The 71,037-nt window shown below is 44.7% G+C and overlaps 2 protein-coding genes and 1 pseudogene across 2 annotated transcripts in view; all 3 read left to right on the top strand.

Moving 5' to 3' along the window:
• COIL (coilin) overlaps positions 1-22,396 on the top strand; it is a 24,856-nt gene extending 2,460 nt beyond the window's left edge. The window contains exons 2-7 of the mRNA XM_032617284.1: positions 13,216-14,317; positions 14,441-14,527; positions 15,025-15,072; positions 16,948-17,017; positions 19,703-19,791; positions 21,446-22,396. Of these exons, the coding sequence (XP_032473175.1) occupies positions 13,216-14,317; positions 14,441-14,527; positions 15,025-15,072; positions 16,948-17,017; positions 19,703-19,791; positions 21,446-21,526 (1,477 nt within the window). The 3' untranslated portion in view covers positions 21,527-22,396. The remainder of the gene's footprint in view (positions 1-13,215; positions 14,318-14,440; positions 14,528-15,024; positions 15,073-16,947; positions 17,018-19,702; positions 19,792-21,445) is intronic.
• A 13,783-nt stretch (positions 22,397-36,179) lies between these two features.
• LOC116746156 lies at positions 36,180-41,988 on the top strand (annotated as a pseudogene).
• A 5,285-nt stretch (positions 41,989-47,273) lies between these two features.
• On the top strand, positions 47,274-70,101 carry TRIM25 (tripartite motif containing 25). Its single transcript, XM_032615883.1, has 9 exons — positions 47,274-47,963; positions 52,182-52,277; positions 55,234-55,467; positions 57,509-57,680; positions 59,207-59,272; positions 61,466-61,492; positions 61,817-61,900; positions 61,979-62,077; positions 63,530-70,101. The coding sequence occupies exons 1-9, from the start codon at positions 47,364-47,366 to the stop codon at positions 64,057-64,059; spliced, it is 1,908 nt and encodes a 635-aa protein (XP_032471774.1). The 5' UTR covers positions 47,274-47,363; the 3' UTR covers positions 64,060-70,101.
• The last annotated feature ends 936 nt before the right edge of the window (positions 70,102-71,037 follow it).

Here is a 71,037-nt window from a genome sequence, read left to right as displayed (position 1 = left end):
TGTGTCCTCACATGACCTTTTTTCTGTCCTCAGAAAAAGGCACGTGACCTGGTGTCTCTTTGTGTGTCCAGATTTTCTCTCTCATAAGGACACCAGTCAGATTGGATTAGGGCCCCGCTCTTAACGGCCTCATCTTAACTTGATTACCTCTTTAAAGGCCCTGTCTCTAAATACAGTCACATTTAGAGGTACTATGGGTTAGGGCTTCAGCATAAGAATTTTGAGAGGACACAGTACATCCCATAACACCCCCTGAAGAGAGCTTCACAGAGGCCTGGCTGCAGCACCTGGAGAGCGACCAGCTGGAGTGAGCTCTCCCTGTTGAAGAGTCATTCTGTGAGGAAACAGAATGCCTTCTCTCCTCTGTCAATCTTTTGACTCTGCGGCATTTAATACTGATTATTAAATGCTGAACATTAGAGATGAGCTCTCATTTCATGTTGCTGTGATCAGTGGCTCCTTGGATAGCCAGCCAAGCCCCTCTTGATATGTCTGTGAGGCCGGCAGTGGGAGTGAAGAAGACAGAGCGTCTGAGCCAGGCTGAGGGCAGTTTGGTTTCCTGAAACCTCGGGAGCCAAAGAAGATACTTGCGGTTAAGGCTGCCGGTCGTTGTGCAGCCTGGGTCTCTTGACGCTCAGTCTCGTTTTGTAGCCTGCTGATGGTTTTGGGGATATAGAATACTGAGAGCTCTTCTCTCATGTTCAGGAGTGTTTGTCCAATGCCCATGGGTGAACAGAGACCAGTGGAAGTTAGGCCTGGGCTGCTTTCATTGTGAAACATTGATAGTCCCTTCCTATTCTTTTATTAAAACAAAGCAAACAAAAAGGCTTATTGTTAAAAAAAAATTATACTTCAAAATAGTTCAGGGTACAAAATCCCTTATTTCTTTTCTCACATACTCTTCCTACACCCCACTCTCTAGAAGTATCCTCAGTTAAATTTGGAGTGTCTTTTCCATACATATGCAAACATATATGCTTACACTCTTTAAATACACATGTCATTATAATATACATTTTTTCCTGCACCGCACTTTTTTTTACCTAACGTATCTTGGGTATCTTTCATTTTAGTATATACGATACGTGATGCAATTGCTACGTCATTCTTTTTAAATGCTGTATTATTCCTTTGCATGGCCATGTTAATTTATTTAGCCAGCCCCTTACTAATGGACATTTTAGGTTGTAATCTTAGTTTGACTGGGCTTCTATAATAAAAATACCATAAACTGGGTAGCTTATAAACAAGAGAAATTTAATTCTCACAGTTTAGAGGCCGAGGAGCCCAAGATCAAGGTGCTGGCAGACTTATGGTCTGGCGAGGGCTTGCTTTCTGGTTCACAGATGGTACCTTCTTCCTGTGTCCTTACATGGTAGAAGGGGACTAGGGAGCCCTGGGGGTCTCTTTCATAAGGGCGCTAATCCCATTCATGAGGGCTTTACCCTTATGATGTAATCACTTCCCAAAGGCCCCATCTCCTAACACCATAACATTGGAGGGTTAGGATTTCAACGTATGAATTTGGGGGGAACACCAAAACATTCTGCCCTTGGCAGTTGTCATCTGGTTTTCACTGTTACATACTGCTGTGGTGAGTATTCTTCTATACCTTTGTGTACTCGGGCAATGATTCAGTAAGATACATTCCCAGAAGGGGTACTCCTTGGTCAAATTTTAAAATTTGATAAGTACTGTCAAGTTGGCCTCCAGAAGAGTTGTACAGGTCTGTATTTATGCCAAAAATACATGAGTTACTTTTGTTCAATATTGTGCGAAAGGTAAGAGAGCAGAGTGATTAAGAGCTCAGGGTCTGGAATCAGAACCCTGGATTCAAATCTTGGCTCTGTGACTCATTAGCTGTGTGCCCTTGGTCAGGTAACTTACTTCTCTGAAGGTGGTAATGCAGGGCACTGCAAGCAGCAGCTAGACAGGAGGGAGGCTGCAGGGAACAGGTGGGACCCAAAGAGATTGCAGGTCCCTGCTTTCACCCTCTTTGTTGAATTTCACCTCCATTTGATGGGACAAGTTCATTAAAAACCCATCAACTCCTGCCCTCAGATGACTAACAACATACACCGTATTAATAAAAATTAGAGCTAACATTTAGATAGCACTTGCTCTGCGCCCAGCACGGCTCTAAATATATATGATAGCTCATTTGAGTACTATAATTATTACTGTTACCCCCATTGTACAGATGGGAAAAGTTGAGGTAATGATATTTTAAAATTTTAACTAAAGGCCGAAGAAGGATTTGAATCCAGTCACCTTGGCCTTGGCAGGCAATGGCTAGTGGGAGTGGGGAGGTGCCAGGCAGTGCAGATGGGCATGTCTGTATTTATGTATGATAGAATCCTAGAGGTGAACTTGCAAATTGAAAGGGAATACCTTGCATTTTGATACTAGTGCCCGGTTTGCCCTGCAAAGAGTTTGAATGAACAGTGGAGAGTCTGTTTTAAACATTTCTTGGGATCAAATCTCTTTCATTGCTAATTATACAGGTAATTCACTTTTCTTTGTAAAAGGACAGCTACATTCACTTCCGTTTGTAAAAGGACGGTTCCATTTGTGGTCTGTGATCCAAGTGGGGAAATGAAGAACATTGCCAGGGAAAGTGTCCGCCCTGAAAAGAATGGTAACTGAGCAGACCCAGGTGAAACGTTTCTCGTTCTCTGGATGGTGTTTTGTTTCTCAGTCTGAATATGCTCCAAACTGAAGTTACTCTCTTCAGGAGTAGCGGATAGCGAGGCTGCAGCAATCACAAGTCAAGTGTCCACAGATCCGTGATCTTCAGGATGGGTGAGGTGATGGCAAGAGCTGCTCTTGAAAGCGTGACGCTGGTGTAGGCTCCTTTGAAAGCCAGGGGTCCTGCCTACACGGGACGCAGCACGTGCAGTGTTCCAGTGAATTAATGAACCACAGTGACTGAACAGAAGGTCTTGCATCCATTTTCAAAGTGTGATGGAAAGTTTGGTACTAATTGTCATCTCAGAACTGAAACTTGAATCATAGCATTGCTACAGGTGAAAACAAATTAATCAAGAATGTTATGGAAAGTTCCATATCCAGGAAGTTCCTAAGTAGTTCTTAGATTCACAGGATGCCAAACTAGCTTTTGCCCGTTTAAGAATTACTTTCTTGCTGCTAGGTGCCAAGGTCCACAGCTGAGAACAGGGAGTAGTGAGTTTTATTTAAGTCCCTGCTCTTTCAGAGTTTTATTTCTCTCTTCATCCTACTGCTGGTATCAGTAGCTTTTATTTTATCTTCACTTGTATGTGTCTGTGTATTTGTGTATTCTGAAGAATAATTAAGGTTTTTTTCAACTACCACATTGAGATAAATCCACAGGATTACTATACCTTAAAAAAAATTAAAGAATGCCTATAATCTATCTTATTACTCACCAATTATACTTTATTTTCTATTTTTTAAAAATAAATTTATTTATTTTTGGCTGCATTGGGTCTTCGTTGCCGCGCGCGGACTTTCTCTAGTTGTGGCGAGCGGGGGCTACTCTTCGTTGAGGTGTGCAGGCTTCTCATTGTGGTGGCTTCTCTTGTTGCGGAGCACGGGCTTTAGGCCCGTGGGCTCAGTAGTTGTGGCTCCCGGGCTCTAGAGCGCAGGCTCAGTAGTTGTGGCACACGGGCTTAGTTGCTCCGCGGCATGTGGGATCTTCCTGGACTAGGGCTCGAACCCATGTCCCCTGCATTGGCAGGCAGATTCTTAACCACTGTGCCACCAGGGAAGCCCTGTACTTTATTTTCAAATATGATTGTCCACATCTTTCCCTGGTCACTAAAAGTACTTGATGAAAGATACAGCTGGATGTAAATGTATTGAAAGAATAATGTATGTTTTTAGGAGACATTTTTTTTTTTTTTTTTAAACATCTTTATTGGGGTATAATTGCTTTACAATGGTGTGTTAGTTTCTGCTTTACAACAAAGTGAATCAGCTATACATATACATATGTTCCCATATGTCTTCCCTCTTGCGTCTCCCTCCCTCCCACTCTCCCCATCCCACCCTTCCAGGCTGTCACAAAGCACCGAGCTAATATCCCTGTGCCTTGCGGCTGCTTCCCCCCAGCTATCTACCTTACTACGTTTGTTAGTGTGTATATGTCCATGACTCTCTCTCGCCCTGTCAAAACTCACCCTTCCCCCTCCCCATATCCTTAAGTCCGTTCTCCAGTAGGTCTGCGTCTTTATTCCTATCTTACCCCTAGGTTCTTCATGACATTTTTTTCCCTTAAATTCCATATATATGTGTTAGCATACGGTATTTGTCTTTGTCTTTCTGACTTACTTCACTCTGTATGACAGATTCTAGGTCTATCCATCTCATTACAAATAGCTCAATTTCATTTCTTTTTAAGGCTGAGTAATATTCCATTGTGTATATGTGCCACATCTTCTTTATCCATTCATCCGATGATGGGCGCTTAGGTTGTTTCCATGTCCTGGCTATTGTAAATAGAGCTGCAATGAACATTTTGGTACATGACTCTCTTTGAATTTTGGTTTTCTCAGGGTATATGCCAAGTAGTGGGATTGCTGGGTCATATGGTAATTCTATTTGTAGTTTTTTAAGGAACCTCCATACTGTTCTCCACAGTGGCTGAACCAATTCACATTCCCACCAGCAGTGCAAGAGTGTCCCCTTTTCTCCACACCCTCTCCAGCATTTATTGTTTCTTGATTTTTTGATGATGGCCATTCTGACTGGTGTGAGATGATATCTCATTGTAGTTTTGATTTGCATTTCTCTAATGATTAATGATGTTGAGCATTCTTTCATGTGTTTGTTGGCATTCTGTATATCTTCTTTGGAGAAATGTCTATTTAGGTCTTCTGCCCATTTTTGGATGGGGTTGTTTGTTTTTTTGTTATTGAGCTGCATGAGCTGCTTGTAAATTTTGGAGATTAATCCTTTGTCAGTTGCTTCATTTGCAAATGTTTTCTCCCATTCTGAGGGTTGTCTTTTGGTCTTGGTTATGGTTTCCTTTGCTGTGCAAAAGCTTTGAAGTTTCATTAGGTCCCATTTGTTTATTTTTGTTTTTATTTCCATTACTCTAGGAGGTGGGTCAGAAAGGATCTTGCTGTGATTTATGTCATAGAGTGTTCTTCCTATGTTTTCTTCTAAGAGTTTGATAGTTTCTGGCCTTACATTTAGGTCTTTAATCCATTTTGAGCTTATTTTTGTGTATGGTGTTAGGGAGTGATCTAATCTCATACTTTTACATGTACCTGTCCAGTTTTCCCAGCACCATTTATTGAAGAGGCTGTCCTTTCTCCACTGTACATTCCTGCCTCCTTTATCAAAGATAAGGTGTCCATATGTGCGTGGGTTTATCTCTGGGCTTTCTATCCTGTTCCACTGATCTGTCTTTCTGTTTTTGTGCCAGTACCATACTGTCTTGATTACTGTTGCTTTGTAATATAGTCTGAAGTCAGGGAGCCTTATTCCTCCAGCTCCTTTTTTCGTTCTAAAGATTGCTTTGGCTATTCGGGGTCTTTTGTGTTTCCATACAAATTGCGAAATTTTTTGTTCTAGTTCTGTGAAAAATGCCAGTGGTAGTTTGATAGGGATTGCATTGAATCTGTAGATTGCTTTGGGTAGTAGAGTCATTTTCACAATGTTGATTCTTCCCATCCAAGAACATGGTATATCTCTCCATCTATTTGTATCATCTTTAATTTCTTTCATCAGTGTCTTATAATTTTCTGCATACAGGTCTTTCGTATCCTTAGGTAGGTTTATTCCTAGATATTTTATTCTTTTTGTTGCAATGGTAAATGGGAGTGTTTTCTTGATTTCACTTTCAGATTTTTCATCATTAGTATATAGGAATGCCAGAGATTTCTGTGCATTAATTTTGTATCCTGCTACTTTACCAAATTCATTGATTAGCTCTAGTAGTTTTCTGGTAGCATCTTTAGGATTCTCTATGTATAGTATCATGTCATCTGCAAACAGTGACAGCTTTACTTCTTCTTGTCCAATTTGGATTCCTTTTATTTCCTTTTCTTCTCTGATTGCTGTGGCTAAAACTTCCAAAACTATGTTGAATAAGAGTGGTGAGAGTGGGCAACCTTGTCTTGTTCCTGATCTTAGTGGAAATGCTTTCAGTTTTTCACCATTGAGGATGATGTTTGCTGTGGGCTTGTCATATATGGCTTTTATTATGTTTAGGAAAGTTCCCTCTATGCCTACTTTCTGGAGGGTTTTTATCATAAATGGGTGTTGAATTTTGTCGAAAGCTTTCTCTGCATCTATTGAGATGATCATATGGTTTTTCTCCTTCAATTTGTTAATATGGTTTATCACATTGATAGATTTGCGTATATTGAAGAATCCCTGCATTCCTGGAATAAACCCCACTTGATCATGGTGTATGATCCTTTTAATGTGCTGTTGGATTCTGTTTGCTAGTATTTTGTTGAGGATTTTTGCATCTATGTTCATCAGTGATATTGGCCTGTAGTTTTCTTTCTTTGTGACATCCTTGTCTGGTTTTGGTATCAAGGTGATGGTGGCTTCGTAGAAGGAATTTGGGAGTGTTCCTCCCTCTGCTATATTTTGGAAGAGTTTGAGAAGGATAGGTGTTAGCTCTTCTCTAAACGTTTGATAGAATTCACCTGTGAAGCCATCTGGTCCTGGGCTTTTGTTTGTTGGAAGGTTTTTAATCACAGTTTCAATTTCAGTGCTTGTGATTGGTCTGTTCATATTTTCTATTTCTTCCTGATTCAGTCTTGGCAGGTTGTGCATTTCTAAGAATTTGTCCATTTCTTCCAGATTGTCCATTTTATTGGCATAGAGTTGCTTGTAGTAATCTCTCATGATTTTTTTTATTTCTGCAGTGTCAGTTGTTACTTCTCCTTTTTCATTTCTAATTCTATTGATTTGAGTCTTCTCCCTTTTTTTCTTGATGAGTCTGGCTAGTGGTTTATCTATTTTGTTTATCTTCTCAAAGAACCAGCTTTTAGTTTTATTGATCTTTGCTATTGTTTCCTTCATTTCTTTTTCATTTATTTCTGATCTGATTTTTATGATTTCTTTCCTTCTGCTAGCTTTGGGGTTTTTTTGTTCTTCTTTCTCTAATTGCTTGAGGTGCAAGGTTAGGTTGTTTATTCGAGATGTTTCCTGCTTCTTAAGGTGGGCTTGTATTGCTATAAACTTCCCCCTTAGAACTGCTTTTGCTGCATCCCATAGGTTTTGGGTCGTTGTGTCTCCATTGTCATTTGTTTCTAGGTATTTTTTTATTTCCTCTTTGATTTCTTCAGTGATCACTTCGTTATTAAGTAGTGTATTGTTTAGCCTCCATGTGTTTGTATTTTTTACAGATCTTTTCCTGTAATTGATATCTAGTCTCATGGCGTTGTGGTCGGAAAAGATACTTGATACAATTTCAGTTTTCTTAAATTTACCAAGGCTTGATTTGTGACCCAAGATATGATCTATCCTGGAGAATGTTCCATGAGCACTTGAGAAAAATGTGTATTCTGTTGTTTTTGGATGGAGTGTCCTATAAATATCAATTAAGTCCATCTTGTTTAATGTATCATTTAAAGCTTGTGTTTCCTTATTTATTTTCATTTTGGATGATCTGTCCATGGGTGAAAGTGGGGTGTTAAAGTCCCCTACTATGAATGTGTTACTGTTGATCTCCCCTTTTATGGTTGTTAGTATTTGCCTTATGTATTGAGGTGCTCCTATGTTGGGTGCATAAATATTTACAATTGTTATATCTTCTTCTTGGATCGATCCCTTGATCATTATGTAGTGTCCTTCTTTGTCCCTTTTAATAGTCCTTATTTTAAAGTCTATTTTGTCTGATATGAGAATTGCTACTCCAGCTTTCTTTTGGTTTCCATTTGCATGGAATATCTTTTTCCATCCCCTTACTTTCAGTCTGTATGTGTCTCTAGTTCTGAAGTGGGTCTCTTGTAGACAGCATATATAAGGGTCTTGTTTTTGTATCCATTCAGCCAATCTGTGTCTTTTGGTGGGAGCATTTAGTCCATTTACATTTAAGGTAATTATCGATATGTATGTTCCTATTTCCATTTTATATATTGTTTTGGGTTCGCTACTATAGGTCATTTCCTTCTCTTGTGTTTCGTGTCTAGAGAAGTTCCTTTAGCATTTGTTGTAAAGCTGGTTTGGTGGTGCTGAACTCTCTCAGCTTTTGCTTGTCTGTAAAGGTTTTAATTTCTCCATCAAATGTGAATGAGATCCTTGCTGGGTAGAGTAGTCTTGGTTTCAGGCTATTCTCCTTCATCACTTTCAGTATGTCCTGCCACTCCCTTCTGGCTTGTAGGGTTTCTGCTGAGAGATCAGCTGTTAACCTTATGGGGATTCCCTTGTGTGTTATTTGTTGTTTTTCCCTTGCTGCTTTTAATATGCTTTCTTTGTATTTAATTTTTGACAGTTTGATTAATATGTGTCTTGGCGTGTTTCTCCTTGTATTTATCCTGTATGGGACCCTCTGTGCTTCCTGGACTTGATTAACTATTTCCTTTCCCATATTAGGGAAGTTTTCAACTATGATCTCTTCAAATATTTTCTCAGTCCCTTTCTTTCTTTCTTCTTCTTCTGGAACCCCTATAATTCGAATGTTGGTGCGTTTCATGTTGTCCCAGAGGTCTCTGAGACTGTCCTCAGTTCTTTTCATTCTTTTTTCTTTATTCTGCTCTGCAGTAGTTATTTCCACTACTTTATCTTCCAGGTCACTTATCCGTTCTTCTGCCTCAGTTATTCTGCTATTGATCCTATCTAGAGTGATTTTAATTTCATTTATTGCATTGTTCATCGTTGCTTGTTTCATCTTTAGTTCTTGTAGGTCCTTGTTAAATGTTTCTTTCATTTTGTCCATTCTACTTCCAAGATTTCGGATCATCCTTACTATCATTATTCTGAATTCTTTTTCAGGTAGATTGCCTATTTCCTCTTCATTTGTTAGGTCTGGTGGGTTTTTATCTTGCTCCTTCATCTGCTGTGTGTTTTTCTGTCTTCTCATTTTGCTTATCTTACTGTGTTTGGGGTCTCCTTTTTGCAGGCTGCACTTTCGTAGTTCCCGTTGTTTTTGATGTCTGTCTCCAGTGGCTAAGGTTGTTTCAGTGGGTTGTGTAGGCTTCCTGGTGGAGGGGACTAGTGCCTGTGTTGTGCTGGATGAGGCTGGATCTTGTCTCTCTAGTGGGCAGGTTCACGTCTGGTGGTGTGTTTTGGGGTGTCTGTGGCCTTATTATGATTTTAGGCAGCCTCTCTGCTAATGGGTGGGGTTGTGTTCCTGTTTTGCTAGTTGTTTGGCATAGGTTGTCCAGCACTGTGGCTTGCTGGTCGTTGAGTGAAGCTGGGTGCTGGTGTTAAGATGGAGGTCTCTGGGATATTTCCACCGTTTAATATTATGTGGAGCTGGGAGGTCTCTTGTTGACCAGTGTCCTGAAGTTGGCTCTCCTACCTCAGAGGCAGAGCCCTGACTCCTGGCTGGAGCACCAAGAGCCTTTCATCCACACAGCTCAGAATAAAAGGGAGAAAAAGTAGGGAGAATTAGTAGAAGTATGAGTAAAGAAAGAAGGAAAGGAGGAAAGGAAGGAAGGAAGAAAGAAGCAAAGAAGGAAAGAAAGGAGGGAGGGAGGGAGGGAGGGAGGAAGGAAGGAAGGAGGGAAAGAAGGAAAAAAGACAGAAAGAAAGATGATACAGTAAAAATAAAATAAAGTATAATATAGTTATTGAATTAAAAAATATTTAGAAAAAAAAAAAAAAAAGGGACGGATAGAACCTTAGGACAAATGTTGGAAGCAAAGCTATACAGAGAAAATCTTACACAGAAGCATACACATACACCTTCACAAAAAGAGGTAAAGGGGGAAAAATCATAAATCCTGCTCCCTGAGACCACCTCCTCAATTTGGGGTGATTCGTTGTCTAAAGGAGGGAGGGAAGGAAGGAAAGAAAGAAAGAACGAAGGTAAAGTATAATAAAGTTATTACAATTAAACTTAATTATTAAGAAAAAGAATTTTTAAAAAAAAGTCATGGACGGATAGAGCCCTAGGACAAATGGTGGAAGCTAGAGTATACAGACTAGATGTCACACAGGAGCATACACGTACACCTTCACAAAAAGAGGAAAAGGGAAAAAAATCATAGATTTCGCTCCTAAATTCCACCTCTTCAATTTGGGATCATTCCTTGTCTATTCAGGTATTCCACAGATGCAGGGTATATCAAGTTGATTGTGGAGCTTTAATCCGCTGCTTCTGTGGCTGCTGGGAGAGATTTCCCTTTCTCTTCTTTGTTTTCACAGCTCACAGGAGCTCAGCTTTGGATTTGGCCCTGCCTCTGCGTGTAGGTCGCTGGAGGGCGTCTGTTTTTTCCGCTCAGACAGGACGGGGTTAAAGGAGCCGCTGATTCGGGGCCTCCGGCTCACTCAGGCCGGGGGTTGGGGGATGGGGGAAGGAGGGGCACTGCGTGCGGGGCCGGCCTGCGGCGGCAGAGGCAGCGTGACGTTGCGGCAGAGGCCGGCGTGACGTTGCACCAGCCTGAGGCCCGCCGTGCGCTGTCCCGGGGAAGTTGTCCCTGGATCCCGGGAACCTGGCAGTGGCGGGCTGCACAGGCTCCGCGGAAGAGGGGTGTGGAGAGTGACCTGTGCTCGCACACAGGCCCCTTGGTGGCGGCAGCAGCAGCCTTAGCGTCTCCCGCCCGTCTCTGGGGTCCGCGGTTTTAGCCGCGGCTCGCGCCCGTCTCTGGGGTTTGCGCTTTCAGCCGCGGCTTGCGCCCGTCTCGGGGGCTTGCGCCCTCAGCCGCGGCTCGCGCCCGTCTCGGGTTTGTGCTTTCAGCCGCGGCTCGCGCCCGTCTCGGGGGCTCGCGCCCTCAGCCGCGGCTCGCGCCCGTCTCTGGGGTTCGCGCTTTTAGCCGCGGCTCGCGCCCGTCTCTGGAGTTCCTTTAAGCAGCGCTCTTAGACCCCTCTCCTCGCGCACCAGGAGACAAAGAGGGAAGAAAAAGTCTCTTGCCTCTTCGGCCGGTGCAGGCTTTTCCCCGAACTCCCTCCCGGCTAGTCGTGGTGCACTAACCCCTTCAGGCTATGTTCAAGCCGCCAACCCCAGTCCTCTCCCTGAGCTCCGTCCAAAACCAAAACCCTAGCCTCAGCTCGCAGCCCCGCCCGCCCCGGTGGGTGAGCAGCAAGCCTCTCGGGTTGGTGAGTGCTGGTCGGCACCGATCTTCTGTGCAGGAATCTCCCCGCTTTGCCCTCCGCACCCGTCGCTGTGCACTACTCCGCGGTCCCGAAACTCCCCCCTCTGCCTCCCGCAGTCTCCGCCCGCGGAGGGGCTTCCTAGTGTGTGGAAACTTTTCCTCCTTCACAGCTCCCTCCCACTGGTGCAGGTGCCGTCCTTATTCTTTTGTCTCTGTTTTTTTCTTTTGCCCTACCCAGTTACGTGGGGAGTTTCTTGCCTTTTGGGAGGTCTGAGGTCTTCTGCCAGCCTTCAGTAGGAGTTCTATAGGAGTTGTTCCACGTGTGGATGTATTTCTGGTGTATCCGTGGGGAGGAAGGCGATCTCCGCGTCTTACTCTTCCGCCATCTTCAAGGTCCCCCCCAGGAGACATTTTTTAAAATAAATTTTTAATTTATTTTTGGCTGCATTGGGTCTTCGTTGCTGTGCATGGGCTTTCTGTAGCTGCGGTGAGTAAGGGCTACTCTTTGTTGCAGTGAGTGGGCTTCTCATTGCAGTGACTTCTCGTTGCAGAGCACGGGCTCTAGGCATGTGGGCTTCAGTAGTTGTGGCATGTGGGCTCAGTAGTTTTGGCTCACGGGCTTTAGAGTGCAGGCTCAGTAGTTGTGGCTTACCGGCCTAGTTGCTCCGTGGCATGTGGGATCTTCCCAGACCAGGACTCCAACCCGTGTCCCCTGCATTGGCAGGCGGATTCTTAACCATTGCGCCTCCAGGGAAGCCCCGGCAGTCATTTTTAAACACCCACTATGTGCTTGACATTGACGACACTCACTCAGCTCTCTGTCACTGGGCTGTGCCTATTAGAATTAGCTGTTGCCGGTTCATGGAGGAACAGAATTCCTTTACTATAGTGAAATGATTTTGGATGAACTGTATATTAGAGTTCTCCAGAGAAACAGAAACAATAGGAGGTGATATAGACATAGCTATAGCTCTAGGTACAGAAATGAGATTTATTATAAGGACCTGACTCATGAGATTATGGAGACAGAGAAGTCCCAAGATCTGCAGTCGGCAAGCTGGAGACCTGGGAAAGCTGATGATAAAGTTACGGCCCAAGTGCAAAGGACAGGAAAGCAGATGGTGTGTTTCAGTCTGATTTCTAGTCTGAGGCAGAAGTTCTTCTGACGTCCCAGCTCAAAGACTGGCAGGCAGGGAAAGCGGATTCCCTCTTGCTCAGCCTTTTATTCCGTTCAGGCCTTCAGTGGATTGGGTGAGGGCCATTCACACTGGGACCATCTGCTCACAAAGGCAGTCTATTTAGTGTACAAATTCAAATGTTAATCTGATCCTGAAACACCCTGACAGACATGCCCAGAACAATGTTTAACCAAATATCTGGTCACCCCGGGGCCTAGTCTAGTTGGCACATAAACTCAATAATCACCAAATGTTATGGAATTTTACGATGGCTGTCAGTACCCCAGAGAACATAAATTATAAATTGTTCGGTGTTTTCCTAAATTGAAGCAAAATAAAAATGAAATCTGATTTTTAAAATAGTAGCTTACAGTTAAAAACAAAAATGGATAGTTAGCATTATCACCACTTAGCGTAGGCATATAATGTAGTGGAAAGATCGTGAACGTTGACGTTACACAAACAGGTTTGAATCCTATTTCTGTGGCATATTAGCTGTGGATCCTGGGCAGTTACTTGTCTGAACCGTAATTTTGTGATCTGTTTTAAAATGAAAGATACTTACTTCATGGTCGTGTTTAGATTAGAGAAAATCTATAGGAAGTGTTTAGGATGCAGTAGTTGATCAATAAATAAAATTAGTCATTTGAAAGTTGACCGTAAGTGATGCCATATAGGCCATTTTGTTAAAAAAGAGTCTTTTGTCCTTAAGCGATTTGACATTTTTTCATTGCCTGATGACAGTGACAGTTTGCAGTCCTCTTAGTATATAACTACATCCTGGAGACATGCTTATGAATTACTTACTAAAGCTTTCTCTCTTGTTCTTTTGGTAGAGTTAAATTAGAAGAGAGAGGAGTTGCTGAGAGTCCTGTAACAGTTAACAATGGTGATAGTACTCGTTTATTATCTAGAAAAGCAAAGAAGCGGGCATTTAAGTTGGAGGAAGATGAAGAAGCCGAACTAGATTACAAAAATTCAAAGAAGCGTTGGAAGAGGCATGAGAACAATAACAGTGAGAAGACCTTGGATCTAGAACCAAAAGCTGCCACAGATCAGAGTGTGAGTAAAAAAAACAAGCGGAAAAAGAAAGCCACGAGTGGTGTAGTGGATGCTGATGGTGGAGAGACCGAAGGAAAATCACCAAAGAAAACGGAGAAATGTGAATATAAAAAGCAGGCAAAGACTCCCAAGTCTTCTAAAGCACAGGCAGTGAAAGAGTGGACCATCCTGAAGTACAGTCCTCCAAAAGGTCCTCCTGCTAGAAACAGCCTTGGGAAAGCCAAAAGAAAAGGTGGCCCAGGCATTCGTACAAAAGAGAGTCCCGACTCCTCCTCAGAGTCTGAGTCTCATCATGAATCAACCAGTGATGGTCTCAGCAATGTCATCTTGGAGGTCACACATTCCCCCGAGAAAATCTCGACTGAAGTATCAAAGGAAGGATCCTCTACGAAAACCACAACTGCGAACAAAGGGGCTGCAAATACTGGTTTTACCTCTACCCCCATCAAGGGCAAGACCTCCAGAACATCATCTTCTAGTTCAGACTCTAGTTCAGAGTCAGATGACCAATGTGTGATGTCACAGAGTACCCCGGTGTGTACTGCAGATTTCTTAAAGACTGTAGGTCTCTTCGCAGGAAAACGTCCAGGGTCATCCTCACAGGTTCCAAATGCTGCTGGATGGAAGCAGTCGGACTCAAATGGTGGCAGACAGGCCCTTGGTCCTCCTCCCAATGTGACTCTCCCCATCACTTTGGGAAGAGGTTGGAGTAGGGGAGAGGACCTTCTTTCTTGGAAGGGAGCGAGGGGTCGGGGTATGCGGGGCAGAGGTCGAGGACGAGGGCATGCTGTTCCCTGTGTTTTAAATAGAAATGCTGATTATCAGAAGCAACAGCAGTTGAATGAAATGTTGACAAACTCATCTACTGTTATCCAGGTAAGTATTATTTATTGTGAGTTTACCTCTTCCCCTTTCCTCACGTAGTGTTTCTGGAATTGATGTCATGGGTTCACAGTTTCTCACTAGTAACAAAATCACGTGACTAATACTGTTTTTCAGAATCCCATAGAGACACACAAGAAGGACTACAGTCTCTTACCGCTTTTAGCAGCTGCCCCTCAAGTTGGAGAAAAGATTGCATTTAAGGTATATTTTTAAAAAACAGCAATAGTTACAACAAAAAAGATTATTCACCCCGAAATAAACGTACTCATTAACGTGTCAGGTTACATTTATATTTATAATTTAATATAATTTATATTAATAAAATTTAATAAATTTATTAAACTACTTTATATTAAATCATATTTATAATAACTCTTCCTGGATCATATCTTTCGTGTTCTCTTGCCTAGCATGTAGTAGGTGCCTAGTAATTGTTTTCTGAATGAGTAGAAATGGCTCAGCCTGGTGTCTGGAACATAGCAAGTGCTCAATAAAAAAAGCCTCTACATATCACCCCAAAAGCCTCCGAAACCCCCCAAAAAGCTTTCCTACTGGAACCCCTGTTTTGCCACAGGCTCATGGTAGGGCTCCCAGAGAGGTGGAGTGGGCACCCCAATACTGCGTGTTTTGTTTTCTCAGGAGTAGGGGAAAGGTGCCACAGGGCATGTGTATTTGTGAGTTTTTTTCTTCTTTTTTAGCTTTTGGAACTAACATCCGATTATTCTCCTGATGTTTCTGACTACAAGGTGAGGTTCTTTATTTTAAAGTAATCAAATGTCAGTATATTAAAGAAGCTAAAGTCATGTTTAATACTGCTAATATGGATAATACGGATTTTTATGGAGTAAATAATGTCATAAAGTAGAAAAAATATTTTCAAAATGTAAACTTTTTGATAGTATCACTTTGAAGTCTCCCCATGTTATTTTTCTTAATACTTGGGAAGAATATAGAATGAGAATGACGAATTGATTTTTTTTTATTACTCATTTATTTCTAATCAGCTTAGATACACAAAGTTATTTGAGTACCCCTCTCCCATGATCCTAAACTTTGAAAGAGAAAAATAGATAGCTCTCAGCCAGAAAATTTGATTATTTTCAGCATAGGAATCTACTTCATATATTTGTGAATTACTACTGGTTATTATCATCTAATATGGTTTGTTTTGCTTTACCAGTTAACCACTGGTAATTCACAAATACTGTCCTTGGAATTTACTCACTTAATATTTGTATGGGACTTCATGTTGGCATGTGAACTTTATCACAGTTCAGTAAAAGTTTGACTCAATCAGTAATTACATGTTTCCTTCCCTTTCTCACCCATTCAAAATTTTGCTGAGAATCTTGTTAAAATGCATACTTTCTTATTTTGATGTGAGATTCAGAATGTAAGCCCATTCTTTTAAGGGAATAATTGAGAACGTTAATATAGTGATACGGGTAAGGTATAAGAAGATACGATTCAATCTGAGTTGATCCCTAGGTGGCCTTTTGAAATCTTGGTAAGAATCTTTCTTCAAAAGCAGGCTAGAAGAAGAATCAGTTCATGAAGGGATTTGGTTGGTTAGTTCTGGGTAACTGGTGTTTTATCATCTTAGCCCCTTAATATAGGTGACCACATAACTTATATAAATCAGAACACTTGTGAGTGAAAAGGATGAATATTGTATTAATAATTATACTGAAAGGAAATGTAAATGGACCTGTCTTGGGCAAACCAGGATGCTTTTTCACCCTACCATAGATGACTAATTCAATTCTGTGGTACATGAGGAAATGGAGATAAACGTGAATTGGTATGTCCCACAGCCTCTACCGGTTGTTGATTCTAGATGATATTGATTTTTTTAAAACTCATATTAAATGGATGTTGGTCATTATAGTTATCATCTTGGTAAGCTGTTTGCTTACTTTATTTCCCAGTGTTTTTAGAACTTTTTCGAAGTTGCTTTCAAAACCTTTCAAGGGTGAAAATCAGTATCACTTTTTTGTTTGATGTCAAGTACTTTTATCCAGCTAGATCATTGGCCTTATTCATTAAGCTTGTCTTTAAAAGTCAAATCTACCTTCGAAGAATGTAGTCTCCTCAGCCTCTAACCTGCCTCATTTGTATCCGTGCAGTTTTAATTTATGGAGGTGACTGAGTGATGACACAGAGAAGTCAGTGCTACTGAGAAAGGAATTTATTACTTACATTTCCCGAGAGAAGAGGGGGATGCCACACCAGGCAGGACCACAGGGGACAGCACCTGGTTGTGGCTGGGAGGCAGAAGCAGGAGGGAGGAGCTTTTATTGGGGTTTCCTTGGTGTAGGCAAGGCAGGGTGAGGGAGACAGCTTAGGATCAGCTAGTCTGAATAAGTAGCAGGCTGTTGGCTATAGGGGCTGTCCCTGTTTGATACCTGCTCCTGGGATGATTGAGACCAGGGGAAATGCTGGCTTGGTATGTGGGAGTTTTATTTCAAATGCATGTTGATTTATTTAAAGACTTTTTTTGTTGAGATAAAACCCACATAACAAAACTCACTGTTTAACTGTTTTAAAGTGTGTTCAGTGGCTTTAGTATATTCATAATAGTTGACATGTTGATTTTTGACTTGAACTTTTGTTTTTGAAAGGAAGGAAAAATATTAAGCCATAATCCGGAGACCCAGCAAGTAGATATAGAAATTCTTTCATCTTTACCTGGTGAGTGTTCTAGAAAAGAATTTGGCAATGTAGGCTCTTCACATCTGCACTGGTTTCTAAACAGCTTTCACATGCAGGCGCTGCTGTCTGCCTTGGCCCCCATGGCTGCCTGGCGCTCTGCGTACCTCTGTCAGCACAGAGCGGCCGGGAGGGTGGGTGCTGCACTGCCACAAGTGGAGGTGCGTGTCCACTAGGAGTTGTTGGGTTTGTTCCCAGAGCTGTTAGGCGAGTTGTTCTTGTTACTGTAGTTATGTAATTTCGTAAAATTACATAAATTGATGAAAATTGATGGCAAAAAAAATTACGTCTGTGAAACCTAAGTTGAATGCTGACTCAGGATTGTTACTGAAAAATTTGCTTTTGAATTATATGTGGTGGGTCAGCTATAAGAGATTGGGAGGAATTTGGTAAAAATCTGTGAAGAGTCTATACTTACATTGTATTGCTAGCTTTTGTATTCTTTTTTATATTATTATTCATTCTTGCATCACTTTAAAAAAACCCTCAAAACTCAAAAATTGTGGAAATTACATATATACATTAAGGATATGATTTATAAAAGAAAGACAGCTCTAGTTGGTGGACTCATAAGACCTGCTAGCTCTGTTTCAAAAGATTGGCAAATGAATGTACTTCTGTGTGTTAAATCAAAATAAAATGTCTAAAGTATAAGTGTATCCACACGCTCACACATTATTTTAAATGGTTCCCTGCTTTATCCCTGATTCACCCCACCCATTATTGGTTCTGAAATCCTGGAATAAGAGGGCTTTTACTGTATATGGCTTAACTGGGGTTGTGTTTGCAGGGGTCCCTGGCCAGGGAGTAGAGGAGATCTCTTTTTCTTTAGCAGACTCTAAGGAATTTATTATTTTCTGTTCGTGTTTAAATAAGGTAGTGAGTAAAAGATTGAAAACTCCAGTACATAGAAATCATTCAAAAAGGTTTTTCAGAGAAACCCCTGGTCGGGGAACAAAGATCACACAAGCCGTGCAGTGCAGCCAGAAAACACACACACAGACACACACACACGCACAGACACACGCACACAGACACACACACACACACACACACACACACACACACACACACACACACACCTTCCACTGGTTTTCCAGCTTTCTTCTGATTAGGTTTCATTTGAAGAAATCCCCCTTCTTTGGAATGGTGAACAGAGGTTTGTCCATGATCAAATTTTGTGGACACAGCCTGATCACTTCTTGTCAGGTGATTGACAGTGATGACATCCAATTAGAACTTTCCTTTTTGGGAGCATCAAGAAACACTTTATCTGTTTTCTAGCAAAAGTACAGGTAGTCCTCACTTTGCATGGTTCTAATATACATGAATTTCAGTTACCATGATTTAGTTAAATAAAACCAGCTCCCCGGTGACATTGTTGTGTTGACTGTTAACTGTGAGTAACTGTATAGAGTACCGCTAGCTCTCCCGTCCACAAATCACTGCGTAAATAACACATGGCCATGTGATTAGTGACAAGTCACGTCACTTCTTTCAAAGTCTGTTGGCGGTTGGTCCCGTGCATCTGTTACTCAGTTCCCATAACACAGCGAAGTGTGTAGTTGTGCTGTCCCCTTGTCTCTCAGTGATAAATCCACGTGACGTAACACCTTACAAAAATGGATAACTGAAATAGGGCATTGGCCGACAAAGATGAAAGCACAGCAAAGAAACAAAAAGTGATAATGCTAAAAGTGACATCCAAATCGAGTTTAAGTGAAATCGTAGAAGAAGTAGCTCACTGTGGGAATGTTGACATTGAGCTTTATGTGAGCTTCTTGACGTCAACGAGGAAAGTGGTTGTGGTGAAAGGGATGTGACATCAGCAAAAACTTCGCAAAGCTGTGAAAAAGAAACTCTCAGAGCTATTTCATGACGTTAAAAGCTCAAAGAATAACAAACTGAGAGGAGTATGACAGTTACGTAAGGCGTAGAAAAGATTCTCACTGTGTACTGTGGTTACATGACAAGAAGGTGAGCACTGCTTAAACTACCCTTGATAAGTTTCTTACAAAGACATAGAACACTTTAATTCTCAGTATTTCTGTTTTAAATTAGATCCGTGTACTACATAAATAGCAGTTGTAGTATTTTTTCATTTCCCTATACAGTAAAGGTTTTAAAGTTTTGACAAAAAATTTTAAAGATCGTGAGACAATCATAAGTTTTCCCATTGATTAAGATTGGTTTGCATGATTTCAGCCTGCATGGTCACTTGAACGGTCCCACCCTACCATGTAAAGTGAGGACTGCTGTATTACCAAGTAGTAAGCCTGTGTGATTTCTGAGGATACAGCAAGATACAAGAACTTGGCAGAATTCACATTACCTTCCCTTGTTGAAACATACCAGCTATTTTGGGGATTATCTTGTGGTTACACGTTCTTTTCCGGGATTACTAGTGGTAGCGGATCAAGCTCATTTCTTTTTGATGAAGGAAAGATTGTCACTGATCAGTAGCCGAGAAGCTCCCGTCTTTTGATGCAGGGTTTTCGAAGGCTCTCCCGTCACTGAGCACTCCACACTTTCATGTGTGTCGCCAGCCTCCACATCAATGGACAGTGTGTTTGTGGTGGTTTTTCTAATGATATGAATTCCCTGTAGAGGAACATTTCACTACTGGGAAATGACTTATTGTCTCTCCTTCCTACCGTCTGCTTTCAGCCGTGAAAGAACCTGGGAAGTTTGATCTGGTTTATCACAACGAAAATGGAGCTGAGGTAGTGGAGTACGCGGTGACGCAGGAGAAGAGGGTAGGCGTGCTTCTCTTCTTGGGATTTGCTTGGTCGTCCACGCTCTTGACTGGCCGCTGGTGGCCTGGAAGGGGACACTGCAGCTTCCTGAACTGCCTGTGTTAAAATCATAAAGGATCTCAGCCTTGGGGGATCTCTGTCGTGCCTGCAGGGTGGCTGTGACGGTGCCAAGTGCCAAGTTAGGGTGCCATCTTGAACGTCAGAGAGCCTATAAGACAAGATGCACAAATAAATCTTATTTAAGAGTGTACAGTTGCATAAAATCAGTTTTGGGATTTCCCTGGTGGCCTAGTGGTTAGGATTCTGGGCTTTCACTGCCATGGCCCTGGTTTAGTCCCTGGTCAGGGAACTGAGATCCCACAAGCCATGTGGCATGGCCAAAAATCAAAATCAAATCAAATCAAATCACAGTTTTATAAGGGTGTCAGTAGAAAAGAGTAGCATTTTAAAAACAAAAGTACGCATAAATGTACAGCTTGGGCGATTTTCACCAATGAACATACCCCATGTAGTAACCAGCACCCAGATCAACAAATAGCCCATGAGCAGCCCCTCCAGAAATCTCCATCACGCCTCCTTGCACTTACTACTACCTCTCAAACGTTAACCATGATTCTGACTTACAACAGCACAGGTCATTTTGAAGAATGACGTGAAATGATGAAGCTGTCTTTTGATTTTGTTTCAGTCCTTAAATTTCCATTTTAGGAAGTGTATGGTTTAGAGCTTTGTAGGCAGCAGACTTGCAGAGTTGCTGGAACGGCTGCCTCATTAGAGTATGGTAGCATTAAAGTGAGTAGAATTTATAGTTAAGAAACCATTTCTTAAGGTGTTTATACTTGAAATGTTATGACAGTATTCTGAGTTTTAGTACTGCAGAGTCACGTTTTATCTGAAATGCGAATTTGTGGAAGCCCTAAGCTGACTGTATGTTTTGCTTCGTCTTTGGGGTAGATGCCACGCAGGGATTTACTCCAGAAGCGCATTTTTAGGGTCTGTGGTGGGCTCAGCAGATATTGCCCAGTCTCCTGTACTTCTTCGTTTGCAACATATGCAGCCCCACTTTTTTGTTGAAGTGTATTCTTGGAAACTACATTGGAAAATTAAACGTTGAAGGCTTTCCTCTTGGAGGCCTTACTGAACAGCAGCCTGAAGTAGGGCCTGTAATTACCTTTTTTGACACTAGATGGCTCTCATGATTCATATGGCCCATGTTAGCTTTGCTTTCTCTTGGTAAAATGTGAAATACCTCCTATTTTTAGGCAGCACAGGAAAAGAACTGCAGAGCTGCACAAAAGGGCATCAACAGTATAGTGATAACCTTCCTGGGCCACCTCTGCCTCCCGGGAGGTCTGTGGGCTGCCTTTCCACAGAGGCTTGTTGGGCAAATCCTCCTAACCGCTTTGTAACCAGCTACCCTGCCCATACAGCCCCTGCTCTAAATCAAAGAAAGATGAAGTATGTTTACTGTAAAATTTAGCTGCATTCTAGGTAAACAAGACCTTCTACCCTAATTGAACTGAGTTTACTGGGACTCAAATTACTCCAGGTCTTCAAGCATTCTGCATAAATGGAAATTGACTTTTTAAATGACTAAAATTCATACGACCTCAAAATGAAGCCTCTAAACTGAATATTTTCTGTTTTTCCTCAGATCACCATTTTCTGGAGAGAATTAATTGATCCAAGACTGATAATCGAACCTCAAGTAACACAAAGTGCGGAGCTTCCCTGAGTATGATCTCTCCACCTCATGGTTTATAAATGTCTTATTTGTGAAAGTGACTATAACTTGAACTTCTTTTTTTTTTTTTTAAAGAAAATTTGAGAGTTGTATGCATTTTTGGTTATCTTTACCGCATAGGAAAAAATCTACCTCATCATTTAAAATAACATGGGTGTTGCTTTTTTAGACCTCTTTTTTTTCCGCAGGCTTAATTTTAGTAACAGAATTCAAAACATGACACTCTTCAGGCATTGTGAATAAAGCAGTATGTACGGTTTCTTCTCTTTTTTATTTTGTTTGACCATCAAGTAGCCATTGTCAGTAGGAGTTTATAATACCAAGTACAAAAAAGTGCTCATTTCTTGTCTCAGTAAGTTTTATTAAGTAATATTTTAAAACGTGAAAGCATGTTACTTGACTTAATTTTTTAACATTTAAGATGTTCCATTCAATATGGAACATCTTATACATTTCAAGTATTTTATACTTGTAGTTGTCAAGAGTTAACCAGTAGTTGGGTTTATTTCAGGCAGTGAGTTAAGGAATCCTTTCATACTCTTTTCAACTTTCTTTAAAAGGAAGGCTTCTTAGGGCCTGTGGAGAGCAGTGGAAATAAGTATGTGTGCCTGGGGAAGAACTGGGGCTCCACTCGGGGGAGAGGATTTACTGTGGGCTCAGACCAGGGTTATCTTGCTACAAGATCCCGAGCACCTGGCTGAGTGTGCTGGAGTAAGGATGGTGAGCAGAAACTTCCTTTTCTGTTATTATTCAGCACAGAACTAAAAAGGCTAAAATATATAGTGTGAAAATTGTTTTCTTTTCACAAAACATCAGATCCCTCCTTCAGCTTTGCAGATTTTAAATAAAATCATATTGAACTAAACTTCCGTGCTGAGTCATCTTGTTCGGTTGAGTTTTGCAAATTGCTGTCTTGTTTTATAGTAGTGCAAAAGATTAAAAATTTCTGGAACAAGGTTTGCCTTGACTAAAGACTCTGGTGTTGCAAGGTTTAGTCCAATGGAGTTTGTTAGATTTGGGAGCTATTGGACCAAAGGAGATGCTGTCCAGTTTTAATTTGCATGACATTGATGTGTATCAAAGTGTGTATTTATTGATTTGAGAGACATGACTCCAGAAAGAGTGAGATTAACACGAATGATGGAATCTTGGCACTGGGTTTCTTGTGTAAGCATGCTTTCTTTCCAGGGTTTGGAAAACAAGACAAATAGTAAAGGCCAACAGGTGCATGAAAAAAAAACGCCCAACATCACTAATCTGGGAAATGCAAATCAAAACCACAGTGAGATATCACCTCACACCTGTTAGGATGGCTCTTATCAAAAAGACAAGAAATAACAGTTGTTGGAAAGCGTGTGCAGAAAAGGGAACCCCTGTGCACTATTGGTGGGAATGTAAATTGATACATCCACTATGGAAAACAGTATGGAGATTCCTCAAAAAATTAAAAGTAGAACTACCATATGATCCAGCAATTTCACTTGTGGGTATTTATCCGAAGAAAACAAAAACACTGACTCGAAGTCAGAAAGAGAAAAAGAAGTACCGTATGCTAACACATATATATGGAATTTTGAAAAGCGGTGCTGATGAACCTAGTGGTAGGGCAGGAATAAAGACACAGACGTGAAGAACAGACTTGAGGGCAAGGCGGCGGGGGAGGGGAAGCTGGGATGAAGTGAGAGAGTAGCATTGACGTATATACACTACCGAATGTTAAATGGATGGCTAGTGGGAAGCTGCTGCATAGCACAGGGAGATCAGCTCCATGCTTTGTGACCACCTAGAGGGGTGGGATAGGGAGGGTGGGAGGGAGGGGATATGGGGATATATGTGTGTGTATATATATATATATATATACACAAATATATATATATAAAGCTGATTCACTTAGTTGTACAGCAGAAACTAACACAACATTGTAAAGCATTTTTTTTTTTTTTTTTTTTTTTTTTTTTTTGCAGTACGCGGGCCTCTCACTGTTGTGGCCTCTCCCGTCGCGGAGCACAGGCTCTGGACGCGCAGGCTTAGCGGCCATGGCTCACGGGCCCAGCCGCTCCGCGGCATGTGAGATCCTCCCAGACCGGGGCACGAACCTGTGTCCCCTGCATCGGCAGGCGGACTCTCAACCACTGCGCCACCAGGGAAGCCCTCTGTAAAGCATTTATACTCCAATAAAGATGTGAAAAAAAGCAAAACACTAACTTGAAAAGATATGTGCACCCCCATGTTCATTGCAGCATTGTTTACGATAGCCAAGATACGGAAACACTGATGTCCATCGATGGATGAATGGATGAAGAAAATGTGGTGTGTGTGTATATGTGTGTATATATATATATATATATATATATATATATATATATATATATTATTCAGCCAGAAAAAAGAATGAAATCTTGTCATTTGTGATAACATGGATGGATCTTGAGGGCATTATGCTCAATGAATTAAGTCAGACAGAGAAAGACAAATAGCGTATGATCTCACTTACCTGTGGAATTTCAAAAACCGAACTTACAAAGAACAGATTGGTGGTTGGCAGAGGCAGGGGCTGGGTGGTGAGCAAAATGGGTGAAGGAGGTCAAAAGGTATAAACTTCTAGTTATAAAATAAATAAGTCCGGGGGATGTAAGACACAGCATGGTGACTGTAGTTAATACTGTATTTGAAAGTTGTTAAGAGAGTAGATCTTAGAGATTCTCATCGCAAGAAAAAAAATTACTACATCTGGTAACTAGACTTGTGATCATTTTGCTACGTATACAAATACTGAATATATTGTACTCCTGAGACTTAACGTTATATGTCAATTATACCTCAGTTTAAAAAAAAAGATAGCTACTAAACATTGACTAGACCACAGGAAAGTGTTGACCTCAGGGTGTCTTTTCTTCAGATTATAATCAGTTTATTAGTCACCTTTTTCCTCTATGGTGGTGGTTTTCAAACTATGAATAGCAGTCTACTAGAAGAGTCATGGTATTGATTTAGGGGGTCATGACCTGCATTTTGAAAAATGAAATAGAATAGAAAAATAGTACACCACATTTAGTAAATTTCAGTTTGCTTTATGAAAGACGTAATTTACATATAGCCAGATGCCATATCCAGGTGTCCTGGATCACCATGTAAAATGTAAATGTATTTCTTACTGCTCGAAAACAGACATAATTTTCGGTTGTGGAAACTCTAAACAATACCGTTTATTCTAGGAGTGACAGAGAAGAGGAGAGGTGAAAACATAGGTGCTAGGCAAAAAGCCCATGGCAGGGACTGAATGTGCCTCGCTGCTCCTGGACTGGTGGTCCAGAAGCACAGTTCTTGATGCCAGCCAGTATTATTCTAGGATTATTCTCTGGGCTCACAGCAGTGACTCATCTAACTCCTCTCAACTCAAAATTGAATAACTTGCCAAAGACCACCCAACCAGAAGAGGGAGAGTCTAGTGTCATTTCAGAGCAGGATGGTGGCTGTCCCTAAAGAGGCTCTGTCTTGGTCTGAGTGTAAGCAGCATCAGGGTGCCTGCCTCACATTTCCCCCTGCTGCCTTTATCCTTGGGAGCTCATGTGAACCTTCTGGCTAATTACCTTTCTGGCCCCATGGCCCAGTTTTGTCCATCTTCAGGTTGTCTCCTCACCATTAAGTTCTTTTTTCTTTTTTTTTTAATCAAGTGTTTATTGTTTTGGTTTGGATTAAAAATTTTTTTAAAAAAACAGCTTTCTTGAGTTATAACTGATATACCAAACTCTGCACATATTTATTCAATTTGATAAATGCACACAGTTGTGAAACCATCACCACAATCAAGGTAATAAATATCTGTCACCTCCAAAAGTTTCCATACACTTCTTTTTTGTTTTTGTTTTGTTTTGTACCCTCTTAACAAAAATTTTAAGTGCACAATACAGTATTTTTAACTATATTGACAGCAGATCTCTAGAATGCATCCATCTCGCATAACAAACTTTATACCCATTGAACAAGAGCTCCCCATTTCCGCTAGCTCCAGTCTCTGGAAACCACCATTCTCTGCTTCTATGGGTTTGATTTTTCTAGATACCTTATGTAAGTGCAGTCATGCAGTATTTGTCCCTCTGTGACTGGTTTATTTCACTTAGCATAATGCCCTTTGGTTCATCTATGTTGTCACATAGGCAGGACTTCCTTTTTTAAGGCTGAATAATACTCCATGGTATGTATTACCACATAATACATACCATGGATGGACACTTAGGTTGTTTCCACATCTTGGCTATTGTAAATAATGCTGCAGTGACCGTGGTCACTGTTAAGTTCTAAACTGTTTTAGCTCTCAGCTGTTCAACTCTATATGGAAAGACTCTGACCCTGACTTGGTCCAATTTCACACTGGGTCTTTTTCCTCTTCTTGTGAAACCTTCAAGCTCTCCAGTTCAACTCGCATCACTGATATGATTGGTCTCCTCTTTGCTGTCCTCATGTTGGACACTGTGATGGTAACTTCATCACCTGTTAACTATTTTGTAAGCTACTTCCAAACCTGAACCGGTTGGGTCATTCACTCCCTAGTCCTTTAACTGTTCTGAAGGGATGACGTCACGAAAACTCTTTGCACTGGTGAAAGAACTAGCCTGCTGGAGATGTAGGTACTATTTGAGTCCAATTTTCTTTCTTTTTTTAAAAATTTTTTTTAAAAATTATTTTATTTTACTTTTTTTAAAAAAAAATTTATTTATTGATTTTTGGCTGTGTTGGGTCTTCGTTTCTGTGCGAGGGCTTTCTCTAGTTGCAGCAAGTGGGGGCCACTCTTCATCGCGGTGCGCGGGCCTCTCACTCTCGCGGCCTCTCTTGTTGCGGAGCACAGGCTGCAGACGCGCAGGCTCAGTAGTTGTGGCCCACGGGCCTAGTTGCTCCGCGGCATGTGGGATCTTCCCAGACCAGAGCTCGAACCCGTGTCCCTTGCATTGGCAGGCAGACTCTCAACCACTGCGCCATCAGGGAAGCCCTTGAGTCTAATTTTCAATTCTTTATTTATATCTAAAAGCAGCTGTTCCAAACTTTCTCCTTCAAACCGCATCCCCGCCCCCCCTTCATGTCAAATAGACAGCTCTTGCTGTTGACAAAGATGAGGAGGGTGGTTGGTCGTGCCCCTCTCCTTGCTCTCTTCCCTTCACAGCAGTGACTGTTCTGGTTTGGTTTTCTTCCCTGGTGACTGATCTCAGCGCTTGCTTGCAAGGCCAGCTGTATCAGCCTCGATCCAATCAGGAGAGAGAGAGACCACACGGTAATTCAACCAGAGAACTACTAACTATAGCAGGGGCTGGAGTCATATATGAGGGGCAGCCACAATCCCTAGGGCTGAGATAGAGCCCCCAAGGAAGAGTCTGCAATACCCTCACCCCCTGGGTTGTGATCAGACCTTGTTGGGAGGGTTGCTGGATATCTGCCATCTTTCAAATCCTGACACATTTAATTATGCAGTGATTTAAAATTACACTTATTAATACTGCCAAGCACCTCATCTCATCAGAAAAGTCTTTAAGTAGTGGGAAGCTATCAGCTCACTATAGCAGATAGGAGTTTTCCAAAATTCTAATTTTTGCTTGAAAGCTCAAATTTTTTCATCGGCAACTAACACTGTCAGTTGTTCTTGAAGTGAGAGGCTCACTCCATTCATTGTCAAGACAATGTCTGCCAATACCCATGTCAGAATGACCACTGATTTTCTGTCTGTACTTATTTCAAGTAACACTGGTGTTCCCTGAAAAATGGGGCAGTCCAGCTCACAATGGGACCAGTGGCACGAGTGGTTTTCCTTGAGACAACTGCCGTACTGCGGTACGCTGTGGAAACTGTGCCTTTAAGGGTCACGACTTAATAACAATTGTCTCTGCTCCATCAGGGACATTCTTAAGCGCAACTGGCTTTTTTCTTCTTTCCTACTGCGAGTGAGGCCAAGGACACCACTGACTAGGTGGGTGCTCAAGTGCAGCAGTTTGCTGCTTTTGCCCCGTCATTGCAAACATCAAGATGTGAAAAGACAAATGATGTCTTAGGAGTTTTGACCTCACAGACCCCCGCCAAAAGCACCTAGAGGACCTGCAGGGGTCCACAGACTACATCTGGAGAACTGCTGTCATAGTGGAAAGAAAACGGGTTTTGAAATCCGAGTTGGGTCCTCATCTGAGCTGGGTGACAAAGGGTGAGTGTCTTCATTTGTAGAATGAGACTAACCCACCCTTAGATTTATAATGAAGTGTTAAAGTAATGCTTGAAAATGTTACATTCAGAAAGTATTGGTCTACTCTTAAGACTTTAGTAAGACTCAAAAGAAGCTAATTAATCAACTCTGGCGAATTCCCTGGCGGTCCAGAGGTTAGAGCTTCTTGCTCTTACTGCCGAGGGCCTGGGTTCGATCCCTGGTCAGGGAACTTAAATCCCACAAGCCGTGTGGAGTGGCCAAATAATTAATAATAATAATAATAATAAACTCCAACTCTGGGACTTCCTTGGCGGTCCAGTGGTTAAGACTCTGTGCTTGTTCTGCAGGGGGAACGGGTTCTCTCCCTGGTCAGGGAACCAAGATCCTCCATGCCACGCAGCGCGGCCCCAGAAAATAAATAAATAAAAATGAAGTAAACTCCAACTTAAACTTCAGAAAGGAAAGTCACTACTGAGTATTAGCATTGGATATTCTTTATGGTGGATTCATTTCACTTGATAGGACCTTAGGCAAGTCACATAATGGAAACATAAATGATAACTAATGTCTCATCAAGCGCTTACTATGTGCCAGGGCCTGTGCTAAATGCTTTACATGCGTTATTATCTCAGTCCTCACCACACTCCTATTGGCAGATACTGTGAGGAGGAAAATCGAGGCAAATATAAAATGAGGAAATTATATTTCCTCATATATTATATTTTTATATTTCCAAATATAAAAATGAGGAAAAGATATCAAGTTATATTTAGGTATCCTGTTTTAAGATGTTCACTCTAAAGATCCACTGCCTAAATGAGAGTGGGGTTACAGTGAGCACCCAGCTCTTTAAACAGTCCAGGCACCCCCATGGGAATGGGTCAGCCAGGAGAATATCATCTCTTCCGTGTCCCAGTGGACTCAAGGCAGAAATAAAGCTCCGGTCTGAACTGTGAGTCTTTTTTTTTTTTTTTTTTTTGCGGTACGCGGGCCTCTCACTGTTGTGGCCTCTCCCGTTGCGGAGCACAGGCTCCAGACGCGCAGGCTCAGCGGCCATGGCTCACGGGCCCAGCCGCTCCGCGGCATGTGGGAATCTTCCCAGACCGGGGCACGAACCCGTGTTCCCTGCATCGGCAGTTGGACTCTCAAACCACTGCGCCACCAGGGAAGCCCTGAACTGTGAGTCTTTACTGGAATCTAAGCATACAGTCTTCGGTCATTGTAGGGTCACAAAATGTTAAAGCCAGAAGCCACTTTTGGAATAATGAAGCCCAACCTCCATTTTACCTTGAAACGGCAGACTCAGCATAGGTGAAATAACAGAGATGCTTGTGGTTAGAACATGGGTGCTGGAGTCTGATGAACCAGGTACAGTTCTGCCTTATACTCTTCTTAGTAGTTTTTTCATAAGACAAGTTATCTAACCTCTCCGAGCCTCGATTTTCCTCCTCACAATATCTGCCAATAGGAGTGTGGTGAGGACTGAGATAATAACGCATGTAAAGCATTTAGCACAGGCCCTGGCACATAGTAAGCGCTTGATGAGACATTAGTTATCATTTATGTTTCCGTTATGTGACTTGCCTAAGGTCCTGCTCCAAATTTTTGGTAGCACTTGAACCCCCTTATTTTTCATTTATTTTCACCTGTTAGAAATAAGTTGTGTCATATTTCATATCATATTTGTCATGTTTAGATTTTCTCTAATTTCCTCTTGCAGGTAGGAGGAAGTCAGTCGTCTAATTCTCATCAGTGATGCTTTTTAGAATAGGAGGCTTGGAGATTTCTGCACATCCACCCATTATCTCCAAACTGTTGTGTCTTATTCTAATGTTTGAGTGGGCTCTAGCCACTTAGAACACATGATCTCCACTTTCAAAGTGGTTATATTAAGAAAACAACTCAGGTGGTTTTTTGTTTTGTTTTGTTTTGTTCCAGTTAACAGAGAAGTCATTCGGAGATGAACCAGTGAGAGATTATGGGAACATAAGTATGATGAAACCGCAGAAAAAATGCATTTGGGGTATAAGGGGATTGGCAGTTTGCTCTGCAGGACACACAGGCTGGTAAATTTGTTAACCTTGCAGTAATGCTACCCCACGTGTTAAGTGACTGGATTGGGGCAGGGTTTGGGGAGGGTTTTACTATATGAAATGTGGCTATAAGGTAATGTCCGAATTTTTTTCTTTTAAAAAACAAACCCATCATAACAGAGTCCAAAGGCATTGGTTGTGTTGGTTACACATCTCAGCCAGCAAGTTTCCACTGAACCAGGTCGGTTTCGCTGAGATACAGCCTCAGGGTCAATGGCACAGACCACTCTCTTGGCTCCTGGGTTTCAAACACTAAGGGAAAGGGTTCAGTAGGCTGAGTCAAGACCTTGCTGCTCCGTGGGTCCGTGCATCAGCAGCGGCCCCTTCCTGGGAGCTGATTAGGAATGCAGGGTCTCCGCCCACCCCAGACCTGCTGTGTCGGAAGTTGCATTAACCAAACCCCAACCAAACAGGGGACGCGTGCACAGGAAGATCTGCCAAGTACTGAGGCAGAGGAGGACACAGGCGGAACGCTGGCACTGCCCTGCCCATCAGACTACTCAAAGGGACTTCTGCTTGACTACACCTGCTCTCTGCTGTGAAGCCTTCTCTTGGGGGCTGACCTGGCAAACCTGAGATTCTCTTTCATTGCAGAGGAAAAAGGGAGTGATGCAGCTACTACAACTGGGGGCTAGCTCAGGGCTTTCAGAGGCTGAATGTTTTATTTGGGTCAGGACTGATACATTCAATGAGTGCTGTGAGCAGTGCTTTGTGACCTTTCTTACACAGGGGCTCACATAGAGAATTATATTGGTAGGGCATTCTGGGAGAAGAAAATGATGCTGTTAGTGGCCAGAGGTGACCACCCATGGGTTCTGGCTGGCCCAAAGCTGTGGGGATCCAAGTCTTGGCACACAGGGTGCCATGAGCCCTTTGGGCACCTCACACATTTGGACACTGTTTCATGACACAGCAGTTCATTCAGGAGCAGGAAGTGGACCCAGCATGGCCTGAGCAGCTCCGAGCAGCCCTACCACCATGCTGGCCCAGTCATCCTCATAGCCTAGGAGGGGCCCCAGACTAAGACCCACGACTGGAGGTGAGAAGATCGTGACAGGGAAGTGTGGAGAATAGAGGTGATGACGATAGCTCTGGGCCCGATGTTTTTCTAAGCACTTTACATGTGTTAATTCATTTACATGAGATAGGAACTGTTAGCATTTCCTTTCTACAGAAGAGCAAACTGAGGCACAGAGGTTAAGTCCCTTGCCTGTGATCACACAGCTAGCAGATGAGGGAGCCGGGGTCCAGATCTAGGTTGTCCGCTTCAGGGTCTGTCCTCTTAACCACTAAGCTCTACCACCTCCGCAGCAGTAGAAGATTCCAGGGAAGACATAGATGCAGTATTAAGTGAAAATGCAAATTGTAGCACATAATATATTTATAGAGTATATTTCTCATTTGCATTAGAAAAGAGGTTCCTGATATAGGATATGGATAAAAATATTCTGGAAGGACTTCTGTGAAACTTAATAGTGGTCACCTCTGCACAGAGGGACTGATGGACGGGGGCTTTTCACTGTTTTAATCCTTCCTCTCTGTAAATGTATTGCCACAAGCATGCCATACCTGTATAATTTTGTAGTAGGTTTTAAAGGGATATGGTATCAGTAGGAATGTTACTTAGGAAAACATCAGAAAGTAGAACTACTGGGCAACAGGAAGGACAGAAGTTGTAGGGTTGGGGTGCGCGTGGGGAGAGAAGATGCAGAAGCAGCTTGGTGATACAGGTCCTGATGGATTTCCAATATGGACTGAGAAATGTACAGCAAACCTTGACCATCATAGACGTTTCTGTCTTCCTGAGGCTCCACAGTTACCCCAGGCGACGGCGGAAAGAATAAGGGATCTGCAATTGTCCAAAAGCATAACCCTCTGTGGGGGCGGAGAGCCTGGGGGACACCAAGGAAATGTGACCCAGGGCCTCAATCACGGTGTCTCCGCGGACATCCAGACCCGGCAGTGGCCAGTTGCCAGCAGCTGATGGGGTGTGGCCAAACGTGCAGGGTCCCACCTCCCCATCACGTGGTTAAGTAGCTGAGCAAGAAGAAACAGACAAACAAAATTCCACTGTTAGGAGCTGAGCAAAATGTTTGGAGCTAAACCTCTTAAGAATGAGCTCTTGCAAAATCATTAGGTAAAAAAAGCCAAGCACCATTGAGTTCCAGAATGTGTTTTTGGCCTCTTAATAGATAATTAGAATGAGCTGCTCTGTGTGCAACATGAATAAGGGTCTTGCTGCTTTTTTTTTTTTAATTCTTTATGATAATAACCAGTGAAATATTTTTAGTTTTTTCTTTTTTCCCTTCCATATAAATCCAAATGTATGATGTGTCATGCATGGTCATATTAAGATTTTCAACAACAATATAGAAATAGAAGAAATATAGGTAACATGCTCCCCCTTCCCATTTTTTAAAACAAATGCTGTCTTATAAAACCCTTGGATTTCCAAACACTTATTGCATTAAAGCTGCCAGTCTGCCAACCCTCTTTGGATCTCCTTCTGGGCAACAATCTAGAGAAAGCTAGTCAAATAATTACAGTAATGACAGTGATAAAAATATGGCTAATCTTCTATTTTGAATTCCAGATTTAATTTTTGGAAACAGCCAAGTTTGGTGGACAAGGTGGAGGTACCATCTTTGTTTCCAAATGAGGTACAACTATAATATAATGTCCCTGATTTTACTGTGTGGGTTTGAAGGACAGCCACAAACACAGTTTTAAATACCTTGGTAACACTGGAGATCCAAGGACCTCAGATGAAAAACTCCAACTTTAGAGAATTTCTTTTGGCTCATTTAACTGAAGGAGTATGCTAACGCTCTGATCATACCCTCAAGGTGGCTTTTCGCAGGTTGCACACCCTCAGAGGCCATGGCGATTTAAACTACTGAGGGCTCCCTGGCAGACAGGAGCTAAGAACAATAGATCAGCAGAGTTGGAGCCCTGCTTTCCACTCACAATACTGCATCTGAGCAATGATCTGGCTTCTAGGATGGAAGAGAATGGATGTGACGTTGCACTCCAGCTGACCTTTATCAGTTATTGAGTTCTTGCTCTTTTAAGTGCCTTACATACCTTCACTCATTTGATCCTCACAGAAACCCTAAGTCAAGTTGCCTCCCTTTTATGGCTAGCACACGGAGGCACCAAGAAGCCAAGTAATTTGTCCAGAAGACACACAGAATAAACGGCAGATTTGGGATTTGACACCAGCTATTCTGAGCTCCAGAGTTGGTGTTGGTGTCTCTGACTGCTGTGTTGTACCAGCAAGAATCTTAAGCCGCTTAAGTGTGTATTTCGGAATCTTATAATGTAGGTTGTTGGGTTTTTTTTGTTTGTTTGTTTTTGTTTGTTTTTAACAGATGTCTCATATAAAAGTCATAGGAACTTGGACAAGTCACTTAACAGCTCCGAAGAAACGGGGAGCTGAAGAAACAGGGAGAACGCAAAGTCAGAGTTGTGAGGGTTCCTAAAAAATTGATACAAAGCTCCTGGTACATAAGAGGCATACCTGGCCATTTCCTATAGAAGAAGGGTAAACTATAGAAAATACTGTTCACTTACTACTTCCTTTTTTTGGGCGGGGGGCACATTATGAGACCATTAGTATGATTCTAATTTAATGTAATAACATTTTGCTTAATGTCATGAACCATCATTCTTCTGTGGAAATAAAGTTGATAAAAATCAACATCTTCCCTATTTCTAACATTAACTCCTTTTTGTTCATATCATTCAACTCATTTTAAAAATTATATAATTTTCTTCTTAAAAACAATATACACATTGTAAAAATTTAGAAAATGCATAAATGATAAAGAAGAAAAATGCCCATAATACATTTACCCACAAATAACTAAACATTTTGATGTATAACCTCTTTCTACACACAAATAAATTTAAATGAAACAGGATCAAATTGTATATACTCTTCTGCAAGTTGCTTTGTTCACTTAAAAATATTATCATGGGGCTTCCCTGGTGGCGCAGTGGTTGAGAGTCCGCCTGCTGATGCAGGGGACACGGGTTCGTGCCCCGGTCCGGGAAGATCCCACATGCCGTGGAGCGGCTGGGCCTGTGAGCCATGGCCGCTGAGCCTGCGCGTCCGGAGCCTGTGCTCCGCAGCGGGAGAGGCCACAACAGTGAGAGGCCCGCGTACCGCAAATAATAATAATAAAAAAAAGAATGTTATCATGATGTAAGCTATTATATATACAATGGATAAACAACGGGGTCCTACTATATAGCACAGGGAACTAATATTCAATAACCTGTGATAAACCATAATGGAAAAGAATATAAAAAAGGAATATATATATATATATATATATATATATATAACCGAATCACTTTGCTGTATAGCAGAAATTACACAACAGTAATCAACCATACTTCAAGAAAACCAAAAAGGAGAAAAGAAAAAACATTAATATCTAGAAAAATAAAATCAATACAGGCAAATGGCTATTTAACCTACTCCCAAATGATGTTGCTATATAGTGGTTAAAAACTTCACCTAGAGGGCTTCCCTGGTGGCGCGGTGGTTGGGAGTCTGCCTGCCGATGCAGGGGACACGGGTTTGTGGCCCGGTCGGGGAGGATCCCGCATGCCGCGGAGCGGCTGGGCCCGTGAGTCGTGGCCGCTGAGCCTGCGCGTCCGGAGCCTGTGCTCCGCAACAGGAGAGACCACATACCGCAAAAAAAAAAAAAAAAAAACTTCACCTAGAATATCACATCATGGCTAGAACAATAGCAACAAAAAAGAATATAAGTAAATATAACAGATGCAAAATGATGGTGTGTCTTTGGTCTTTCTCAAAAGAAAAAAAAAGAGAGATAGGGAAACAAAGAAAAAATATGTTTTCCCCAAATGTTTCATAATTTTTAATAAAACATTTTAGCAAACTGTTTTTCTTAAAATGGAATTAAAGCTAGAATAAAAATACAATCACCTCAAAAACTAAACAACAAAAAAAGTTATCATGAAAGTATTCCCCCATGTCCTTAAATATTCGCCTGTAGCATCTTTGTGGAGGTTTGTATACTGTCACATCACATGGATGTATCAATTTACTTAAGCAGTCCTTTATTACTAAATGTTTAGGTAGTTTCCAGGTTGCTGTTATTATGAAAAAAAGCCACAATGAATATCATTGGGGATAAAATGCATAGAAATACAACTCATTTTTTTTTTTTTTTTTTGTGGTATGCAGGCCTCTCACTGTTGTGGCCTCTCTCGTTGCGGAGCACAGGCTCCGGACACGCAGGCTCAGCGGCTATGGCTCACGGGCCCAGCCGCTCCGCGGCATGTGTGATCCTCCCGGACTGGGGCACGAACACGTGTCCCCTGCATCGGCAGGCGGACTCCCAACCACTGCGCCACCGGGGGGGGGGCCACAACTCATTTTTAAAATTAGTCTAAAGCATACTACTCAGGATGATAAACTCCTGGGCTCTAAAATGCCCATCGTGTTTGTTTGTTGTTAAGCAATTATTTGATGTTTTGAATTCGTAGAACTACTGCTTCCTCTGTGAGTCCAGTTAAAAGAATGGGCTAATGTTCTAAGTATAAATGAACTCTGTCTAGCTTTAGATGGCTTCATAACCCATGTAAACAACACATTCTCCTGGAAATTCCCTAAGTGTGTTACATTTACTTTAGCTGGATTTCCCTCTAGCATTTGTTTAATCCAGCATCATTTTGGCTCCTAATCCATTTTTCAAAATAGACTTTCTTTCTAGAGCAGTTTTAGGGTCACAGCAAAAAACTGTACTGTGGGAGAGTTCCCATCTACCCCTGAGCCCCCACATGCAACATCAGAGACCACAGTGGTACATTTGTTACAACTGATGAACCTACATAGATACATCGTTATCACTCAAAGTCCATAGTTTATGCTAAGGTTCACTTTGGTGTTGTACAGTCTATGGGTTTTACTAAATGCATTTACTAAATGTATTACTAAATGACATGTACCCACCATTATGGTATCACACAGAATAGTTTCATAACCTTAAAAATCCTCTGGAAACCACTAATCCTTTGTAGAGTCTCCATATATTTTGCCTTATCCAAGAAGTCATATAATTGGAATCATACAGTATGTAGCCTTGGCTTCTTTCACTTAGTAATACACATTAACTTTCCTCCATGTCATAACTTGATGGCTTATTTCTTTTTAGCTGAATAATATTCCATAGTCTGGATGTACCAAAGTTTATTTACCCATTCACCTACGGAAGGACACCTTGACTGCTTCCAAGTTGTGGCAATTATGCATAAAGCTGAAATAAATATCTGTGTGTAGGCTTTTGTGTGGGTATAAATTTTCAACTCCTTTGGGTAAATGTCAATGAGCATGACCGCTGAATTGAACGGTAAGACGATGTTTAGCTCTGTAAGAAACTGCTAAACTGTTCCAAAGTAGCTGTACCATTTTTGTATTCCCAGCAACAATGAAGGAGAGTTCCTGTTGGGTGTTGTCAGGCTTCTAGATTTGGGCCCTTCTAATCAATGCAGACTGGTATTTCTTTGCTTTAATTTGCATTTCCCTGGTGACATACCATGTGGAGCACCTTTTCATATGCTTATTTGACATTTGTATATCTTCTTTGGTAAAATGCTTGTTCAGGTCTTTTCCCATATTTTATTTGGGTTGTTTGTTTTCTTATTATTGAGTTTTAAGAGTTCTTTGTATACTTTGAGTAACAGTCTTTTGTCAGCCATGTGTTTTGCCAATATTTTCTCCCATTCTGTGGCTTGTCTCCTTATTCTCTTGATCTTAATCCATTTTTAGGATTAGAAGATAGAATGGGAAAAAATTGGAATAGGAGACAGGGTGGTGCTGGATTATCCAAATGGTGGGCTAGGCCTAAGCTTAGGGCCCCAGTAGAAAGGAGCATCAAAAACATGAGAAACAGGGACTTCCCTGGTGGTCCAGTGGGTAAGACTCCATGCTCCCAACCCAGGGGACACATAGTCATTGGTTGGGGAACTAGATCCCACATGCATGCCACAGCTAAGAGTTCACATGCCACAACTAAGAGTCCACGTGCCACAACTAAGAAACCCACATGCCGCAACTAAAAGATCCTGCATGCCGCAACGAAGATCCAATGTGCTGCAACTAAGACCTGGTGCAGCCAAAATAAATATTAAAAAAACAAAAACAAAAAACATGAGAAACAAAAGTTCTGAAAGAATCTGATGTCAAAAAAGACAGAATAGGGGACTTCCCTGGTGGTCCTGTGGTAAAGAATCCATCTTCCAATGCAGGAGACGTGGATTCGATCCCTGGTCGGGGAACTAAGATCCCACATGCTGCAGGGCAACTAAGCCCGTGCGCCACAACTACTGAGCTCACACTTTTCAATGAGAGAGCCTGTGTGTTGCAATTACAGAGCTCACGTGCCCTGGAGCCCGAGCACCGCAACTAGAGAGAGAAAACCCTCATGCCACAACTAGAGAGAAGCCTGTGGGACACAATGAAGAGCCTGTGCCACAAGAAAGATTCCCACATGCCTCAACAAAGATCCTGCATGCTGCAACTAAGACCCTACGCAGCCAAAACAAGTAAATAAAATAAATAAAGAGAAATTAGAAATGAGAAGATAAATTTTTTTTTAAAAGTAAAAAAAGACATAATAATGTCCACCTCTGCCTATAACAGAGTAATTGGCACAAGATTCCCGCTCATTGAAAAACTATAGAACGGAACGAGATATGTGATGAACCTTTTTTCAAGCAAAAGATGGTTGGTGTAGGGGTATGATACTGGAGAGACGAGAAACATGTTAAGTAAGCCTCACAATCATCGCAGATTTCTTCTGTGGTGCGTGCAGGTGAATCCTAAGTGGAAGGATGGCTTGCTGTGAGCTGAGGGGGCAGGGAGTGGGTTACTGGGCTACTAAAGCAGCTGAAAATTGGGGGCAGGTTATTAAAGAAGAGGAAGTTGCACAGGAATTCACCATGGTCCCTGGGTGAGGGCTAGGCTGCACAGGCACAGGGTGAGGTTCTGTGAGGCCTAGCAAAGATGATCTGTTGTGGGCTGAGAGCTTAATGGTGATACTAGAGGTTGTGCTGTTCTGAGCTGGTTTGAGAGGTATTAGTGTCTGGCCAAGCCAGAGTGCAGAGACTTCTATGAGCACTTTGGACTTTCAGGTGAGACTCCAGAAAAGACATAATTTAGGAGTCAGGAATATGTCTTAGTTTAGGGGCTGAGCCCTAAGATTAAAGTCCAAACTGAGGGACTTCCCTGGTGGTGCAGTGGTTAAAAATCCACCTGCCAATGCAGAGGACAGAGGTTCGAGCCCTGGTCAGGGAAGATCCCACATGCCGTGGAGCAACTAAGCCCATGTGCCACAACTAGCGAGCCCACAAGCCACAACTACTGAGCCCACGTGACACAACTACTGAAGACCGCACACCACAACAAAGAGTAGCCCTCACTCTACCCAACTGGAGAAAGCCTGCATGCAGCAACGAAGACCCAATGCAGCCAAAAATAAATTAAAAAATAAAAAATAAAAAAATAAATATATTTTTTTTAAAGAAAGGTCCAAACTGAAATAGACCGACTCTAATAAAGAATAAAACCTAGGCTAAAATGGCCAAAAGGATATGCCTGTAATTTAACTACCTACCAGAACAAAAATCAATACCCTTTAAAGGAAGACAATGTAATCCAGACTTCTTAAAATATATCACCCACAATGGGGACTTCCCTGGTGGCGCAGTGGTTAAGAATCCGCCTGCCAATGCAGGGGACATGGGTTCAAGCCCTGGTCCGGGAAGACCCCACATGTCGGGAAGCAACTAAGCCTGTGCATCACAACTACTGAGCCTGTGTGCCACAACTAGTGAAGCCTCTGCACCTAGAGCCCGTGCTCCACAACAAGAGAAGCCACCGCAATGAGAAGGCCGCACACTGCAACGAAGAGTAGTCCCAGCTCGCCACAACTAGAGAAAGCCCGTGCACAGCAACGAAGACCCAACACAGCCAAAAATAAATAAATAAATTTATTAAAAAATAAAGTAAATGTAATAATATAATACTGTTAAAAGATAAACTGAGGCACATTAAACTTTTGAAGAGTTCATTGGAGCAAACATTGATTTGAATCAGGCAGTGCCAAACTGAAACTGGTTAGAGGGCACTCTACTGTCAGGAGCCAAGGGAAAAGGCTTTTACGGAGCAGTCGCAGGAGCAAAGCATGGAAATTATTTAACTGGCTCTAGCTTGAGCAGTTGCATTATTTGGGAAAGTCTAGTTGGCTGTTTGTGATTGGCTGTTCTCAAGTTTTGATTTTTTACCCTTGAGGCATTTATAGAAATTGACTCTGGCTTAGGTTTTGGCTTGCTTACTTTGGGGACCAAAGCGTTAGAGCCACCCTAGTCTAATGACTTCCTTGTTAATGACTTTCACGATAGTGTGGGGTTTATTATGTATGTCTATGTAAAATACATGACAACAATAGCAAAAGAGGTGGTAAATAAAATTTTAATGTAATAAGATTCTCATATTTTACATATTCATTCATTTAATATATTCATTCCAAATGGACTGTGATGAGTTAAGGATGCAAATTATAATCCCTAGAACCACCACCAGAAATGTAATTGAAAGACGGGATAGTTAGGGAGTTTGGGATTGACATGTACACAATGTTATATTTAAAATGGATAACCGACAAGAACCTACTGTATAGCACAGGGAACTCTGCTCAATATTATGTAACAACCTAAATGGGAAAATAATTTGTAAAAGAATAGATACATGTATATGTATAACTGAATCACTTTGCTGTACACCTGAAACTAACACAACATTGTTAATCAACTATATTCCAGCCCCTTTTCCTCTCGCGGGTCCCGGGTCTTGGTTTGCTAAGTGCACTTGGGCCCGGCAGGTGCTGAAAGGTTGGGGTCGTGGACCCTCGCCAGGTCTCAGCAGCACGGAGGTGCAGGCTGTCGCCGAGGGCGCGGGGCCGGCGCCGCTAGCGGGGCGCTCCGCCCCGGGGCCCCCGCCCCTGACCCCGGCCAGGCCCTGGCTCCAGCCCCCGTCCCGGCTGCGGCCTCACAGTTTACCCTGCTGGTGATGCGCCCCTGTGGAGAGCAGGACGAGGCTGCTGCCGAAATGCGCCCTGCGGCAGGGTCCGGCCCTGGGTGGGCAGCGCCAGGGCTGGCAAGCCCGTTCGGTACCTGTGCGAAGTGGCGGGGGATGGCGAGGAGGAGGCGAGGGAAGATGAGACAGACCTGCTGGACACTTTGGACCCCGGGGGGAGGCGAGAGCACGGCTAGTTTGGAGGATCTGGAGGACGAAGAGACCCACTCTGGGGGAGAGGGCGGCAGCGCGGGAACCCGGAGCCGGGGCAGCGGCGCGGGCAGCGGCGGGGGCCTCATGAGCAAGACCTGCACCTACGAGGGCTGCAGCGAGACCACGAGCCAGGTGGCCAAACAGCGCAAGCCGTGGATGTGCAAGAAACACCGCAACAAGATGTACAAGGATAAGCACAAGAAGAAGAAAAAGTGACCAAGCCCTGAACTGCAGTGCGGCCGCCCAGGCTGGCAGCGCGGGAAACGTCAAACTTGAGCAAAGTGCAGATAGTATACTCTCTACATTTAAACAGAGAACAGGATCTTTGGGGGATCAACCTGCAAGACCTACTCTTTCAGAACAAGTGTTAAATCAAAAAAGACTTCTTACTAAGAAGTCCAGAAGTGGTGCAGTTTTCACAGAAACAGCAACAACTATTATATTAGCAAGTTTTGGAGCAAAGACAGCAGCAGTTTCCAGGAACATCAGTGTGAGGGAATTTATCAAGAAGATCTACACGTTTTTTTATCTTATTGTAGTGGGTGGACGTATTTTTATACTAAAGATAAATGGGGTAAGATTTGCCAGTAGAAGGTAAACAGTCATTTTCCTGTGACTGTATGTGTGCGTTTGGGGACAATAAGTTTTGCACATGTGCATCTAATCCTTTCAGATCACTGTGGATGTGAAGAAATCAGCTTGTCTTTCCAAAGTAATATTTAATTACAATGTTTTTTTAAACAACGTGTTCCTCTTCAGTCATTGTTACTGAAGGTAATGAAGCAGTTGCTTTCTGTGGGAGTCACGAAGTTAATAGATTTTAATCTTGGATCTCAGTGATTCTCATTAAGGGGCAGTAGGAAACATATGGGTATGTTTTTGCTTCTCACAGCGACCTTGAAAACTGCTGGTTTTTAGTGAATAGGACAGGAATGCTAAGCGTCTGGAATGGTCCCCCACAACTAAGAATTATGTTACACGCAATGCCAATAATCCTGTTTAGAAACACTGAGAGCTATTTGTGATGATAAAATGTAGTTGGGCACCTAGAATTGGGTTCTTGTAATAACCTTTTCTTTGCAGTCAAGACTGGAGCTGTCAAAGAGGTAAGCATATTTTCTGTGTATAAGGAAAGTGATCACTGTTAAATAGTTGTGAGATTAGGCTGTGCATCTCCTTTCAGAGATATGCTGGTAAAACCCGAGAGGCATTAACCAAGTACCCTGGAATAAATGCATCTCCTAAAGTTGGCTTCTCTACTTCTTGTTCCCTATTAGTGTTGATCTTATTTAAAACAGACAGTCCTGTGTGCAGAATTTGTGAACAGTACAAATGTATCTCATCCCACCAATGTCAGGACAAAATTACTTTTTTATACTCATTTCTTTTTCAAAAAGAGATCCTGAGTATAACACTCCAGCATTTTCTCAGTGTTTTTCAAAATTGAGCTATTTTAAGATTGTGTTATTCCTAAGTATTGTTCAAAGAGTGATGGGTAAACTGGATAGATACTTTTTTCTTGTATTTTCTCCCAGGAAAACTTTTAAAAGGCAAAGCTTACCAATAAGAGTATCAAATCAAATGTCAAGAAAGTATTTCTAGTGTTAGGACAATAAATGCATGTGTCTCAAGTTAAACTTGTGCAAAAATTTGTTAGTTTCTTGGGTTTTAAACTCTGAAACATATATCAAGTTAAACTTGGTCATGGCTGTTCTAAGATGTACTTAAGGAGAGAAGGAATCTTTTTGTTCATTTTATTTATTTATTTTTGACTGCGTTGGGTCTTCGTTGCTGCGCGCAGGCTTTTTTATTTGCGGCGAGCGGGGGCTACTCTTTGTTGCGGTGCATGGTCTTCTCATTGTGGTGGCTTCTCCTGTTGCAGAGCATGGCCTCTAGGTGCATGGGCTTCAGTAGTTGTGACTCACGGGCTCTAGAGCACAGGCTCAGTAGCTGTGGCACACGGGCTTAGTTGCTTCACGGCATGTGGGATCTTCCCAGACCAGGGCTCGAACCCGTGTCCCTTGCATTGGCAGGCAGATTCTTAACCACTGTGCCACCAGGGAAGCCCTCTTTTTGTTCATTTTTGATATATGTTTTATACCTGCATATCTGTGCACAAACGCTTTTACCAGAATTATTCATTAAAGTCCAGTTATTGACCTTTGGAAAAAAAAACTATATTCCAATATAAAATAAAAAGTTAAAAAAAGAAAGAAATAGAAGTATAGGCAAAAGGCCAATAAGAGGAAATGAAAATGAAATGTATAGCATATTGGATTAGTCCAAAAGAAGACTGGAAAAGAGGAGCATAGGGAAAAAAAACACAAAGAGACAACCAAAAAACAAGTAGCATTTTGGTGGACTTAAAATCAATAAGTATGTTAAGTACAAATGGACTAAACACACTAATTAAAAGGCTGAGCTTGTCAGACTGCATAAAAAGCAAGACCCAAATATGTTCAGTCTACAAGAGACACACTTTAAACATAAAGACACAGAGAAATAGAAATTAACATGTTAGGGCTCCCCTGGTGGCACAGTGGTTGAGAGTCCGCCTGCCGATGCAGGGGACACGGGTTCGTGCCCCGGTCCAGGAAGATCCCACATGCTGCGAAGAGGCTGGGCCCGTGAGCCATGGCCGCTGAGCCTGCGCGTCCGGAGCCTGTGCTCCACAACAGGAGAGGCCACAGCAGTGAGAGGCCCGCGTACCGCAAACAAACAAACAAAAAAAAAGAAATTAACACGTTAGAAAGCTATACCATGCAAGTAGTAAGATAAGAAAACTACTGTAACTATGTTGCTATTGGACAAAGTAGATTTTAAGAGAAAGATTATTATGAGAGATAAAGGGGGACTTTCAAGTGGTTAAATAATAAAAAATACATAAAATCCTTAACGTGTACGTACTTGTATTAGTTTCCTAGCGTTGCCATAACAAAGTACCACAGACTAGGAGACGTAAAACAAAAACTTATTCTCTCACAGTTCTAGAGGCTGGAAGTCTGAAATCAAGGTATCGGAGGGCCACGCTTCCTCTGGAATCTGTAGGAAAGGCTCCTTTCTTGCTTCTTCCTAGCTTATGAGGATTTTCTGGCAATCTTTGGTGTCCCTTGGCTTGCAGCTACAGCAGTTCAATCTCTGCCTTCAGTGTCATCTGAATTTGTCTTCACATGGCATTTTCCTATATCATGTTGAATTAGGGCCCACCGTAATGACCCCATCTTAATTGATTATACCTCCAAAACTGTATGTCTAAATCAGGAGTTTGGACTCCAACATATGTTTTGCTTACGTTGGCTGCCAAAGCATTAGAGCCACCCTATTTTGGGAGGATATAATTCAATGCATAATAGTACCTAATAATAAAGCTTCACAATACATGGGGGAAAAAAGGGACAAATACAAAGTGAGAAATAGACAAGTTCATTATCATATTGAAATTAACATCCTGCCAGTCTCAACATATTCAAAAGACAAACATCTGAGATAGTAGAGCTGACTAAAATGGAATTATATTAGAAATTAATAACAGTAAGATACATTGGAAAGCACTAGATAGTGGGAAACAAAGCCATATCTTTATAGGTAATTACAAAGAAATTACAAAGGAGAAATTATAAAGGAAATTAGAAAATATTTTGAATGAAATTGATAATGAAAACACTTATCAAAACTTGTGGAATATAACTAAAACAGTGCTTAGAGGGAGATTTATATTTTTAAACACCTATGTTAGACAAGAAGAAGGCTTAACAATAATGATCTGATGTTCCAGCTTAATAAACTTGAAAAAGAAGAGCAAATTAAACCAAAAGTAAATAGAAGGAAATAATAGATATGAGAAGAAATCAATGAAAAAAAGAGCAGACAGAGAAAATTAAAGCCAAAAGCTGGTTCTTTGAAAAAATTAATAAAATAAATAATCTATTAGATGGATTAATCAAGAAAAAAGAAAGAAAACACAGGTTACTTAAATCAGGAATGAAAGAGGAGTTACTACTACAGTGTCTACTGACATTAAAAGAGTAATATGGCAGAATAAGGACCCCTGAAAATTCTGCCTCCATAAAAGAAAACTAGCAAAAATTGTCAGGATCAACTCTTTCAGAACTCTGTAAATTAACAAAAAGCTTACAACAATTCAGAAAAATGCTTATTCAAAGAAAGTGGTTGAATCTTGGTAAGAACAGCAAGCTTTGTGGGGTTTTAACTTGACCTTTTCCCATTACCCCCACCCTAGCTCCATGGTAGTCTTAAAAACCAATAGTCTGCAAATAACTCCAAGCCCTTGGAAAACACTGGGAAACTTATTGGTTTTAGGCACTTAAGGAAATCCTTATCTAGTCATTAGCTGATCACGAAGCTAACCAAGCAGACAGTTTAGAGAAACACATGATGAAGAATACACACTTTACGGAATTAATTCAGAAAAGTCACTAAACAAATAACAACAACAAACCCTAGGAAGGGGGGAATCTGGTGTCCACAGTGCCACATTGTATTATTTTAAATGTCCATGTCCAGCTTTGAACAAAAAAATTGATGACAATTGGTGATACATACGAAGAAACAAGAAAACATGGCTCATATAAGAAAAAAAAAATCAACAGAAACTGCCCCTGAGTAGGCACAGATGTTGGACTTTCTAGACAAATACTTTACAACAGTTATTTTAAATATGTTCCAAGAACATGAGGAAATCATGTCTAAAGAAATAAAGGAAAGCATGAGAATGATGTCTCTTTAAATAGAGTATCAGTAAGGAAATAGAAATTATTATTATTTTTTAAAAAGAACCAAATGGAAATTCTGGAGTTGAAAAGTACAATAACTGAAATGAAAAATTCACTAGAGGGGCTCAACAGCAGATTTGATCAGGCAGAAGAGAGGATTCATGAATCAGGACATAGATCAATTGAGATGATTCAGTCTGTGAATCAGAAAAGAAAAAGAATAAAGAAAAATGAACAGAGCCTCAAATACCTGTGAGACATCAACAAGCTCACCAACATACACATGATGGGAGTTCCTAAATGAGAGGAGAGGAAGGAGGGCAGAAAGAAAATTGGAAGAAATAACAAAGGAATAAAAAGAGTATATTAGAAAATATTTAACACAGAAGAAGGCAGTAATGGAGAAATTGAAGAGCAAAAAAGATATATAACATAAAAATAGGTAGTGAATGGCAGATGTAAATCCTACTTCTTAGTAATTTAATGTAAATGGATTAGATGCTCCAATTAAAAGGCAGAGACTGGCAGAATGCACAAAAAACGTGATCTGACTACATTCTGTCCACAAGAACCACACTTTAGTTTCAAAGACACCAATAGGTTAAAAGTAAAAGGAGACACCATGCAAATAGTAACCAATAAGAAGATAGACCACATTTGGGTCTCAATAAATTTAAAGGATTGAAATAATACAAAGTATATTCTCTAACCACAGTGGAATGTATTTAGGTAGGTCTTAGTAAATATCTACTGCATAGAATTCGATAAACATAAAGTATGCCCCTCCTAGTGTTCTTCACTGGCTAACCAGCTTTTTTAAACTTCTCTGCCTGGAAGGAGAGTTCTACAAGCCTTCTGGCATGAGTCAGGTCACCTCGCACACAAGAGCTAGGTCAGAGGGGATTTCATAGTGTTCATTTCCTGGAAACTGCTCCCCATGGAGGCGGGGCAGCATTTTATAGTAGGAAATGCTTTGCTTCTGTAATCAGATAGTCTGGATGCCAATAACCATTACCTTAGGCAAGTTATTTAGTTTCTCTAAGTCTCAGTTTTCTCATTTGTGCCATGAGATAGCTATACCTCAAAGATTTAGTGGGAGAATTAAATGAGGTACCAAATAGCTAAATAAATAAATCTTAATTTCCTACCCTCCTCATTCTTCTGTCTTCCTTCTTCTCATGCAAATAACAACGCAATATGAAAGAAATGGGGTAAAGAGTCCTGGAGGAATAGAATTACTATTATTATATTACTATAGTAATTACTATTACTGTTACTATTACTACAGGAAAAGCAGGAATTAGAATATTAAATAAAGCAATCCTGAGCTAGTATCCTAGTCCTATTTTGTATAAAATACGTGACCCTCATCTGTAAAATGATATAATGACTTCTGTCTTGTAGTGCTTACAAGGATTGTAAGAGATTATAAGGATATCTATGACTTGTCTAGCACCCAGCAGGTGCCCAATAAATGGTAGTGATCACTATTAGCATTTACCTTGTCCTCCTTTTTGCTGCCCACCCTATCCCCAAAGCAAACTCCAGCTTATTCCTCCCAAAACACTTTCTCTTCGCTCCCCATCCCCTCTCTTGAACACTTCTCCCTTATTGTACACCCACTTTACCTGCACCCAGGCCAGAGCAGGGAGGGAAACAAAGCTAAAAATAAATGAAAGAAAATAAACCTAAATAAACAATTTTGAGAAAAATGTTTCAAAATTATATTTGTGTGTGTGTGTGCACGGGCAAGTGTGTATGTATGTGTGTGAGAGGAAAACTTTGTTAAACTGGGATGAATCCGAACTCCAGTAAAGTAGAAATGGAAAATAAAATAAAATAAAAAGCATGTTATATCGGCGGCATGGAAAGAAATCACCAAGTTTAAGCCTGAGCGTGTGGGTGTGTGACCATGGGCTCCAGGCTGCAGAGATTGTAAGCCGATACGCCAGCGCCCAGGACCAGGGAAGAGAGAGGAAGGATTTAAAAAAAAAAAAAAAAAAAAAAAAGGCAGTCAGTCGTTTACTGTTCCTGCAGTTATTTTTTTAAGACCCTGTCCTGATAAGACAGCCTCGCTCGCGGGGGCGGTGCGGACAACTCCTGTCCGGATGAGTTCTCCGAAGGAAGATACCTGCTGCAGGGGCTTCTGTGCAGTAGTCCCCTCACTCCCGGGATCCGGGGTTCACCACGCGAGGCGTCAGTTTCCTCATCCGCAGAGTGGCCGCAAGAACCCCCTGGTGGTCGAGAGGCTCGTCTGAAACCCCGAGCCCAGCGCCCCGCACCCAACCCCCGGAAACCACCGGGGTACGAACGTCGCAACTCCCACGTCAGCAACCCCGGGGGCCCCGCGCGGCCTGCCCCACGTGACTTCCCGAAAGGCCCGGGTACCGCCCCTCCCACAGATCAGTTTCGTTTCCTTGGCGGCCTCCGGGCGGTAGTGCAGCAGTCGCTGCCGCGGTTCCAGCGCGTCCCGTCGGGTTCCCCCAGGAGCGCCATGGCGGAGCTGTGCCCCCTGGCCGAGGAGCTGTCGTGCTCCATCTGTCTGGAGCCCTTCAAGGGGCCGGTCACCACGCCCTGCGGCCACAACTTCTGCGGGTCGTGCCTGGACCAGACGTGGGCCGTCCAGGGCCCGCCGTACCTATGCCCGCAGTGCCGCACCGGCTTCCAGACGCGGCCACAGCTGCACAAGAACACGGTGTTGTGTGCGGTGGTGGAGCAGTTCCTGCAGGCCGAGCAGGTCCATCCCGAGCTCCCCGACGACTGGACGCCGCCCACCCGGGCCGCCGCCTCCTCCAACCCGGCCGGCCAGGTGTCTTGCGACCACTGCCTGCAGGCGACCGCCGTCAAGACGTGCCTGGTGTGCACGGCCTCCTTCTGCCAGGAGCACCTGCGGCCGCATCTCGACAGCCCCGCCTTCCGGGACCACCCGCTGCAGCCGCCCATCCGTGACCTGATGCGCCGCAAGTGCCCCCAGCACAACCGGCTGCGGGACTACTTCTGCCCTGAGCACGGCGAGTGTATCTGCCACATCTGCGTGGTGGAGCACAAGACCTGCTCGCCTGCGTCCCTGAGTCAGGCCAGCACTGACCTGGAGGTAGGGGTTGGCGGATGAGGGCCCAGAGGGGCAGCCTGGGCCTGCTGGGTTGTGCAGAGGGCACCACTGTGGGCATCTTGGCCTACTTGGATCACCTGGGTGCGGGGGATGGGCCTCGCTGGGCCTGAGATCAGGGCAGGGGCATCCCCAGGGTCCAGGTAGAAAGGGGCTGGGAGAACATACAGCCCTTCTGGATCATTCCTGGTCCACCTTCTCTGCCCCCACCCCTCTCACCCATTATACGGAGGGACATTGCTTGCCTTAAGCCTAGCACTTGTCTGACATGTTTAGTACAGGGTTTTGAACATCAGATATGAGCGCTAGAGGTTACCTCTGTTCTCTCAATAAATCCGGGTAGCACCCGGGAGGTGGGTATAATTAGTTATTTACAGCTGAGGAAATGGAGGTTCAGAGAAGTTAATTTAACCTGAGCTAACCCAAGTGGCCAAGTGGGCATTGGGCCCCCAGCTGGTTTGACTCCACATTTGCTGTTTCTCCCTAAGGACCAGCCTCAAAGCCAAGTCCACAGAGTTCAGAGCATAGGACATTCCTGAGGTCATGTGAGAAAAAGCCTTTGGTGAGCCAGAGACTTCCAGCGACCAGGGAGGACGGTTATGGGTGGGAGGGTGGGAAGAGTCCCAGGAATCCCTGGATAGGATGCACAGCCAAGCTCCTGCTCCATAGCGCCCTATATACTTCCTGTGCCACTTTAAAGCACAGGACTGGCCCTCATCAGTAAAGTGAGGAGGTGGGACTGGGTGGATTCATTCCTAAGGGGCCTTCTGGGTCTGTGATGATTTCAGTGGTTTGGGGATCATAATTTCCCCCTGTGGACTCCAGGCAGAGGCTGAAAAGGTGTAGTCTAACTACCTTTCATTGTATCAGTCTGAGCTCCAGAGTGAAGCCTGATTTCCTTTCACTCTGGCAGTGCTGTCAGGGAGAACAAGGGCTGTCCTCGTATCATCAAAGGAGACATGAGGCCTGTGGGAGGTTTGCAGTGGCGCCAGGGCCAGGGTGAAGGCTTTGCTCCCGTCCGGGCACGGCTCCTCCCTGGCCAGGCCTGCTTCTCCAGTCTGAGCAGGGTTTCTGTGTACTTCCTCCCTGAGTCCCAGAAGTCAGACCTCAGGCAGTGCCTGACAGTTGACTTTGGAGGTACCACCATCTCAGGCCCAGACTACCTGGGTCTCTACCTGTTGCAGGAAGGAACCTGCCTGGCCTGCGGAGGCTGGAGCCCTGCTCTGCCCCGCATCCGCTGTGGTTCAGGGCAAGACACTGAGTTCTCTGAACCTTATCTTCATCCATAAAATGGGATTAATAGCATTCCCTCCCCACCTCCAAGGGTGACCAGGAGGCTCCGAAGGGATGAATTGTGTGGGAAGTGCCTCCTAGGCAGGCCCCAGGGTCAAGCTGGTTGACACAGGCTCTGACCAGAGCTGGATGTTGAGATCTGGGTTTGAATTCTGGCTCTGCTTCCTAGCTAGGAACTCAAAAAAGGGGCACAATAATAGTACCTATCTCAGAAGGTTATTGGGAAGATTAAATGAGGTGTTCCATAAATGGCATTTTACAGTCCGCTAATGCTCCGTAGAAGTGCCACTATCATTTCTGTTACTCAGAAATTCCCCGAGGAGAGTTTGCTGCGTGGAGGGTGTTAGGCTGCCCAGCTCTTCTTTGCCTCAGAATGCATGGCTCCGAGGACTGGGGCAGCCTGGCTCCTATCGAAAGACCCTTCTAGAAGTTCTTATCCAGGAGGCTGAAGGCAAGTAGGGGCAGAAGGACCCATTTCCGCCTGGTCTGGAGCCCCAGCTCCCTCTCAGCCTCCAGGACCTGGAGCTGGAGTCTGCGCCCAGATTATTTGTATGCCATACACACTGGGCTTTTTAATCCTTTTAACGAGGCTTTCCTGCCATCTCTCCCCTTCCCCTCGTTGTCCTGGCTTTCTCAGTCCTTTAACCTGTCTCCTTTTCCAGCCCTGCTGCTGGTCAGTACTGGTGGCAGAGCCAGCCCAGCTTGGCCCGGTCACTGGTGTGGGGTGGACTCAGGACTCCGGTGCCTCCCACGTGGAGGACCCAAGTCCCCAGTCTGTGAAGGGATCCTCAGAACTTCGAAAAGTTCTCTCCCCTTGATTAGGGGATTGTTGCTGCTGTCAAAGTCCTTGGGTGGCTTTCCTTTTGTCATCTATAGCCCTTTGGGCCCCTCTCTACCATCAGGGGACTGTTGTATGCATTTGATTAATGGTGAGTAAAATCTTTCAGAATACAGGGTTCAGGGGTGTACTACTAAGAGTGAGTCTTGGAGGTGAAACATTTGGCAGCCCCCAGGTATTCTGAGGTCTCTTCCAGCTCTGAGACCTGTGAGGCCAGATCTGCCCGGGCCTGGCCTTCTGCCTTTGGCCCACAGTTCGTCTTGGCCACTGTTAGAGACCAGGTCAAAGGGCATTGTCACAGAGGTCACATCTGAAACGCTATCAATGACTTGGGCTTTTGGGGTTGAGTTAGTGTGGCCTTGGTCTCTGCTTCTAGCCTTTACATGTGACTCTCTCTGGGTTGTTCAAATCCAGAGTCAAGGTCAGTGGTGGAGTGGGAGAGGCAGGGAAGAGGAAGGGAGGGCCAGGGTATTGTTGAGCCAGTTAGGGGACATACATTTTTTTCTAGAATTTTCCTGTGTGCTCAGTTTGGACACAAGTCTGTAATTGTAACACCAGGATCTTGTAACACTAGTTAATGGCGATGTGACCTAGGGCAAGCCATTTAATTATTCTGTGCTTCAGTGACCTCATCTGTAAAGGGGGGATAACCCTCTACCTCCTAGCGTTGCTTTTAGCTTTACATAGTTAATACATGGAAAGCACTAGAACAATGCCCGGCTTGGAGTAAGTACATGATAAACACTAGCTCCCATTATGGTAGTGGTGGTGGTGATTCTCCTACCCATTTCTATGCCCCAACATTTCACCTGAGTAGGGTGAAATTGGATATTGATTATGAAAATTTATGGCAATACTAAGAGGCCTTGGGTGATATTAGCTTCCGCTGTGCATAATTTACCTTTGTATCTGAAGGCTAGGGGCCTAGCAATTCTGAATCACCTTAGTTCAGTTTCAGGGACTGAACTGTCGATGGCTGGTTTACTGCTGGTTCGTCCCTATCCTAGGGTTTAGCCCTTGGAGGTCGCTGCCTGTGGGGCTTATCAAGTGAGCCTTGGACTCTGATCTTTGTCCACCTGCCTCTCCGAGGCTGACAGAGGCCCTCCCAGCTGTCTTCCGGAACTGGCAGATGGCTCTGGGAGAACAACCCCCGATGCCAGGCTTATCTCTCTGGGTTTCCTTCTTCTGGATCTTAATTACATAATCCTTCCCTCCTTTCTTACCTCCCCATTGGTTTTTTTTTTTTTTCCCCCCATTGGTTTTTAATAGATCCCCCTCCCCCAATATTTTGTCTGCTTTTCTGGTTGTTTGCAGTGGGAGGCTTGGTTTGTACAACCCCGCCTGCCACTTTCTGAAGCAGCTGCCCCAGCTCGTTCTGTCTGTGTGAGCTTGACCACCTTGCTGTCCTCTTTGCCTCAGTTTCATCATCTATAAAATGGGTGCTAGTGAAGAAGCTCATAAGAATCCAAGCTGAAGTTTACTAAGGCCATTTGTCCTGACTATGCTGAGGACTTAACACTGCTTCAGTTAATTCTCCTACTAGCCCCGCGGGGTGGGAACAGTTGCGTTGATATCTATTTCATGGCCAAAGAAACAAGTGAGAGGCAGCTGAAGAGCTGGGTATTGAGTCTTGTCTGTCTGGCTCCAAATCCTATCCTTGTAACTTCTTTACTGTCCACTTCCCCTGAAAGGATGAAGGGAGGCAGTAAATATGAGAATGCTTCAAAAAGCTACAAGCAGGGACTTTCCGGGCTGTCCAGTGGTTAAGACTTCACCTTTCAGTACAGAGGGTGCGGGTTTGATCCCTGGTCAGGGAGCTAAGATCCCACATGCCTCGTGGCCAAAAAACCAAAACATAAAACAGAAGCAATATTGTAACAAATTCAATAAAGACTTTAAAAATGGTCCACATCACATCAAAAAAAACAAACTTAATAAAAAAAAAGCTACAAGCAGGTGAGACTTGGGGTGGTGGAAACACCTGTGGGATAGACTTGAGGGCAGTCGCTGGTGTTGGGTGCTGGTGGGGGGCTGGATGGGGTATTTTCTCACTCGGTTTGTTTTCTCCGCAGAACAAGTTGAGGCATAAACTGACTGTCACGTACAGTCAGATCAACGGGGCGTCGAGAGCACTGGAGGACGTGAGAGCCAGGCAGCAGGACGTGCGGGTGAGAGACAGGGCTCCCCGCCACCAGCGTGGCCCTGGAGCCTCCCTTCACCTCTGGGGAGGACAAGGCTTGTGTCAGGTTCACTCACAGTGTCAGAATTCAACTTCAGCCTTGCAGCACATGCAAAAAGCTATGTGCCCAGAGAGATCCTTCACAGACTCAAAGCCTACCTACAAGCCCAGCCATTAAAAATTAGGGTTAAAATATAGTAATATAAAAAGTGGTTATGATTTAAGGGGGAGAAAAACAGGAAGTAAAAGTTGCATCTATTTATTTTTAAAAAGTGTATTTGTTTCTAGAGCGACTGTAACAAGTTACTGCAGACTTGGCTTACAACAACAGAAATGTGGTCTCCCACAGTTCTGGAGGCCAGAAGTCCAAATTCAAAGTGTCGACAGGGCCACACTCTTTCCGAAGGTTCTGGCGAAGAATCCTTCCTTGCCTCTTCCAGCCTCTTGTGGCTCAGGCATTCCTTGGCTTGTGGCTGCATCACTCCAATCTCTGCCCCTATCTTCACATGGCCTCCTCCGTCTTCTCCTCTTTTGTCTCTAATAAGGACACTTGCTATTGGATTAGAGCTCACCTGGGTAATCCAGGATGATCTCATCTCAAGATTCCTACCCTAATTACATCTGCAAAGACTCATTTTCTAAGTAAGTTCTGAAACGTGGACATATCTTTTGGGGGGCTGCCATTCAACCCATTACAGGAAGTATAGGAAAAAAGACTGGAAGGAAATATCATAAAGGAATAGTAGTGCAAGTGTTGGAGTGGTAGAATTAGGGATATTTCTTTCCCTCTAGTTTTTTTACAGTTTTTATAAGGTTACAGTGCTTTTATATTGAAAGAAGATTTGATTTTTAAGCATCCTGGTCTAGAGCTACAGCATTCAGTTTTATTGCCACAGCTGTGGCTTAATTAGATGAAATCTGGGTTAGAATACTAGCCTGTGTTGGCAGATCTCTGAGCCTTAGTTTTGAAGCAATCACAGCTTCTTTCCAGAGGTGAGTTATGAGGCTTAAATGAAAGGATGCACATGAAAATACCTGTATCAGTGGGGGGGCAGGCTAAACTGCTGTAACAGAGATACCCCTCAAAATCAGAGGTTTAAATAAGATAGCCGTTTATTTTGCTCCCTGCGAAAGTTCAGGTGAGGAACCCAGGCTAGTGGGACCTGAGCAACCCAGGCTACTGGGATGGCTCTGCTCCATGTGATCCTTCAGAGTTCAGGATCTTTCCTTTTTATTGCCCTTCCTCATCTCTGTGGTTGCAGCTGGGTCACCATTACATCTTTGCTGTAGCCTGTGAGAAGGGGGAAGGAGAGTGTTGCCATTATCACTTTTGCGCCTGTTGTGAGCAGCTTAGTCACATGACCAAGCCCAGCTGCAGGGGATGCTGGGAAATGTAGTCTGTGGCTGGGCAGCCACGTGCCGGTCTAAACTCCAGGGGTGTTCTCTTATAGACGGGAGCAGAAGGAGGATGAATACTCAGGGACATTGGTAGTCACATTGGAGGTGGCAGGGTTAAAGAAATAATTGAATTCCTGGGACTTCCCTGGTGGTCCAGTGGTTAAGACTCCGTGCTTCCACTGCAGGGGGCACGGGTTCAATCCCCGGGCGGGGAACTAAGATGCCATATGCCGCGCAGTGTGGCCAAAAAAGAAAGAAAAAGAAATAATTGAGTTCCAATCTTCCTGTCCCTCTTATGTGTGTTTCTGTCACGTTTGATTCTGAGCTATTGAGGTTTCCCAACATGTAAAGCGAAACTGCAGCTTCTAGAGCAGTGCTGTCCCCTAGAAATATAAAGTGAGCCTTATACTGTATATAACTCTAATTTGAATAACACATGAAATTAATTTTAATAATATATTTTATTTAACTCAGTATATCCAAAATATTATTTTAATCAGTATAAATGAGATATTTCAAATTCCTTTTATTTTACACTTATAGCACATCTTAACTTGGACTAGCCATAGTTCAAATGCTCTGTAGCTATGTGTAGCAAGTAGCTATGGTATTAGATAGCGCAGTTCTAGAGGAAATTTTCTAGAGCAGCTTCATACCCTTTAAAAAATTACTCATGAACTGCTTTCCAGCTTAAGAAATAAAATATCGCCATGGAAGGTGAAGCCCCTGCTTTGCTTCTCCCTTTTTATATCCCCCTTCCTCTCTTCCAGAAGTAACCACTATCCTGAATTTATCCATTCCCGTGTGTTTCTTTATACTTGTAATATGTATGTATGTATTCCTTTGACAATAGATACTACCATTCTGTTTGTTTCTAACCTTTATGTAAGGAGCATCATACTGTATGTCTTCTTCTACAAGTTGTTTTTCCCTTATTACTGTTTAATATTCCATCCTGTGAATATTTTCCGTCTTCTATTGATAGACATTCAGGTTGTTTCCAGGGTTTTGCTAATTCAAACAGTGCTGCTTAGAGCATTCTTGTGTGTCTCTTGGGCAGGTTCTGAGATTTTTTTCTTTATTTATTTACTTGGTTGCGTGGGGTCTTAGTGGCTGCAGGTGGGCTCCTTAGTTGCGGCTCCAGGACTCCTTAGTTGTGGCTCGCCAGCTCCTTAGTTACGGTACGTGGGCTCCTTACTTGCGGTTCGCGGGCTTCTTAGTGGTGGCATGAGAACTCTTAGTTCCAGCATGCATGTGGGATCTAGTTCCCTGACCAGGGATTGCACGCAGGCCCCTTGCATTGGGAGCATGGGGTCTTATCCACTGTGCCACCAGGGAAGTCCCCAGATTTTTTCTAGAGTATATTCCTAGATTGAGTTGCTGGGTCAAAGGGTATGAGCACCTTCAAATACACCAGATTTTGCTCTCCAAAGTGGTTGCATCCCTTTGTATTCCCAGGAAGTACAGGTAAGAGCTCCTGGCGCTCCGTGTCTCAGGCTTAGCTTTTTTGCCAGTCTGATGGATGCCCTCTTGTTTTGGCTTCTCAGGAGGTTGCACACAGGAAGATGGACCAGCTTAGACAAGAATACATGGAAATGAAGGCTCTCATTGATGCCTCAGAGGCCAGCTCCACACGAAAGATAAAGGAAGAGGAGAAGAGGGTCAACAGCAAGTTCGACAACATTTATCAGATCCTCCTCAAGAAGAAGAGTGAGATCCAGACCCTGAAGGAAGAGATTGAACTTGCCCTGACTAAGGGGGACGAGTATGAGTTTCTGGAGGTGGGTCAAGATGAGGGCATTGAATACTCTTTCTGCCTAGTGTCATGGTGTTGACTGTGGGTGCGTTGGGGCCCTCGAGGAGCTGAGGCTGTATGAGGTCACGGGAAGCATCCCTGAGACACATGCTGTGTTAGTTTTCTACATTTCATGACAACTTACCACAAACTGAGTGGCTTAGAAGAACATCTATCTCACACTCTGTGGCTCAGGGCATGGCTGAGGTCTTACCAGGCTTCATTCCCTTTGGAGCTCAAGGTTGTCTTCCAAGCTCACGTTCTTGTTGGCAGAATTCAGTCCCTTGTGGTGCAGGACTGGGGTCCCCACGTCCTTGCTGGCTGTCAGCAGGGGCCACCCGCAGTTCCCAGAGGCTGCTGTGATTCCTCGCTGTGTGGCCCTCTTTCGAGTTGGCAGCCGGCTTCTTCAAAACCGGCAGAGAATTTCTCCCTCCCTGAAAGCCCAGTTCCTTTTTTAAGGACTCTTCCCTGATTAAGTGAGGCCCACCTGGGAGAATCATCTTTTTGATTAACTCAAAACCAACAGATTCGGGATCTTAATTACATCTCAGTATTCCTTCAGTTTTCCCATGTACTGTAACCTAACCATGGAGTAATATCCTTTCATACTCAGTGTCACGCTTATACTCAGGAGGAGAGGATGTGTAGGATGTGTACCCGGGGCAGGCAGGAGTCTTGGGGGCCATCTTAGCATGCTGTCTACTGCATAGGCCTCCACCGCTTCCCTCCATCCTGCCTCTGCACAGCCCCTGGAAGTGTCTCTCTAAAGCACAGGCACCGCTCCCCGCCCTTTCTGATTTCACATTCCCACAGGACCTTGGTGACCAGCCTGCCTTTGCCAGCCACCCCCTGCCCGTGCCCTGTGCTCTAACCACAGCAGAGCACTCCTCAGATGCACCGGGCATTGGGAGGGAATGCCGTGGCTGGCCTCTGCCTAGTAAACCCTGTCCTTTGTCCTCAGATCCCGTTATGCTGCCATTGCTGGCAATCCGGGGCATGTTACCTGCCTCTGCTCTTGCCCTCAACAACGTTGTTTTAGATGTGCTTGTTTTCATGTCTGTTTAAAAGGCTGTCAGGGGACCTCCCTGGTGGTCCAGTGGTTAAGACTCCGTGCTCCCAACGCAGGGGGTGTGGGTTCAATCCCTGGTCAGGGAGCTAAGATCCCACATGCCGCACAGCGTGGCCAAAAAAAAAAGAAAAAAAGCAAAACGCTGTCAGCTCTTTTCGGGCGGGGCCCTTCATCCTCCTAGCATGTCCAGTGCACGGCGGAGTGTCTGGCACGTGGCAGATGTTCTGGGGTGGCCCGTTGATTGGGTGACGTGCTGCTTTGACACGTCCAAGGCCCAGATTCCATGTTCAGGTCCTGAGGAGGGACAGGAGTGCCTGGCAACCTTCTCTTCTCTGTTCAGGGTCTTCTGGCCACACCTAGGCTGGATGGCATTAAGTTTCATCTCATGTGCTCATCCCTGTTTGTTGGCCTAGCCGCCTTGAGCTCTTACAGGAGGATTCCGAGTCCACATCTGGCCCTCTGGATACTGTATGACATGATCTGGTCTCCAGGTCTGGAACCTCCTGTGGCTGAATCCTGCAGCCTTCCAGGCATTCCTGTCTATTTTCAGGACATGTGTTCAGAGCTGGTCCTTGCGGGATGGAGATGGTGATGAGTCTCCTGTACTTCTTCAGCCACAGCTGGAGGGGTGGAAACAGCATTGTCCGTGGGGGTCAGGAGCTCTGGGTCCCAGCTTTGTCCCTGCCACGAATTGGCAGAGGCCCTGGCAAGACACTTGTCATTTTTGACTTCAGTTTTCCCGTTTGTAAGGTGAGGGACCTCTGAGGGCCCTTCCAGCTCCAGATCGCTGTGTCTTGAAGTGGCACTTTAACCCCCAGTGACCTCTGGCTCTAATTTGAGAGGCTGACTAGACTTGGTGCCCATGGGCACAGGGAAGCTCCTTCTGGGGTTCGTGAGGCCTGAGCCCAGGCCCTGGCTTCACCAGAGCTGCCTGAACTAACCCCCTGGCTTGTTGCAGAAAGCAGCAAAACTGCAAGGAATCACAACGAAGCCAGTCTATGTCCCCAAGGTGGAGCTGAATCACGAGCTGATAAAGGGTGTCTGTCAGGGCACCTCTGAGCTCAAAAATGAGCTGAAGCAGTACCTCAAACAGTTCCAGGACAAGAAGCCCGAGGAGCTCATCATGCCAGGTAACTATTAGCAACCTCCTATGCTTTCCACTGGGACCTCTGAAATGGGATGTGTCCCCTCAGTGTTTTGGGGTGGGAGAGAAATCTTGAACTGGAGCATTGGGGCTTGAGTTTCGGGGGTTATAAAACATTTGCCCTCCATCTAGGAGGTAGTGGGGAGTTTCTGCCTCATCCTGAGATTGTAGCTGTCCTTCCTAAAATATTTTTGGGGGCTGGATATTATGAAGGGTCTTTCTAGATAGGCTTTTTTTTTGTGAGTCTGAGGTTGGCTCAGGTGGGTTGAATGGATTCTGGGTTGTCAGTGTTATTTGGTAGGGAAGTGGCTAGTTTGGGAGTCAGAGAAACATGGAATTCCTCCTTGATACCCCCTGCCCTTCCACTTATATCCAACCCATTGTCAGATTTTGCTTCTTAAATATCTCGTGCTTCAGTCAGCTGATTTCACTGCCAGCCACCAGTCACCATTGCAATCACCCGTGGCAGCTTCCTAATGAGTCCCTCTGCATCCACTCCTGTTGCAGCTGGAGAGAGCTTTTCAGGACGCAAATCTGATTTCTTGACACCTTCTCCCCGGCCTCCTGTTCAGAGACTTCCCATTGCTTTTAGATTGCAGACCAGACTCTTGACCCTGGCTGTCAACCCCTGCCTGGTCAGGCCCCGTCTGTCTCTTTAGCCCTGAAGTTACCCCCTCCTCCCATACATCCCTCTACACTCTACAATTCTTCAAATATGTTAAGCTTAAAAAAAAAAAAAAATGTTAAGCTTCCTGCCACAGGGCCTTTGTACATGCTCCCCCACTGCCTAGAGGGCTCAGACTCCAACATCTTCACCAGGTGACTCCTGTCACCCTTCAGAGGTCAGTTGAAACATTCCATTTCTCAGCAAACCTCCCCTGTTGCCACCCACTCCTGCTCCTCAGACCAGGTCGCCGGGTCCTTATCATCCTTTGGGGCCCTTAGCGCATCTGTCATTTTACTCTTCCTTGCCATTCCCGTGTGTCCCCCCCACCAGACTGTGATCAGTGAGGGCAGGGGCTGGGTCTGTTTTCATCCAACACTCTCCCCAGCACCCGGCACAGAGGGGAAAGCCATTGATGGATTAGCCCTGCATATTTGTTTTCCTGCTATGTCAGTGATCACTGGTCTGGGGACGGAGGGGTGAGAGGAACCAGAGGGAAAGGAGCTACCACAACATGCCAGACATCTTGATCTCACCACCACGAGCGAGGAGAGTCATCCCCGTCATACGTTGGAAGAAACCAAAGCTCACAGACGGTTCAGAGGTCATGGAGCTGGGTGCTGGTGGAGGAAAGACTGCACCCTGGCTGCATTTTAAGGCAGAGAAAAGAGGGAACACACCGAATTTGTCTTTCAGTTATCTTGTTTCTAGTGCTTGTAAATGATCGGATGGGGAAGGTCAGCGGAAATCAACTTTGTAAGCCCTCTCCCCGCCTGCCGACTGCGGGGCTGGCTCCTAGGCTTGGTTTGGAAGAGCCGCATAGACTACCCTCTTCTTCTTTTGCACAGGGGGCCCTGGAGGACATGACCTGCTGCACATGCCGAAACCCGTACGGCCTGTGAAGAAGGCCCCAAGTAAGTAAAGTAACCCCACCTCTGTCCCTGGGGCCGCAGCGACTGTGGCAGGCGGTGCTCGGGCTGAGGCACTGGCAGGCGTCACGGCTCCTGTCCGTGGGGCACAGCCCATCCCAGGCTCCGCGGGGCCCGGGCGCACCTGGAGGCAAGTGCTGTCTGACCCCACTGAGGGGAGGTGGCAGGACTGTTGCAGGAGCCCTGCTGGCGCACGCGGGAGGACCGGCCATCAGCACTGGATGTTCTGACTGCCTGGAACAGCAAGATGACCGAAGCTGGCTTGTCTTGAGAAATACTTACGATGCCCGAGTTCTGGCATTTGGGGTGACCCCCTGAGCAGAGGCTGAGCCTCACCGTAGCCCAGTGCCGTTCAGCCTCAGGTTGGGATGTGTTTCTGCCATCACAGAGCTCTTCAACCTTTTTTCCCTGTTGCCCTCCTTTGCTCTTACCTCTCAGGCCCTTTTAGAAATTTTTTTCCTAATCACCCCCATCCATGAAATTTTAATACCGCACATATGATATATCTGTTTATATACTGTGCTTTTATACATAAAAAGAACAAGTTTTTTCCATCCTTCTCTCCCCTTCACCTCCTAAGAATCAATTTCTGCTCCCCCTTGGGGGCGAAATCACCCTGTTGAGATGGGGCTGGGGTGAAGAATGGTCCTCAGTTTCCTCATCTGTCAAATTTGGACCATAATGATGTCCACCTCATGGGATTATTGTGTGAGGTTCACATGGGACACTGATGGTGAAAGCTCTCTAAAGGACGGGCATATGTCACCGAACTGCTGGCCAAAAAGTCAGTGAGGACGGAGGAGGGCTGCCCCGCATTGGGTGGTTGGGATGAGAGAACTCCGGGCTGGTTTTTGTTGTTGTTTGCTTGGTGTTGGTGTTTAGTGGTTGTCTTTGGCAGACAAATGTGTGGTACCAGTTCCTGAGTGGAATGGGGTCGGGGACTGGGATGCCTGGGACAGGTGAGGAGGGAGCCATCAGCGGAGCCTGAAAACGTGGAAGGGCACCTCGTGTGAAGAGGGAGGTACTGTAAACCTGCGGCCTTCTCAAGGCACAGCTCCTGAAAGCCTCCTTCCCGCTGCCCCACTTCATAAGCCCCGCTCTTCACGTGAGTGAGCTGTGGGGGGCTGAGGCGGGGAAACAGGCAAGGAAGGGGTAGGCTCATCACTGTGGATGAGGCTCTTAAGAATCGTGATGACTGGGGAGGGGGCCCTTTGCCTGAGGCCAAGGTCATAGCCCGGAGTCCTGCCAAGATGCTGGTCCAGTGGCAGTGGGCAGGAGAGGAGCAGGGGGGAGATGGGAAGAGTGAGAATGACTCCCGAGAAATACGGCTCTGAAGCGGGAGGAACGGGGAGCCAGTGGGGCATGTGGGACCAGGGAGGGTCTGGTGGGGAGAGAGCAGGGCTGGTCTGGAAGGGACAGGATCCTACAGGCAGGCAGGGATGAGATCCAAAACCCCCTTTATCGTTTCAGTGGTGGGGAAGGTGGCAGAAAGGGAACCTGAAATCTTCTAGCCTGCTCAAACTTGAGCCCTCATCGCAATCCCAGGGGCTTGTGAGAGACAGACTTCTGAGCCCCACCCCCAGACTCTCAGTTTCAGCTGGTCTGGGTGGGTCTGAGAATTTGCATCCCTACAGCTTCCCAGGTGATGCTGATGCTACTGGTTTGGGGACCACGCTTTGCGGACGGGTGTTTTAACTAAACTCAGTTCCCACAGGCACACACTCGTGGTACTTTCTAAAGACCATCGTGGTACTTGGCAAGCACGTTTTTTTGGCTGGCTCCCTATGTGGGTCTTTTTTTGTGTTTGTTTTTGCATGTTTTCTTCTGTGGAGATATAATTTCATACTACAGTAAAATGCCCAGATCTTAAAAGTACAGTTAGATTAATTTTGACAAATGTACACATCTGTGTGACCATTACCCAAATCAGGATAAAGATTTCCATTATTCCAGGAAATTCGTTCATGCTGCTTATTAGTGAGCCCCCTCCCTACCAAAACCATGATTCAGGTTTCTATCACCGTAGATTGATTTGCCTGTTGACCCCTTATATATTTCAAGTTTAAAACATCCTAGCTTTATTTGTATGGGTCACATTAGTGCACTGGTTGCCATTATGGGGTTTTGAAAGTGTCATTGTGTTTAAAATATGTTAATTCTGAAAATTTTCTTTTTCAGAAGAAGAAAAGAAACCCAAGAAACCTCGTAAGTTATGCATTTCTGCATCTTTTTGTTTCTTGAGTGCCTGAGTGTAGAACTGAATGCCAGCAGGGAAAGCTGAGCCATGGGGTTTGGGGGTCTGGGCTCTGTGACTGTGTCCCGTGCTGGCAGCCAGGCCTGGGCTTGGAGGCGGCAAGTGTAAATGCATAAGAGCAATAGGATGAGTGTTGCCCTGTCTGGACTCATTTGTGTCGCCGTGGCTGTCCAGGTGTGTGTCTGTGGAAGCAGCTCTTGAGAATCAGCGTGGCAGGGAGTATAGGCCATCAGGTCACCCTGTCATGTCTCCAACTCATACGTTTCCTCCCTCAGCCCCAAACATTGCCTCAGCCAGCAAGCTTCCCACCTTTGGAGCCCCAGAACATTTAGTGGATCTCAAACAAACTGGCCAGGAGGGTGAGTTCTGGTGGGCCATGGGCAGTGGGCTGCCCACTCTGAGTTTGTTCTGAAAACATCTCTCTCTTCTTCATCCAGCTGAGGCCAAAGTCCCCACCAGACCGTCGACCCCAGTGTCTCTCAAGACCAAGGTGCTGGAGACCTTCCTAGCCAAGTCCAGGCCTGAGCTCCTGGAGTGTGAGTAGCTGCTGGCTTGCTTTACCCTTGCCTCTGTCTAGCTTGGTCAGCCTCTCCCCTAGAGGACCCACTGTGCTCTACTCTGTCACATCCTTACTTGCTCCCTTCTGGCTTCCAGCCCAGAAGTGGTGGGAGTTCCTTCCTCCAGGCCAGCCTAGGGGCCACCCGCCCGTAGCTTCACCCACAGAGCATCCTCCACTTGTGCTCACTTCCACGCAGTGGCCATAACCTCTCTCTGCGAAGTGCGCTCTGGCCCTCCTTTCCCCACAGCCACAGCAGGCTTGGTGGGGAGCAGTGGATGCCGGCCCGAGAACCTCCCCCCACCGCCCCCCATTTGTGGGGCCCCCTGCGCTCTGTGATACAGCCATGTAAGCAGAGGAAGTGAGTTCTAGGGACTTAGGATCTTAGAGGACATTTTCCCAGGCCATTCATTTTGCCCTGGGGGAAAACCAGAGCAAAGTATCCTTCCCTGAGCCCCCGAGCCAGGGAGTGGCAGGTAACCCCAGTCCTGAATTCCCAAGCTAGGGATTGTCCTTCTCTGCCTGCTGTCTCCCACTGGTCCAGGGTTCCCTGTGAGCAGAGGGGCAGAGATGGGTGTGTCCTGGGGAGGAGGTGGAGGGTGGGGACAGCACTCATCTCTGCTCAGTCTTCGGACTTGCCAGAACTGGCCGGAAGTGTGGCAGGAAGGGCGGGGAGGCCACGCTCGTGTCCCAGCCAAGAAGTATATTCAGGTCATGGGTGTGCTTACAGACCTTGATTGGTTCCCTGTTGCAACCGATTCGAGTCTAGACCGCTTAGCTCTCTACTTGTGGCTCCATGTGTCCCTCTCCTCCTGCTGTGGCCTCTGTGCTCCCAGCTGCCCAGCCTTCCCTGGTCCCAGCACCTGTCCACCGTCCTCGTGACTCCACGTTTGCCTTCACTGTCCCCTCTGCCGAGCATAGCCTTTCTCCCTCCTCTGCTCTCCTCTGTTTAATTCTCCTCCCCTTCCTGTCGCCAGCTCCAATTCTAGCCCACCTGTGAAGTGTTCCCCTGTGCTCTCCCCACCCTTTAGCCGTTGCCCCGTGGCTGTGTCCCTCCAGCAGTGTGCCTGCCCTTTAGCAGAGTGCAGGGCCCGTAGTGTTGTCATTACTGACGGGCTTGCCTTGCTTGTGGGAGTGTGAACTCCACGAGGCCAGGCACCATGTCTGGTTCATGGTTGTACATCCTGCATAGAATCTGGCATAAGCCAGGGGCTCAATAAATGGTCTTAAATAGAGGAATAGACAGAGAGATGGGTGACTAATAGACGCACAGATGGCTGGATTGATGGATAGAGAGATGGACAAATGTCCGCCTGGCTAGACAGAATGGATGGACGGATGAAACAAATGAATAAATATGACCGGTTAGGAAAAGGATTGAAAGTGAGAGCACTTTGGGCTCCTTGTAACTGACTCCTTGGTGCTCCCTTAGATACTGTTAAAGTCGTCCTGGACTACAACACTGCCCACAACAAGGTGACTCTGTCCGAGAACTACACCGTAGCTTCTGTGGCTGAGACATCCCAAAACTACCGACCACATCCCCAGAGGTTCACATACTGCTCCCAGGTGTTGGGCCTGCACTGCTACAAGAAGGGGATCCACTACTGGGAGGTGGAGCTGCAGAAGAACAACTTCTGTGGGGTGGGCGTCTGCTACGGCAGCATGGACCGGCAGGGCCCCGAGAGCCGGCTTGGCCGCAACAGTGCCTCCTGGTGCGTGGAGTGGTTCAATACCAAGATTTCTGCCTGGCACAACGACGTGCAGAAAACCCTGCCCTGCACGAAGGCCTCGCGAGTGGGCGTGCTTCTCAACTGCGACCACGGCTTTGTCATCTTCTTCGCCGTGGCTGACAGGGTCCACTTGTTGTATAAGTACAAGGTGGACTTTGCTGAAGCTCTGTACCCGGCCTTCTGGCTGTTCACCACAGGCGCCACGCTCTCCATCTGCTCCTCCAAGTAGGCGGACTGTGGACGCTTGGGCTGACTGCCTGTGCAGTGCCCGGGACTCTAGTGAAAATGCTGTATGTAGGTGGAGCTCTCAGGGAGGTTCCTGAGAGTCCGCAAGGGCTGAAAGGATGGGAGGGGAGCTGGTGAGGGTGGGAGGATAGGGAGATGGGCTAAGAGGATGGGTTTGGCCAGGGAAAGGGATGGGGTGATTGCGTTATGGGTGAGGAAGCCTTTCTGCCTTCTGCTGCCCATCAGGCAGGATGACCCCCTCCCCTTGTTCTGGTAGATCTCCAGGCTGCCCGGTGGCCGGGTGTGGCTTTGCGGAGTGAAATCCTTAGTGCCCCTCTGCTCTTGGACATAATCTATAGCCACTGTGGGTTCTTCCTTAGGCCTCTGGTGTCTGCCTCTCTGCTGTCTGGGGTAGCCTTCAAATCTTGGAGTTTTGATGATTCTCTACAGAGCTACTTAACTCTACAGATTTTTTTAAAAAATCCAAAGTCATTGAATTTCATTATTACTCACCCTCCATTACCTACATGTGGGAGTTGGGGTGAATGCTTAGACCTCTGGTTATTTTCTGTGCTTGAGGGAAGCTGTGCACAACAGGTCTCCACCCAGACCAGAGTTTCCCAAAGAAGTATGTCCTTTTCCTCCACTGTTTCCCTTTCTGTCTTGGACCTCAACACCCCATCCATGGTTTTAAAATGTTTAGTCCAACAGGACCCTTTTCAGTCTAAGATTTCAAACCATAATCTGAATCAGCCTGTTTTGGATTTGTGATTCAGGGTCAAGGTGACCCAGGTCCCATGTGGCTAGAAACCCCTCCCACTCTCATGTATTATGAAAGGCATCTCAGCAGAGATGCCTTGGTTGCAACTACGGAGCCTTCTTCCCCTAGCCCAGGCTTTGGGGCAAGGCTCTTCACCAGGCAAGAGGGACCCTGACTGCGTTCACAGTTGGAGGTTTTCTTCTGACTGGAGCCTCTTGCCTTCTTACTGATCACCCTCCTCAGTGATAGCCTCTGTTCCCCAGGATTGTGAGATCCTGCACTGGCTGGTGGAGATACCACCGTGGCCAGCACAGTTGAACGTTCAGCTAAGCCCGCTGTCAGGCAGACAGGCCAGGTGTGGCTACCTCAGGGACCATACTAGGTCACCTGCTGGGCTGACTACCTGTGGCCAGAAGGGCCTTCTAGCAGATCCATGGGAAACAGCAACATTCCTGTTCAACCCGGCACTGGTCCTTGTGTGAGTTAGAGGCCTGTCACCAGCCCTAGCCCTTTCTACTTTCCTCCTCGTTTGAGCCAATTCCAGATGTAGGAATTGACCAGGCAAAGGGTCAGGAAGACTTAAGGACCAGGGACGAAAGAAGCTGCCAGGCTTAAGCCCAAGGAGCTATTTTTCCTGCAGTGAAAATAACCCCAGTCCACTCAGGGCGGGAGCGAACGGATTCCTGGAATTTCCCAAGCTCCTTATATCCTGATATTGTCAGGATGTAAGTTCTGATCCCCAAAGTGAGAGAAATGTAACCTCTTGTGGTGAAATGTGTCCTGCTCTGGGCTTTGCCAAGAGGAGAGCTGAGGTCAGGCTCCTTGTGGTATGAAAAGGATAATAATACCACTGGAGACAGGGACCCCAGCCCCTTCCATATGAATGTTTGACAAGTTAGTGCTTCTGGAGCCTTGTGCTGGGCCCCCAGGGCACTCTAGTCAGGCCCAGAGCACTTGATATTTCTGACAGATGTGTTCATCTGTGTCACCTCCCAACAAGAACTTCCACTTCCTTGGGAGAGAAATCATCTTTGTAGGGAAGATCCCCCTGCAATAGCTGAAATGTGGTTTTTAAAAGTTTGCTTTCTTTGCTCCTGGGAAGAAAAGTTCTTTGTTGATTCTTCTCTGCTTTTGGAGATGGTCCAAAGCATCTTCATTGATCTCCTGAAACAGACGCCTTGTTAGAAGCCAGTTTATCCTCGGGAAACAGCTGGGTTTAGAGGAGAATGCCGAAGATTAAACCATGGGTCCTGCTTGGGCTCTTCTGCAGAAATGAGGGCAGCCAAGAGGGCTGTTATCTGATGATCGATCATCCAGCTCAGGAGAGGGAAGCATGAGCCCCTGTGTTGATGAGAGGCAAGCAGGTAACCCAAGGTGAGCCCTGTGTGGGTTCTTTGCGTGAACTGAGGGGCATTCCGAACCATTCTGTTTCCAGTGGTGAGACTTTACGTCCCCTCCCTTGACTTGCGGGGCCGGTGCCCGACACTAGCGTCCTAGAGTTGGGGGAAATTTTGTGTTCATCTGACTTCCCGTTTTGCAAAGTAAGTCAGATGACTCCACTCACCGCTCTTGACATCCCATTATGGAGGAGGTGCCTCCTTAGATGCCCCTGGTACCCTGGGGGAAGGGTCAGAACTTCCCAGATACACAGACATAAAAAACGCTCTCCCAACCTAGGTATCAGGGGCTGTCTCAGTCACTCTGGTGTGATAAACGAAAGGTCAGGGTCAAGTGTTTGTTATTATTCAAGGGCTGATTGATTGGTTCTCCTGTTATAATTACTCTGAAATGGGTCTGTGATCTATACATAATACTGATACATTATTTCTTACCTTGTTCTGCTCCACTGTATTGATTTTAAATAATTAGGAGTATTTAAGCTTATATTCTTGAGTTTATATTTTTAAGAGTTGATTCTTTCAGAGATAATAAGGGCTTTAGACACAGATCTTCTGAAACCCACGAGAAATACCAGAGCCAAGGCCCGCTGACATGCCTTAGCAGCTTTGAATGCAATAAAGCTGTGTGTGGTATTGTTTCACACATTGCAGTGTGTGTAGAAAGTGTTACTTATCTGTCATGCTGGAGTCAGCAAATGAGGTGTCCAAGGGCCTCTGGCTGCCCCCCACCCAGATGCCTGGGGGCTGAGATTTCAGCAGAACTATAGCCCATTTGAGTCTGTCATGGGTGTGGCAGCCACTCAGGAAGCTTTCAATGCAGAAATCTCAGCCAGATAAGATGTCCTTCTGGGCTTTGCATCAGGATGGGGGTGGGGAGGAAGGGGAGGGGTATGAGTGAAAAGGTAAATAAACCACAATGGGGTAATCAGGGAAACAGTGATGGAAGTGGGAGGGTTCATTGTATTATGCCTTCTATTGTTACCTCTGTTTGAAAATTTCTATAATAAAAAGTTTAAAAAATGAAACAAAAACCAGCCAGCAGTGGGCCCTGTTCACGGATCTTATCCTTGTTTGAAGAGAGGTAGGAGTTGTGGTTGGTGTGGATTTGAGGTTGTTGAATAATAATTTGACTGGCTGTTGTCTCTTGTTCCTGCTGGGGAGATACTAAATCCTTGGAATTTCCCCAGTAATAGGAGCGTCCTTACTATTCATGAGCCCCTTGGATCACACCTGAATTTATGCTAAGAAGTGAGATGACCCAGGATCGGGGCTGGTCGGCAGAGAGACCAGGCGTGAGATTAGAGGGTTGGTCTCCCTGAGCCAGCCTCACCCCCAGGAGGGGGGAGGGGCTGGAAATCGAGTTGAAATATGTGGTCAGTGATTCAATCAGTCGTGCCTGATAAAAGCTGGGCACCCCGGAAGATCTGAAACAGGAGGGAAGGGGGCAGGGCACAACCTTTGAAAGAATGACATAGCCCGAGGACATGACATAAACTGATTAGAAGCAAATGAGTCCAAGCTGGAGGACAAGTCGACTTCCACTAGACGTTGTGGCTTAGTATACACTCTTCTTCTTTTTAAATGTATTTATCTTATTTATTGTTATTTTTGGCTGCGTTGGGTCTTTGTTGCTGCGCGCAGACTTTCTCTAGTTGCGGCGAGCAGGGGCTACTCTTCGTTGCGGTGCGTGGGCTTCTCATTATGGTGGCTTCTCTTGTTGTGTAGCATGGGCTCTAGGTGCACGGGCTTCAATAGTTGTGGCACGTGGGCTCAGTAGCTGTGGCTCGTGGGCTCTAGAGCTCAGCCTCAGTAGTTGTGGCGCACGGGCTTAGTTGCTGCGTGGCATGTGGGATCTTCCTGGACCAGGGCTCGAACCCATGTCCCCTGCATTGGCAGGCGGATTCTTAACCACTGCGCCACCAGGGAAGCCCAGTATACGCTCTTTGTAACACATCAGCAAGCTAAATGACACAGCCACAGGCGCCATGACAGTTCCAAGGCCCACCATAAGGATCAAAAAGTGGGCGGTGGCCCAATTCCTGGAAATCCCCACCCCTTCCTGAAATAGCTGGAATACTCCTCCCACTCATTAGCCTATGAAATCACCCACCCCTATAAAAACTGAGAACCCCATACCCTGGGGCTGCTCTCAGCTTCTGAGATGGCCCACACTCTGTCTGTGTAGTGTGTTTCTAAATAAATCCACTTCTTACCTATCACTTTGTCTCTCACTGAATTCTTTCTGCCATGAGACATCAAGAACCTGAGCTTCATTAAGTCCTGAAACCAGGTGTGTGATCTCAGTTGGAAGACGGTGGGTTTTGCCCGGGTTTGAGTCCCGGCATGTGGGTTCAAGTCCCAATCTGAGGTGCATGGTTTCAGCTCCACTGAACACCCCGATTCCACAGGGAGAGGGACAGGAGCTCTGGGTTGGTGTCCCTTCTGAACCTCACTCCGTATGTCTCTTCATTTGGGCAGTCTTGATCTGTATCTTTTTTTTTTTTTTTTTTTTGCGGTACGCGGGCCTCTCACTGTTGTGGCCTCTCCCGTTGCGGAGCACAGGCTCCGGACGCGCAGGCTCAGCGGCCATGGCTCACGGGCCCAGCCGCTCCGCGGCACGTGGCATCTTCCTGGACCGGGGCACGAAGCCGTGTCCCCTGCATCGGCAGGCGGACTCTCAACCACTGCGCCACCAGGGAAGCCCGATCTGTATCCTTTACGATGAAACTGTAATCATAAGTATAGCGATTTCCTGAGCTCTGTGAATTCGAGTAACACTTACACTGAAGCTGAGGGATGTCACGTGCTATAGACCGGAGGTTGGTGCTGCCGCCCAATTCATATGTTGAAACCTCACCCCCAGTGTGGTGGTATTGGAGGTGATTAGAGGGTGACGCCCTCATGAAAGGGGTTAGTGCCCTTATACGTGAGACCCCAGAGAGCTCCCTCACCCCTTCTGTCATGTCAGGACACAGCAAGAAGACAGCTGTCTCTCAACAAGGAAGCAGTTCCTTACCAGACACTGAACCCGCCAGCGCCTGCTTCTTGGACTTCAGCCTTCAGAGCTGTGAGAAATAAGTGTTTTTGTTTAAGACACCCAGTTTATGGCATTTTTGTTATAGCAGACCAGACTAAGCCTTCTGGATGTGTGTGTAGCCAGTTGGTCAGAAGTGTGGGTGGCCTGGGGACCCCCTGAAGTGTGGCTGGGGTCTGAAGTGAGAGCAGTCTTGCCGGGACTGTGTCCTTTGGCCTGTGGAGCCTGACTCTGACGCCAGGGGTTATCAGCAGAATTGTACTGCAGGATGCCAGCTGGTGTCAGAGAGAGATGGCAGGACTTGCAAACTTTGAATAAGCCCTTGACCAACTTGTCAGAAGAAACTACACTGTTCTTTCTTTCTTTTTAAACATTTCTTATAGCAGGTTTATTTGCAAAAACTGGAAACAACCCAAGTGTCCATAAACAGGGTGAATAGATAAACTAATTTTGCTGTAGCCGTACAGTGGAAAACTGCTCAGCAGTATAAGGAAGGAACTATTGATGCACGTGAAAACATACTCAAAATAATTATGCTGACTGAAAAAAGCCAGACGTGAAAGAGTACATAGTGTATGATTGCATTTATGTAAAACTCTAGAAAATGCAAACTATCTATAGTGACAGAAAGCAGTTTAGGTATTGCCCTGGAAGGGGGGTGGGCAGGAGAGGCTGCAGGGAGGGATTATAATGAGGCATGAGGAAACTTGGGGGAAGATGGTTGTGTTCACTATCTTGATTAAGGTGATAGTTTCATGGGTATTTGCGTATGTCAAACCTTAAATTGTACAACTTAAATATATGCAGCTTACTGTGTCAATTATACCTCAATAAAGCTTTTTCTAATTTTAATTTCTTTATTGAAGTATAATCGTTAGCTCCAGGTGCACGATATGGTGATTCAATATTTCTATACATTACAAGATGATCACCACGTTAAGTCTAGTCACCATCAGTCTCCCTCACCTCTTTCATTCATCCCCACAACCCCCTCCCCTCTAGCAACAACCTGTTTTGTTCTCTGTATCTATGAGTCTGTTTCTGTTTAAAACACATTGTTCTATATATGCAATCTAAAAAAAAAAAAAAAAGGTTCTGGTGAACCTAGGGATTGGACAGGAATAAAGATGCAGACGTAGAGAATGAACTTGATACAGGGAGGGGGAAGGTTAAGCTGGGACGAAGTGAGAGAGTAGCATGGACATATATCCACTACCAAATGTAAAATAGATAGCTAGTGGGAAGCAGCTGCATCGCACAGGGAGATCAGCCCGGTGCTTTGTGACCATCTAGAGAGGTGGGATAGGGAGGGTTGAGAGGGAGGGAGATGCAAGAGGGAGGGGATATGGGGATATATGTATATGTATAACTGATTCACTTTGTTATAAAGCAGAAACTAACACACCATTGTAAAGCAGTTATACTCCAATAAAGATGTTAGAAATATATATATATAATAAAACAATAAAATAAAACAAAACACATTGTTCTTTCTTTTTTTTCTTTTTGGCCGCGCCTCTTGGCTTGTGGGATTTTACTTCCCCAACCAGGGGTTGAACCTGGGCCTTTGGCAGTGAGAGCACCGAGTCCTAACCACTGGACCACCAGGGAATTCCCTAAAACACACTGCTCTTAAAGGAGCTTCGAAAGTTTCTTCTTTCCGATGCCGAGTCTCCAGAGCTTAAAGTCTTGGGTTTTGCTCTCTCGCCCCCACTCCTCTTGCAGCTTTTTCTTCCTCACTGTCACTGTGCCCACAAAAATACTCAGGATGTCAGTTACAGAAGTGTC

This window comes from Phocoena sinus, chromosome 20 (genome assembly GCF_008692025.1).
Source record: "Phocoena sinus isolate mPhoSin1 chromosome 20, mPhoSin1.pri, whole genome shotgun sequence".
Classification (NCBI taxonomy): Eukaryota; Metazoa; Chordata; class Mammalia; order Artiodactyla; family Phocoenidae; genus Phocoena; species Phocoena sinus.
This window is presented reverse-complemented; position numbering and strand designations above follow the sequence as displayed.

Bases quoted from the DNA above. Each gene is read 5' to 3' on its own strand.
- TRIM25 (XM_032615883.1), top strand. From the start codon at position 47,364: ATGGCGGAGCTGTGCCCCCTGGCCGAGGAGCTGTCGTGCTCCATCTGT. The intron at 55,468-57,508 runs GTGGGTCAAGAT...GGCTTGTTGCAG, and splicing joins ACGAGTATGAGTTTCTGGAG to AAAGCAGCAAAACTGCAAGG. The intron at 61,901-61,978 runs GTGAGTTCTGGT...TTCTTCATCCAG, and splicing joins CAAACAAACTGGCCAGGAGG to CTGAGGCCAAAGTCCCCACC.